Source organism: Sorghum bicolor, chromosome 4 (genome assembly GCF_000003195.3).
Source record: "Sorghum bicolor cultivar BTx623 chromosome 4, Sorghum_bicolor_NCBIv3, whole genome shotgun sequence".
Classification (NCBI taxonomy): domain Eukaryota; kingdom Viridiplantae; phylum Streptophyta; class Magnoliopsida; order Poales; family Poaceae; genus Sorghum; species Sorghum bicolor.
Window position 1 is genome coordinate 10103009 of NC_012873.2, and position 72089 is coordinate 10175097.

The 72089-nt window shown below is 42.4% G+C and overlaps 3 protein-coding genes and 1 pseudogene across 3 annotated transcripts; 3 read left to right on the forward strand and 1 right to left on the reverse strand.

Annotated features, from left to right (window-relative positions):
* Positions 19610 to 22398, forward strand: LOC8085581. The gene is made up of 6 exons (XM_002451806.2): positions 19610 to 20355; positions 20451 to 20527; positions 20678 to 20735; positions 20847 to 21066; positions 21167 to 21593; positions 21710 to 22398. The coding sequence occupies exons 1-6, from the start codon at positions 19923 to 19925 to the stop codon at positions 22088 to 22090; spliced, it is 1596 nt and encodes a 531-aa protein (XP_002451851.1). The 5' UTR covers positions 19610 to 19922; the 3' UTR covers positions 22091 to 22398.
* LOC110434734 lies at positions 30242 to 31409 on the forward strand (annotated as a pseudogene).
* Positions 35577 to 54558, forward strand: LOC8078311 (serine/threonine-protein kinase EDR1). Its single transcript, XM_002451808.2, has 17 exons — positions 35577 to 35821; positions 39941 to 40243; positions 40337 to 40540; positions 40832 to 41023; positions 41110 to 41348; positions 45197 to 45292; positions 45419 to 45511; positions 46958 to 47038; positions 47335 to 47418; positions 48066 to 48162; positions 51021 to 51315; positions 51678 to 51801; positions 51890 to 51909; positions 52107 to 52263; positions 52400 to 52688; positions 52792 to 52864; positions 54287 to 54558. The coding sequence occupies exons 2-17, from the start codon at positions 40001 to 40003 to the stop codon at positions 54367 to 54369; spliced, it is 2370 nt and encodes a 789-aa protein (XP_002451853.1). The 5' UTR covers positions 35577 to 35821; positions 39941 to 40000; the 3' UTR covers positions 54370 to 54558.
* LOC8078312 (hydroquinone glucosyltransferase) lies at positions 69487 to 71558 on the reverse strand. The gene has a single exon (XM_021458877.1). It carries the CDS (start codon positions 71369 to 71371, stop codon positions 69860 to 69862), a length of 1512 nt encoding a protein of 503 aa, XP_021314552.1. The 5' UTR covers positions 71372 to 71558; the 3' UTR covers positions 69487 to 69859.

The following is a 72089-nucleotide window of genomic DNA, read 5'->3' on the forward strand; positions in this document are numbered from 1 at the left end:
TATGAATTTCATAGACCTACGGGCACACATCTCGAACCACCAAAATCTTCAAAGCCTATCATAGCATCTAGTTTTGAGATAGACCCCGAATACATAGAATTTATTCAAAAACAACCTTTCTCAGGAGAAGGTGAGGAAAACCCATACATACACCTAAGAGAGTTTTATCGAGTCTGTGACCTCCTTCGCATAAAAGGCATGTCCGATGAGACCCTTAAGTGGAAGCTATTTCCGTTCTCTTTAACAGAAAAAGCTAGACATTGGTACAAACTCAAAGTAAAGAGTGTTCATGGAGATTGGAAGGAGTTATATAGTAGTTTTCTTTCTAAATATTTTCCAATCTCCAAAGTGGTGGAACTTCGGCGTGAGATTCTTTCTTTTAGACAACTGGAAGAAGAATATCTTGGCAAATCATGGGACCGCTTTATTAACCTTACTCTCACTGGCCCAAAGCTTTCTATTCCAGAAGAAGTTCTTCTAGTTCACTTTTTTGAGGGCCTTAGTAGAAAAAAATAAGCAAACCATTCATGCGGCCTCTGGAGGATCTTTCCACCACCTATCCGCTAGTGAAGCTTGGAATTTGATTGATTTAATGAGCAGAAAGTCTCCTAGCTTTTATATCCCTGAGAAAGAGAAAGAACCAGTTCCTAGACAAGAAGAAGAAGTTTCGATAGCCAGACCACAACCACTTCAATCCCAAACTTTAGCTATCGATCCTAAACCATCAATACCCCAAAATTCTCCAAGGGAGGAAGGAATTCCGACCTTAAATCTTTCAGATACTGATGGTTTAGACTTCTGGTTCCATAAGAGACCTTCAAGTAGGGATAATTCAAATCCTTACAATAATGGTTCTCTTAGAGAATGTCCTGGTTCCTATTATGAAGAAGTCGAGGATGACATATCAAGTGAAGGAGAGCTAAACCATATAGAAGATTCTATCTGCTCAACTTCCATGTTCACAAATTCTAAATCCATCCTTGACCTTAGAGATCCCTCTTATCCCTCTTCTTTTCAGTCTCATGATGATCCTAGCAATTCACCAAGACGACCAAACCATAGGAGTCATGAAGACCATAAGGATGGCATGTCAAGTAATGCCATAGAAGGAGAGCTAAGCCATAGAAAAGATTCTATCAGCTCCCCTGTCTTGATCACAAGTTCTAAATGGCTAGAATGTGTAGAATGGATGGATAAGGAAGAAGCCTTAATGGATTCTGACTTTGGCTCAATTTCAAATGGTGAGTTCTTGACTCCCTTTGAAAATGGGATTCATCCAACTATAGAAGAGGACATAAGTGAGACCAATCCAGGAGAAACTCCGAACATTCAAATTGGAGACGAAGATAACATTAATGAGCATGGAATTTATTTCATAGCCACTTCATTTACTCTATGCTCATATGCAACATCTTCCCAATCTATTGGTCCCTCCAACATCACCACATTTGAGATCTCCAACCCCCTCTTCCTTTCTATTTATAAAAACTTTAAAAGGGCAGTTGTCGACGCATATGTCTATAATGAAAATTGTAGATCTCGTTGAGTTGATCTTGATATAGGTCAGCGTTGGAAACCACTTCGCCGACATAAATTGATGGTTTCCCAAGGATAAGCTTAGTGTCCTGAAATAAGCACTGATCAGATTGTAACATGAGCTTTTAATTATTTGCAACATTACCTTGTGTATTGAGCATATAAGGATAATTGTAAAAATATTCCTTCGGGTATTCTTGTCACTAACCTTTCCAGGGTTGGAGCAAGAAGATCGGATGAACGACAAGCACAAGGTATGTCCAACCAATCATCATGCAAGACTAAATTAAATTCATCCAAACTTGAATTTTGCAAAATTCAAGCTTGGGGAGTACTTTACATAAAAACATCATTTGCCATGTTGCTATGCTGGTTGTCCCTACCTTTGAGACATGCTCAATTTGTTAAACGCTAATCATTCTATTTTCATCTCCACTTGAGTAAGATCTCTATAATGTTGTCATGCTACCTTTGTCTATTTACTAGCAAGTATTGGTTTGGAAGTACTCGCCATACTTCCATTGACATTTAAATTAAGCATGGTGCTTAGGTTAAATAGCCTTCCTTAATCTGATTAGACTTGGAGTCTAGTTTGGTTACGGAACTAAAAACTGCTTGAGTAGATATTGGTATATTTTGTCGGACTAACCCCTGCAGGAAAACTCTCACTATCAACCTGGGAAGTCCTGAGATAAACTCACATCGGAGATGAAGAGAGTGACACATAAAGTTTAACAATTTGCACAAGAAGGACATAGCTCATTCATCATACAGAGATGATCCATGGAAGGAGACAAAGTACATAAACAAGATACACAACCACTACGAATGGGAAGCTTCCACAAGGTGAGATGGTACCCTCACTCTTCAAGTAAGGTAACACCTTAAGGTACTTGACTATCACTTTTATAAGCTTCTCCTTGGTTTTGGTGTTCATATGAATAAAAGAGACAAACATGTATGATTTATAACTCTAAATTAACCAACCCAACTGATTCAACATGTTTAGTCCTTTAATCTTTGTTCCTAGTACTACCTCCATGATCCCACACTCCTAATCATATGAGCTAAAAGGTTACACATTCAATCTTTGAGAGATATAAAGAAAAAGACATATACATAGATAGATTATCTTTCCATAAGGTTGAGCGATCTGATGTGACAAATGTTTTAAATGCTACACTCATGAACTCATCACCCATCAATTTGTCTTGCTCACTATGCTTAAGGTTAGAGAAGCACAAATACACTTTTGGTTCTGTTGGTGTTTTCCACCAACAGGGCCCATGCACTTGATCTCTGCCTTGTCTCTATGAGCAGGTACACTTGGAACAAACCATGGTGGAGTTTTACAACTCCCAGATTCCACCAAGTGAAGGACCTGGATCTACGAGCACAAACACACTGAGCAAGAGACTGCCAACGCCGCACTTCGAACTACTGGGCAAACGAAGAACATAAGTGACACCGTATCAAGAGGTGCAGACGTCAAGGTCCGCACCTGAATCAAATGACGCACCTAAAGAATGAACACGGTGAGAAGTCTTGTCCAGAAGACTTAAAACATTGGATCCTTGCCGGAAGGTAAAATAGGTATTTATCCATATTTATCTTTTATGCATTCCTTTTCTTTTTTTTATTCCATCACTTGCATTAGCATATTTACTTTTCCACATTAGCATTAGAAAAGATAACAAAAAAATATTTGTTCATTGCACTGCACCATAAAGCCCCATGAGAATAGACTTGTGGTTTAAAACCCATAGGTATATTGACTGTGGTGGCATAAAATAAATATGTTTTCATCTTACAATAAAAATATAAAAATAAACTTATGATCCTACCAAAGAGAGTAATATTTATTAGAGGAAGCTCAACATGATAAAGGCAAAGAGACTTTATGCTAACGCTTAACCAGTTCCACAAAGCTTTGTTGTCTATTTGAGCTCCACAGAATTCAAGGATCAAAGAAGACTAGCAGACGGAGGACATCCTAATCGCTGTCAGGGTGCTGCTGACATTCAAATACACCTCTGCCACCTGCTAGCTACATCAGAAGAAATTACGTCAAAATCTAGCTTGGGGGAGAGCACCCCCATTTATCCAGCTAAGTGTTTCTACTCGCGTTTATACTTTACTCAAATAATAAATAAAAAAATGTATAATCATAAAAACCCAAATAAAGATTTTATGCTTATATATATATATCTTTGCTTAGTTTGCTAAATAAATAAATAAATAAAGTTTGCTATGAACTCTCATGATAAGCTCTCACATGGAAATGATGAATAGTTGCTCTACCATGACTAGTTCTCAAAATTGAATTCTCTCTCAAGTTTAGGCATGACTGTTATGAATTAAGATTTGCTCTAAACCTAAACTTGTGGGAAGAGTACTTGATCTAAAGTCTAAGTCATTAACGGATATGATATGGGAAGATTGAGTTGTTGTTTATCTGTTCCTAGAGATGCTAGAATTCTCGAGAATTTATTCTTTGAAAAATTTTAAAATGTTGCATGATGAGTTCCTGTATGATGAGAGTTTAAAATCCTACCACAGCCATATATACATGCTTATTAGACTATGAACCATACATTTACTTTTTACTGCTTATGAGCATTGAGTGTGGTCAAGCTGTGTAAACCCTTAGGAGCTTGTCATGCGGTTAAAATCAAGATTCACTTGCACGTTCACTCATACATGCCATGCTGCTTCTACTCCGGAAGTACGCATCCACATACATCCACTCATTTCCATTTCCAGATTCACCTAAAAATTATTCTACTCCTATCCAGGAGAGAATAGCCAAAAACATTATCCTATCCCTGTTATTCCCCGTGAAATAAATGCTCGAGATATTTTGGTTACTACCACTTGCTACATTATTCCAGGAGGGTGAGTGCTCTGAAAAAAAAGTGAATACGACGAAATAAAAAGGGGCAAGTGCCCGGAACCTCAAAAGAAAAGAAAAAGTGAGACGAGAGGTAAAAATGGACAAGTGTCCGACAGTAGAATTAGGGGTACAAGATACCCACCTGAGAGAAAAGAAAAAGAAATTATAGAGCATCTCATTCCCCTCAAAAAGCTTCAAAGTGCAAGAAATGTATGTATCCCCTCAAAAGAGCAAAAGTAGAATTAGACTTTCACCATTGTTTTCACCATCATCACCATACACCATTCATCCGCCACACATGCACATCTTGGTTTGACTTATTGACTTGTTTCTCTGGATCCATGGTTTGACTATGCAATAAATGTCTTGTAAGTATGTATTAGCTGTCTCCCACCTATGAGCTCTAGATATCAAACCTTATTAGAGTAGGGTGAGAGAGAAGGCAATATCATTATGCCTCATACCACAAATACCACATACTTTGAGAGAAGGCATATATCATCACTGCCTTGGTAAGGATCCAGAAATACCACAAAAGAGAGAATTGAGAGAGTCATACAAGGAATCTCTGAGTTTTATTTGAAAATCTGCAAAAACTCTAGATCTATAGTTGATCAAGAACAAGAGACATGGTGCTTGACTTGACCGTTCTATCTTTTAATTGCTCAAGACACAAGTGACGGTTGCAAGCCCCATGGTGGAAGGTAAAATGAGTAAGTTTTAAATCTTAACAGATTACCCTAACCTAGATATGAGATCTTGTTTAAATGCATGTGTACCTTTAAGACATAAAACCACTGCAGAAACTCTTGAGTCCATCCTTGCTCAGGGACGAGCAAGAGGTAAGCTTGGGGAGTTGTTGACGGTCCTTAAGTACCAAATATAATCATCAAATAAATAAAGAAAAGGATCCAAATGCAACCAACACCCAGACTTAGGGTTTTATCTGACAGAATTCCACAAGTTTTTGGTGTTTGTCTATTTCTGCAGGGGGTTATCAGGAAATATGGAGGAAAGGCCCACACGTCGGGTTTACATAGAGATATTAACGTGCCGCACAATTTTCTATCATCTAGAAGACTCCAGAAGCCACGGGAATAAAGCGGAAGCCGAGAGGTCTCAGGGACAGGGCGCCCGCCCAAGTCCTTAGGGCGCTCACCCACCTATTTCGGCCAATCACGCTCAATCTCGCGAATTATGCTCCACCGACCTAAAGGATCAAGAATAACCGTTCAATCAATGTCGGTTTGATCCGATGGCCCAGGTTCACTTGAGGGGACTATATAAGCAGACCCCCTGGCCCCTGAGGAGGCGACCCCTTGATCATTATTCATTATTCATAGACAAAGCAAAAGCTAGGGTTTAGAGATGAGAGCTCTCCTCTCTTCTCTAAACTAGAGTAGATCTAGATAGTAGCGAGATGGAGAGCGAAGGAGGATTAGAGGAGAGGCCGGCCTGTCGGTTCTTCCTCCGGTTGTACTTCGCCATGATCAAGCTCTAATCAAGCTTGCTCATAGGATGACTCTGGTAATCTACTTCTAATTCATTATGCAATTACTAATCATGTATGTTCTGGTTCACAACTCTTTTGAGTACTTCTAATCTATAGGACCCTATAGGTTAGAGTTGTAGTATAGGTGTAAGCGTGGTGCTTAGACCTAGATTACTTGTGGATATCCCTTGTCTAGCTGGATCGTGTGGTAGGCCGCGTAGGTGACAGTTACGTTGGTCCTCTGTAGTCCACCTCTCGTTAGCAGGACGGGTAGGGTTTATCGGCCTATGGATAAGCATCCTTTGTGGTGTATTCTTATCACGTGGTTCGTCCCAGACATAGACTGTGGGGGTATAAACCCCTATACCCTTACGGCTAGACTTGGGCCAGGAGGCTTGGCCCATTACGAGACGAGTTCAAGGCTTGATCCGACAGCTTGGAGTTTTGCGCAAGGAAACAAGATGTGGAGATCAAGCAGGATTCTAGTCGGTTAGAATAGGAATTGATATCGAATTATTCATGGCAATTGTAACCGACCAGGATTAGTTTCCAGATCTATAACCCTGCCCTCCAGACTATATAAGGAGGGGCAAGGGACCCCCTCTAGGACAGATTATCTCTCAACACAATCCAATACAACCAGACGCAGGACGTAGGTATTACGCCAACTCGGCGGCCGAACCTGGATAAAAAGCTTGTCCGTGTCTTGCGTCACCATCGAGTTCGTAGTTTGCGCACCGTCTACCGATAAACTACTACCGTGGGTATACCCCAAGGTAGACTGCCGACTAGCTTTCGTCGACAGTGGCGCGCCAGGTAGGGGGTGTGCGTACAGCTCTCCCGACGAACAAGATGGCCATCATTCCCAACTTCGCGGTCATGGCGGGCGGCTTCACGTTCATCGTCGGCTTCAACAGCTTCACCGCCATGACCGCAGAGGAGGCGTAGATCCGATCTGTGCCGATCACTTCTTCACCGACGTCGGCTGCGGCTCCAACCACGCTAGCTACGGTTTCGACCACACCAGCAACGTCTCCGACCACGCCGACAACGCGTCGCCGCTTCTCTGCTACAAAGGGAGGCAGATCGACGACACCGACCTGCTCAGCCTATCAACCAAGTTGTTTGACCTGCTTGCTCTGACCACGAGTCGCAATAATAATCGCCGCGAAGAACGGCGCTACGACAACCGCGACCACCGTCACGATAACAAGTCCAAAAGCTCGAGGGCCAGACAATTTTGTCGTCACCGACCAGACTTTCATCCAAAGATAAGTACACTTCTAATATCTTATTTATTTTTGGCATAATATTTTTAATATTATTATTCTTTAAAACAACTTTTTTAGCCGACTAGTTTTTTCTCCTACACGAGCTTTCCAGAGCCGGTACTATCTCCGACTCCTCCCTACACGTGCACGAGATCCGCCCTCTGCGTTCCGGGTGGTCGGCAGTAGCTCTCTGACGTGGCTGACAATCCTACGCGTGCCTAGGTTCCGCACCTCATGCTGATTGTTGGCTAGACCAGAGCTGGTACAAGCTCTAGGATGAATTAACTACTCGTGCTAATTTTATAATAAAAAATCTAAAACTTATCTCAGTACTGATTTTTTATTTAAAGTTTATTTATATATCATGTACTACCTATTCTTTATATTTATTTTTCAGGAGTTTGGCCCAGTCGACAAGCTACGCTCGGGGACTCGTCGACTATTCCCTACGCTGTGCCCGGGGACTGCTCCGACCACCGAGCACATTTACGTTCCCAACCACGCTCGGAGACTTGTCGACTACTCTCTATGCTATGCTCGAAGACTGTGCCGACCACCGAGCACGTTTACGTTCCCAACCACGCTCGGGGACTTGTCCACCGGTCCCTACGCCGTGCTCGGGGACTGTGCCGACCACCGAGCACTATATGCTCGGGGACTGGTCGACCAGCTCACCAATTTAAGAGCTTGGGGACTGCACCGACCACCGAGTACTATACGCTCGGGGACTGGTCGACCAGCCCACCAATTTGAGAATTCGGGGACTGTACCGACCACCGAGCGTTACATGCTCGGGGACTGGTCGATTAGTCTATTCAATTGCATACGAGCATGATATGCTCGGGGACTGGTAAATTCAATTTTTTAGACCTTGCTACAAGGCTCATACATCGGTACGATGCATCTGGCGATGCATCTCAGTTACAGAATTTCTTTGAAGACTTTTCTTTTGACCCTGGCACCACGTGCCTACGTCACCTACTACCAGGCTCGGGGACTAAGTGGGCACACTTCACCTTGCGGTGAATATGCTTGCTTTTTTGAGAATAATACCTTACAAAAAAGTAAAGTGGGCACACTTCACCAGGAAAGAAATCTTTTTTAATTTAGAGCACCATGCATTCTTCGAACAACCTGCTTCTTCGATGTCAATGTTGATCAACTGTCTTTTGAGTTGGTCAAAATACCGTTGCAACTGTTCGGGCAACTTTCCTGAAGACGTTAAGTCTCACTGATCGAAGAAGCTCAAGACGGCGTGTTACATCACAATACATGGTGCTCGGGGACTAGCTGTGGGGGTATAAACCCCTATACCCTTACGGCTAGACTTGGGCCAGGAGGCTTGGCCCATTACGAGACGAGTTCAAGGCTTGATCCGACAGCTTGGAGTTTTGCGCAAGGAAACAAGATGTGGAGATCAAGCAGGATTCTAGTCGGTTAGAATAGGAATTGATATCGAATTATCCATGGCAATTGTGACCGACCAGGATTAGTTTCCAGATCTGTAACCCTACCCTCCAGACTATATAAGGAGGGGCAAGGGACCCCCCCCCTAGGACAGATTATCTCTCAACACAATCCAATACAACCAGACGCAGGACGTAGGTATTACGCCAACTCGGCGGCCGAACCTGGATAAAAAGCTTGTCCGTGTCTTGCGTCACCATCGAGTTCGTAGTTTGCGCACCGTCTACCGATAAACTACTACCGTGGGTATACCCCAAGGTAGACTGCCGACTAGCTTTCGTCGACATAGACATACCCCTTTGAAGTAGAGAAACCATAGTTATCCTCTCTATTCTGCTACCATCGCCCATATACTAGAATTGCTCTACTCTCTATTCCCATATTATCACCCATTGTTATCTTACCTTTAATATTGTTCTTATTCAATTCTACCATCTTTCCTATTTACACCTATCTATCTATATAGGTTAAGTTAGGGCGTAGATCAGTTCTCCCGTTTCCCTGTGGATACGATAAAACCTTTAACTGGGAAAAAGCTTCAACGGTATCCGTGCGCTTGCGGATTATCTGTGTGCATATAAATACCATAGTACACTCTAGTGCCATGCTGGAGATGACAACCTAGTATTCAAGTGGTGTTAGCAACTGTCAAAAATAGCCTATTTAAAAAAACTACAAAGCACTAGAGCAAAGGATTAATATAACAAAAGGCGTAAAGCAATTTTGCTCTAGCTCTATAAGAGATGCAAGCCACCTATATGAAAATTCTAGTTGCTATGATCACTAAGCACAAGCAAAGGCTATGTCACTACTCTCTACAACTAGTTACAACTAGCTAAAACTAGGTACTACTAATTACAACTAGTTTGCAAGAAAGTAAAGAGATGAGTGATAATTATACCGATGTGTAGAGGATGAACCTATCACAATGTATATCAATATATTCACCGGGAGAATACCAATCACAATATTGACACCAATATTTTTCTCCTGAGGTTCATGTGCTTGCCGGCACGCTAGTCCCCATTGTATCGACCAACACTTGGTGGTTCGGTGGCTAATAGGTGTTTCACAAACCTAGCCCAACAAATGGGTACCACAAGAACCTACCCACAAGTGAGGTAGCTCAATGACACGAGCAATCCACTAAAGTGGCTTTTGGCACTCCGCCGGGGAATAAGCTCAAGAACCCCTCACAAATATCACCTTGATTGGGGGCGGACACAATCACCAAATCCTCTCACCAATCAATAAATCCACAACCATCTAGGTGACAGCAATCACCAAGAGTAATAAGAAATCCACAATCACAATAATCACCTAGTGCCACAAGAATATGCAGCTTCAAATACACCTAGGGTTTCCCTCAATCCTCTCTCAGATGAGCACCAAGCTATGAGAGGAAGAGGAGAGGGAGGAGATGCTCACGAGCTCACTGGATCAATCACGCAGGCCTCTCAAAAATCTCTCGAGAGATTAGCACTTGGGAGAGATGGAAGAGGGGAGCTCGAGTTCTCTATTCTCTGGAAAGAAGTGAAGCCTTCTGTTCTAAATGCGCAAGAGACAGAGAGGGAGCCAGGAAGGGGAGCGCTCGGCCTAAATTTTCTTGGCCAGCCAGCTCTCCAACGGGCAAAACAACAGTGTCGTTTGCCTCAACGGGCAGCACAACACTGAGTGACCCTCTACATTTTCTCAGCACTGGGTCCCATCAAATAAATGAGTGAGCAGCAAAGAGAGCGCATGCACTCATGCTACTCTCCACTCTGAATGGACAAGCAGCACCTCAAAAATTAATTAAGTACCTTCTTGTACTTGATTGGACCACTCTAAGAAGAGCAAAGGTCAATGGCTGTCTCCTTTTATCAAGGTGTGTTCACACTTGCATGCAGCCATGCAAATTACCTTTCTCATTCTCTCTCTCATTTAAAGTGGCAAGAGCTCCACAACATGCAACGCATGTAAGTATGATCTCTGTCATTTCCTTCTTACGCACGAGACAGACAACAAGCAGCAACTGTAAATACTTTCAACTGGTTCCAACTGGCTACAACTGCTTTCAACTTTCTTTCTCCTGCTTGCTGTTGGGCTGCACACTGGATTTAACTGGTTGCGACTGGTTGTGACTGCTTCCAGCTTTTTGCAATTTCCTTCACTTCCTTGCTGTTGGGCTGTGCACTGATTTTAACTGGTTCTAACTGGTCGCAACTGCTTCCAGCTTCTTACAAAAGCCTTCACTTGCTTGCTGTTTGAACTGTCCACTAGTTTTAACTGATTGCAACTGCTTCCAACTTGTTTCAGCTACTCAAAAAAACTTTTCAGCAGCTTGCAGTTCTTTTACGTCTAGACAGCAGCTCACATTCTGTGAATTTTCAGCACCTTTTCAAGTAGCTAATTTTACCAAAATATTCCAAAATAAATTGGACATTTAAATTAGCTTTTCATAAATATTTTTCCACGGCTTTCTCATGTAGCTCACCACGTCACTAAGCGCTAGGTATATGCAAATGAGAAATATATTCAGTGGCACTAGATAACCATTGCAATTAAAGATTTCTCCTCTTTATAGTACGGTTATCTATCCTAAATCCACTCACACCCACTAGGTATCTTGAGTGGCAAAACAAAATGGCCATATTAAAAATACCTTTGCCTTGAGCCCTTTTTGTTTTTCTCTTTCTTCTTTTCCAAGTTGGAGCACTTGAATATCATCTTTTGGTCACCTCCATCACCATGACCATCATCTAGCTCCATCACTTGGTGTGTACCAACCTATCTTTATATTTCACTCATGACAAAGGTTAGTACACATAGGTTTCATCAATTATCTAAAACCAAACTAGGGCTTTCAGTACCCTAGGCATAATGTTGACACTAGAGCCAAAGTCGCAGAGTGCTTCTGGGAAGTCCACCATGCCGATGGAGATCGGGATGACGGGGCGTCCTGGATCGCCTCTCTTGACCGGCAGAAGCTCAGTAGTTACTTCAGTGACGGGGTTACTCCAGTTACCTTGATTTTGTTGAGGACGGTTGTAGTAGTTGTTGTTATTGTTGTTGATGTAGTTCACATCCTCAAGCATCTCAGGGCAGTGATTGCCTGAGTGTCCAGTATCTCCACACTCCTCACAAGTCATGTGAGAGTCGTAGATGTGCATAACTTCTTTCTTATCTCCAGCTCTATCATCGAGCTTCTTTATGAGCAGGTCTACCTTTGCAGACAACATGTCTACCTCCTTGAGCTGATGCATACCTCCACCTCTCTTGCATGTCTGGGTCCTCTCTTCATTCCAGCCCTGATTGGATGCCATCTTCTCCACAAGAGCTGTGGCTTGTGATATGGTAAGTGATAGGAATGCTCCTCTAGCTGCAGCATCCATGGTCTCTCGAGCACTATTGCCGAGGCCATGATAAAATGTCCGTATCAGTAGCCAACTCTCCATTCCATGATGGGGACATTCTAGGATGTAGTCTTGGAAGCGCTCCCATGCTTCTGGAACGGATTCATCATGTTGTTACTGAAAACTTGTAATTTTCTCATGGAGAGCATTGGTCTTGTCCATGGGAAAGAACTTAGCCAGAAAGTTCATAGAGCAGAGTGTCCGTGTAGTATTCTTCTCCTTTGTAGCGTAAAACCAATGCTTCGCTCTTTCTAATAGTGAGAATGGGAAGAGGCGAAGTAGTATAGCATCTTTGGGGACTCCTCAAATGGTGAATGTGCTGCAAATCTTCAGGAAGTGTTGGAGATGAGCACTAGCATCTTCGTGTGCCTTCCCACAGAACTGGTTGGATTGCACCATGTTGATAAGTCCAGGCTTGAGCTCAAAGTTACCGTCGATCTCTGCAGCAGGTCCAGTGCGGATGTTGTCCGTAGTGGGAGCTGAGAACTCACGGATCGATTTGTTCGCCATGGCTTCGAACTCTGAAGACAAGTTCCGGTGATCTTCTTGATTGGATGAAGCTTCTTACTGAAGTGTTGATGATCCCTTCTTGAGCTTTGCTCTTGTTTTTCTGAATAATGCTTCGGGATTGTCAACAAAATTTTCTAGAAGATGTCTTCTATTCATACATTACCCTACATAAGATAAAAATAGAAAAATATCGGGGTAAAACTGTATGAGAGAATTGATAAGCTCAATCATATTAGTGATGCTAATGATAACTCAAAATTCTATATCCATTCCTGATTAGTAATCAACCTTCCCCGGCAACGGCGTCAACAATGCTTGTTGGGTATTCTTAACATCATTACCAAAAGTAGACAGTTTTCTAATTCTAGTAACGGTGCCAAAAATGCCAAACCTATCCCTCATACCACTTAAGCCAAGTTGTCATCCCCAGCATGACATGAGAGACGCGGTATTGAAATATGCAATTGTTCATCTTAAATAAATAACAAATGGGATCTGCAAGCGCACAGATTAATATCGATGTAGCATTTTAATCGGGAAGTATTCCAGTTATCGTTATTTATATTTTTACCGCTGGAAAGGGATTAGTAATTATCAATGTTGATTATAGAATGGAATATGAGATTGAGTATCTATCATTGCATGTATAATTGAGAACATTTATCTAACTCTTTCATACAGAGATAAGTGTCACATAAAGGATATATAAAGTAATGAATAGTGACAAAAATAATTAATCTGATCAGCATAACTTAGCCACATATAAATATGATAAGCACCTCAATTAGATATTCTAGAAAGTCATTAGCATAGTATTAGAACGAACTACAATAATATTTCCTAAGTTATTCTCAACTATATAGTCTAGCATATCATAGTTAGTGCAAGTATACTTAGCAATCATTGTGAGACAAGACTACGCCCATGCATAGTGATATTAGCAAGGAATATGAGAAACATCGTAATCACTCCCCTGTAATAATGTTGCTCTACCAGCCCAATATACGAGAGGGGGACTATATAAGAATCAATGAAGTTGTCACTATCACGAACTACCCCACGATCTGGCATATTGGGTACAATCGCAGATAAATACGGTATAAGCACCACGCCTACACAATATCTATCATTTACCCATGGATCCGATGGATAAACGCTATACGATCCTAAACATGTATATAAATCCAATCTAACTAAGCCAAGTATATAACTATGATAAACTAAGAACAATATAATCTTGAATATAAATAAGTAGAGCAAAGTCATAAGTAATATATTGAAGTAGAACAAAGTCATATTCATAATATTGAAGAACAAAGATGAACAATTAGAAGAACAATTAGAGAATTACCAAAAATCCTTTTGATAGATCCGGAAACCAATCGAAGATTGACTCCTTCTAGTTCTAATCCTATGTAACTATGCTAATCTAGATGTCTAATTGATGTGGTGGCTCTAGACTTGATCAGAGGCTTCTTCTTTCTTGACGAATAATAAATTAGAGTTGAGAGGCTCTCTCCCAATAATCCACATCGTTCTTGCAGGCAGCCGTACTTCCACGTAACTCTGAATTTTGTAGCAAGTAGTAGCTACCTAATCCTGACATCATGGGGATGCTATGATTCCCCTGATCATAGTTGACCTTCTCTCGTCTCGATGCAGCTAGCAGGGGCCCGTCGCGTCCCTTCCCCGGTAGTACTAGTATATACTAATAATCATCGCCCGATCCAGATTAGCTAACCACGGCCAATTATCCTGCTGCATTTCTTTAATCTTGTGCATGTTTCATCACATGCCCCGACATACCGTCCAAAATTCCTCTTTGTCTCGGCTCAGCATGGTCGCCCATCGGAGATTCCGGGCAAAGTGATTTTTTGGGACTGTATGGGGAGAGAGACACATGCTAGCTTGGCCCGCCCGGGAGAAACGGAGACGGGAGACTGTTGTTCTGTCGCCTTCTAGCTAGGGCAGTAGTATCACTGCTTGAGTTGAGGCTCTATTTACGACAGAGGTCAATCCAGGGGTGGATAACGAGCTAACATAAATTTTAGCCTTTTTGTCCAGCACCGATACGATGCAGAAGGAAGAGGAAATATAGGTCCTCTAGCTCACAGCTAGCCTAGCTTTCCCTGCTTACGTGGAGCCATGCCAAACACTTAAATAGAACTGGATTTTGGTGGAGTGCTGATAAGAATCGCCAAACTCATCCCGCTACTCCCCATTCATTACCACATGAGTCACTCTAGAATTGATTATCACCTGTTCTCATCTTACTCCCTACTAGAATCACTCATTCCGAGAGAATCACCGGCCTTAGGTCTTCTTTAGTTTTTTAGTGAAAAGTTTTTTTTTTTTGATACTGCAACACTTTTATTTTCGGATACTGTGGCATTTTTATTTGTATTTAGTAATTACTGTCCAACTATATACTAAGTAGACTCAAAAGATTCATCTCGTAATTAAATTATAGACAAACTGTGTAATTAGTTATTTTTTTATCTATATTTAATGCTTCATGCATGTGTCGTAAGATTCGATATGATGAAAAATTTTAAAAAGTTTTTTAATTTCAAGTGTAACTAAATAAGGCCTAAGATCATTCATTCGAAAAAAAATCAAGAAGTAAAGCCGAAGAATCTGCCACCGTGGATCTCGTTTCTGGCATGTCTGGACCATTTTAGGAGCAGTAGTCTGACATGTCTCGATCATTTTAGGAGCAGTAGCCACGGTTTATCTCTTTTTTTCTGAATCTAGGAACTTTATTTTATCTTCTCTAACAACGACGATGTCTCATTGGTTTACACCTTTAATATTGTTTGGTTTTTCAGAGGTGGTTATAAAGGTAAAATGTATATAGGTTTGTTTATAAAAGTAAGTATGTGTTTATGTTATTTGTGAGCGTTTGTGTTTATAACTAAGTCTCGTAAAAAAAACTGTCTCATACTGTAAACATGAGCTTCGAGTAACAACTGCGTGCTTACTCTGAAGATAAGGTTAAGCTGTGTGTAATCGAGATCTGTAGAACGGTGCTGGGACAGAAAATTCTATGGAGCAATGTGATTGGCGTGAGATTGACAGGTAATGCTACTACTAAATAAATGTATAAAATTAAGAATTGGGTTTGGAATGAGTCGATCTCGGGTGTCACTAAGATTGTCCTTACGGAATCATTCCCCAAGTTGCCGAACGCAACGACACGGTATTTGCTATGTAAATTACTCGTACGGTTTCACCTAACACCTGAGGAGCCGTCCCCTCGGTGATTCTTCTGCAAAGATTCGGGGACAAAGATCGACGTCATATTCGTAGTAATTTCATTATCATTATTACATGCTTAAGAGATCAGCTGGAATATGTACTTTAGAGTTGTCTTTAAGTAAAAATCGATAACTTTTATGAAAGATTATTTAGCATTCTCTAAAACTAATTCTTAAGAGATCTTTTACAATAATTAGAGTCGCTTCCAATCGCCTCCCATTGGCTCCACTAAAAAAACTTTTTTTCTTGATTTAATTCGTAGAAGGATAATAACGTCATTGTACAAGGTTCTCTCAAACTCTAACCCCTATTATCGGCGGCAACGGCTTCCCGTAACACGCACACATTGTAAATTATTGATCTGTGCTATTGTACAGAAAATTTAAAAATAAGGCCTAAAGTTTTATATAAATTATTGAAATCTACCATTGAACATAGACTAAAAAATCCCATAAATGCACACTACATGACCAACTGCCACTATTTTGAAAGAATAAATAATCATAAAGTATACCTATATATGGAATTCTAAATTACTCACATCTACCACTATACTAGTACATAAAAAGCTAATTCAAAGTAAATATACATTTTGTGCTCTGCCATCCACTCACATATACATCCCTATGTGAGAGATATATGTCAACCAGTAGCAACCATAAAAATTATCCCCTTAATGAAGCACCTATATAGGTGCACAGAAAAATCAATTTATAATACATCATGACAGAGTGGATGAGAGATGATGAACCGAAAAAAAAGAGTCGTTATAGGGAGAGAGATGACCGTGAAATGAGAAGGGTCAAAGTAAGTGATAGAAGAAGAGTCGAAGAGAGATGAGAGTGACAGATGGATGAACCGAGGGAAGGAAGAATAAAAAAGGAAATTTCCAAACTTTAATATTAGATATAGATCTAGCTAGTAAGTGAAGAAAAAGTCAGTATCAGTGACGCACGCGTATGTAGATGGTCACAAGGGCCATTGAAAATTCCTAACACACGCGTCCATAAGTCGACTTTGCGACCTAGTATAAAGCTAGCTATATTTATTTCTTGAATTGTCTTCTACTTGCTCGGAGGCACTACTAGATCAAAAGATGTCTCTAGAGTGAAACTATGGCGACTAATTTTCTTTGTAGTGTATTTATATAAAAAAAATCTGTAAAATTATGCTCAAATCAAACTTGTAGCTAGCTGCAAAGAAAGCAGAGTAGTACGGCAACTTTACACGGTTTATCTCACATGACGGTCCCTCGTGCAGCTAGCCATGCATATTGATGATCTCGTTATTGCCACACAAACGGGTGTGGCTTAATTCCTTTTCCTCGATCCTGTGCCTGCAGTGCGTGCCTCCTTTGGCTTTTTTTTTTTGTTTCACCTACATACGCATGGAGGGGCAGCTCTCCCCAAGAATGCCGTGACAACGCAACCACATTCTGTCCATTCGTGTGTGATCACCATCCCTTTTTCGGAAGCTCTCATGAGGCCGGCTTGGATTCCTACCACTTTCGAGGTACCCTTTTGTTGCATCCCCCTAGCTAACTTGCCAAACCACAAACAATCAACGACCAAATTAAAAAGGTTGATTTGATGAAAACATATATATGCCCTACCATATATTTATTAATCGGGCTCAAGATTAAGGTGGTCATTCTTTGCTTATATTATAGAGGCAAAAAAGGCTGTAGCTGAATCTATGTCTCCACTTCACATCAATCTCGTGCCTTCTTTTGTTTCGGCTAAATGTGTATGACAAAAAAAAACTTAGCAAATAATTACTAGCCAAATTTCGGTAGGGATATTAATTTTGGCACAATTCAAACAAAGGAAAAAAAAAATTCCACCAATGTCTACCTTGCATCATTCACCTAAGGGCGTCCCTGACGGTTGACCAGCCCAATCAGGAGGAAAGAGAAACATAAAAAACTCACCATGCTAGCGAGGTAGCAAGCGCTTAGCTTGCACATTTCTCAATAAGACCTTTTGTTTCTGAATTGTTTTTAGGTTATACATCTACTGGCGATTTGCAAAGATAATTGGGGACACCCTAATAGAATTTGCACTTTATTGTGCAATATGTTTAAATTATGGTTTTTGAATTTTGTCACATAAAAGTGCTCTCGTTGGGGATGTGTGACCAGTTAATATGCCCACGTAATGATGAGTCCTAAAGAGCTTCAAATGGAGTGTTTACAAAGGTCTCTTTGATACAGCTTAGCTTTAGTAGTGAATTAGCTTTTCGCTTTGGCTCGAAAAGCAGCTTTGCTTGTAAAATTGACTGTTCTGATAAACCGTTTAGTAAATTACTATACACTTTTTTGTAAATTACTAATCACCTCCATTGCCTAGAAATGTGCCTATTATCTTAGAATTTGGTCAGCACAAGAAAGCCTTCACATTTGCCTCAATGTCTTGAAACTACCATGTTAGTTCGATAAAAATAAAAGCAAATTTACCCACCATTGTGGTTACAAAAATATTATACAAAGATACCATATACCAATATATAAGTTATCCACCCCTTATAAGTAATGCACCAGATACATCATGAAAAAAAAGATCTATTAGCTTAGGTATTTGTCCAATAAAAGAGCATTTCACTCTCAAGATCAAGCAACTACCACATTAATCCGAAAAGAAAAGACAAAATTACTCACCATTACCATCCATAGTAACAAATGTACCCTATATCTATTTGTCAATTATGCATCAATGTTATTTTGAAAGACCCAATCACCTTTGTATTGGAGAACAAAAGAAACATCCACTCTTTAGACATTAATGGGAAAAATGAAAACAAATGATCCAGTACTACGTGCCATGAAAAACATTGACTCAAGATACCTTATACCTTTACATAAATCATCCACCACTCCCTTAAGAAAAACTTAACCCACAATACTTATATCTATTAATAGATACCGACTACAACCATATTAGAAAAATAACAGAGCTGAAGATGCATGCATGGTTCTCTAGTATTCACTTCTACCAGCATTTTAAAATTGAAGCTCAACTCTACCATTATAACAAAAGATTAAGCCAAAATACCCTAGAAAAAAAAGATACCACCTCCATTCTCTTTTATTATAAGTATCATGTACACACGTTTATTATTGTCGGGCCGATGAACATGCTACAGAAAAGCAGGGAAGCTGCAGCTGCTGCAGCAGCAGCTCAGTTAGAATGAAGGCTAGCTGTAGCCCTCTAGGCACACGTAGACGAGTAGATCGATCGGATGATGTGGTCATGAATGAAATAAATACACAGCCATGCATGTCATGAAGCGAGCAAGAGGAACCCAGGTATTTTGTCCCTTTTAGCTAGCAGCTGTTCAGACAAGGCTTTCAGAGGGACGGGGGGCAGGCAGAGGTCAACCACTAACGCTTTGTTTTTCTGTCACGGATTGGCAGCTCAGATCCACACGACAAGGCGGTCAGGATCCCAATCCCAAACCGAAAAAACAAAAGAAAACAGAGCCAGAAATGCTTTTGGAATCGAGCCAGATTGGCAGATTGGGTCACATGATCTATCGAGCACCTAGCTAGTAGCTCACTCCGGCCCTCGTGCATGCATATGCTGCCTAGCTAAGACAAAACCTAAAAGATCTCACTGCTGCAATGTAAAGTATGGACGCACCATTTAGCCCATGAACTTTGCTAAAAGCTCTTTCTTTTAGCTGCTAAGTTTCTGTGATTAATCTACTTTAGTTTAACCTCTGTTTCTGACTTCCTCTCTCTCTCGCTCTTTCAGTCTGTGTACGCGTGCGTGTGTGTATATATATGTGTGACCCTTGCATTGCTACAAACTAAACACAAGGAAGGAGTCCCCTAAAGCAGACATCATTTCTTGCTACATTGTTCAACACCGGTCAATTTAGAAGGACAAGGCCTGTGTCCAACTCTCCCTTATTTTATTCTCACATCACTACCTTGCTTATGCTTGTTGCCCTTCCCTCTACCTTCTTCATATCATTGTTGCCCTCCTTCCTACCTTTTCCTTCCCCTTTCCTGCTCCTACCTGCACATACTATTCTGACGCTCGATGAGATCCAGCCATGGCGGAATAGAGAGAGACTGATCGATGGTAGCTTAGTACAAGATGGTAGCTAGAGAAGAGCAGGTGGTAAGAGAGGTCAAGGGTAAGGGGGTACTAGTTGATATCCTTGAGGACGACGATGAGGAGAGATCAATCGATAACAACAAGCTGCTAGACCTCAACGAGGGTTTCGATGCGGAGAGCGAAGAAGGGGAAGTCGGCGATGATGAGGAAGACGAAGGTGAGGAGGGCGACGATGGCGGTAGCACCACCGATGTTGGTGGGAGTGGGAGCTCAAGCAACAATAGCAGCACCAACAACAATTCGGAGAGCAAGAAGGCAGATGGCAAGGGAGGCAGCAAGTCAGAGGTAAGTGGTGAGCAGAGGGTTCCATCGGTGCGGCAGTACAACCGGTCGAAGCTGCCCCGGCTCCGGTGGACGCCTGACCTCCACATGGCCTTCGTCCATGCCGTTGAGAGGCTTGGTGGGCAAGAGAGTAAGTACTTGATGATGATCATATATATAGAAGGTCATGATTTATTGCAGTTGAATTAATTAGAGGATAATGATATTTTGCTTATTGATTGACAGGAGCGACCCCTAAGCTGGTGCTTCAGATGATGAATGTTAGGGGCCTCAGCATTGCTCATGTAAAAAGCCATCTGCAGGTGTAGTAGATCTACTACAAATTCGTTGCCAAATGATCACTAGCTAGCTAGCAGCAGATAACCAATTTAGTATTATCGTTGTTATCTATATATTATTGTAGCACTCTTTCTGAATTCTGATGATATTGATACACCCTAATTTATTTTCAGATGTACAGAAGCAAGAAGCTAGACCAAGATGGTCGCCCGAGGGGAGCTGTTTCCTCAGGTTTTCATATTATTAGCACAAAAATCCTCTCGATCTGTTTGCATATATAGATATCTACCCCTCCTCTGAGAGCAAGCTCACCCATGTATTAATTGTTGATTCGGTGTGCAGTGTATTCCCCAATGGATTTCCATTTTATGAGAGCCGATCGGCGCTTCCATGACCTGTCCTTCTTCCAAAGAGCTGCTGCGCTCTCCTCCTCCAGGCAGCTGGAACGCGGCGGCTTCTTCGCGAGGAACTGCAGCGCTCCGGAGTTGAGCCGGCTCTATGGACTCCTCCACCATCGCCCGGCTCCGACCCAAACTTTCGACTTCAGAAATTCTAGTTTCAGGTATGTACGCATTCAGTTCGTCTTTACACTGAACTCCTGACAAAGACAGTATATATATGAGCAAAAGCAAACCCTAATTATATTGTTCGTTTCTGGCCAGAAAGCATGAGTGGGCGTCGTCGAATCAGCAGGAGGCGATCACAATGTCCAGGAAGCACGTCACGCCACCGTCGACTTCGCCGCAGACACACCCGCTTGCATCTCCCGTAGCGCTGAGGAGCGATCGGCGGTGGTGGCCATTCACTGACGCCGGCGCTGCTGCTGCTGCTGCTGCTGCTGTCGCCGCCGACGAGCACAGGGAAGAGACAGGAACCAATGTAAAGTTCGACAGTTGCATCGGGAGCAGTTCTCGGCCACTTCCGTTGGCCATGTCGCCGGCGGCCGTGTCCGGAGATCATCGTCTTCCGTTCCGATGGCGGCACGGGGGAAGTGGTAGAGATTTCGTCTTCGGCTACCCGGGTAGCAGCTCCAAGATCACAACAAGATCGTCTGATCCCGTCGTCATCGACGATGGCCAGCCACTCGAGGTACCGTACGTACGTACGTGCTCATTTATATGGGGCCTTCAAACCGCTCTAGCTAGCCCTAGATCCGTTCAACTGATCATCACTGACACCCCACATTGTATGTGTGATCATTTCAGCCACAGAATTCGAAGCACGTCGTAGAACCAACAAGGGCCTCCGCCGCTCCGCCGGACGAGGCGTCCTTCATCAGGCGGCGGCCATCGCCGGTGGAGGCCCAAGATGCGACGCCGGACTTACAACTCAGCTTGTCCCCTTCCTCCTCCGTGTTGGCCAGCAAGAAGAGAAAGACAATATCGTCGTCTTCCATGGACACCACCACCAGCTGCGAGTTCTCGATCTCTCTCTCGCTGTCGCCACCCGCCGCTGCAGTTTCCATGCAGCAGCAGCAGAGGCAAGAAAAGACAAGACGAAGCAGCGACAGCAGCGGGGGCGGAGGTGAAGGCGTTCTTGGGCAGAGTACTTTGGATCTGACCATGTCGATCAGGGCATTGGAGTGAGATCTTTCAAGTACTTTGGCCCATCAGCAAGGCCTTCCAAAACTTGCACACTGCGCCATGCAACAAACATCGTTAATTTAACCTCCTTGTCCCAGTACATAGATATATCATATGTGGATGCCATGCTTGGTTATTGTTTCTAGGAAGACCACTGCTGCCTGTGCTCTCTATATTTGGCCCTTATGTAAGCATGGCCACATGATCGATCGCTACCTTTGTTCTTTTGTGACAGCATCTTTGGGAAACAAAACCCCAGCAAGACTACACAACAATTTTAATCAATCGATACGTAGTACAAGTTGTTGTTATGCATTTGGGGTGTTTGAAAGTGCATAGCCATATGTGGAGATTTTTTTTTTCTAACACAATAGCCAGAGGTTCACCTCCTCCGTATTTCTGCATTTTAGTTTTTTCATGGCTGCAGGTAGGCTTTTTTTTTTGTTCAATAGATCATTAATTGTATTGTACCAGCCCACCATCAACCCATGCTTCTGCACGGGTTAGAATCTTAGAAAATATAAGTATTATAAAATCATGTTTAATACCTCAACAAATAAATAGTAGTTGTCTTTGTGCTATCTTTTTGCTCATTTTCCAACACAATGTGCATATATATACTCTGTATGATTTTTATCCGGTGGTGGTAAACTTATCAACTACTATGGTAGGAGACATAAATGTTATAAGTTAATTCATGTCTGATGCATGCCAACAACTAATAAAACTTAGTTTATCCTTGTGCTCTTTTTTTTGTTTGTTTTCTAACAAGATATGCATATAGATACAAGGTAATTTCTATTTGGCTGTGATAAAACTTGTCAGTTACTGACTTCAGTAAAAAGTACTTGTCACATTGACCTTGGACGAGCGGGTATTTGATGTGCATATTTTGGTCATTAAAACCTTCTACGTGAAATTTATGAGATTTTGCATATATGTTTCATTACCATTTACCAGTATACAAATATATCTCACATATTTCCAAACTGAATAATTTAAAAGCAATTGATGTTTTAGTATTGAGAATATACACTTAACTAAAACATTACTTAAATTATAGTGGCCTGACATTGCAACCATCTCTCATGACATCATAAATCTAGATTTTTTACATTTAAATTTTCATTTTTATCCAAAATTAAGTCAAATATCTTGTTCTTATTATAATTTTATTTAAAACTCTACTTTTGTATTTTATTAAGTAATAAGGATCTTAGGTTGTAGATTGCACTCTTAAGTACTACTATAACACAAAACACTCACCACGACATTCAAGATTGTTGGTAAGCTTGAAATAAGATCTAGGAGGGGCCAACTATACAAACCTCAAAAGGATATTATTGATGTTTAACCTAATATTCACTATTTACTTCAAATGAATCTCAGACCAATCAGGTCATGGACACCCTTTTGTATGCACTAACCTCCTCTATTTTGCTAAAAAGTTGAATTTTCATATCGAAGAATTATGTGTCATGTTAGTTTTTTATAAGAAAACATAGTGCTTACATTACTCCATCTATACAGATAGATATGTCATGATATTTGAGTTACAATATATGCATGAAATTTATAATTATTTTAGGTTATTTTTTGTGTATTAACAATAATAGAAGTGGGTAAATTTAAAACAGTCATTATAGTTATTTATATAGTTCTTAAAATGATACCATCAATGTGTGTGTGCGTTTTAGTAAAAATAAAATGCATGCTTACTTTCACTTAGTTTTATTTATAGTATCAATATAAAAGAAATAGATAATCTAGAAACAATATATAAGGTGTATTTGTGGTTATTTACAAAACTTTCCAAATATTAGCATATGTTGTTGATTTATACTTAGATTTGAGGGGATATTGTAGTTTATTTTAAAATTGGTAGCAATGATGAGATGCAAATTTAAGGGTTTTGATAAGGAACCTCCTTGAGGGTGACTCGATCTTCATGAAAGTTGGTCGACGAACTAAGATAAATTGCTGCAAACAGCGGGATAACTAACTTTATACCTTACAAAGGTTAGATATGACTATGCGACGAGGGGAGAGACACCAAAACCATGAGAAATTTGACTCGATCTCCACATGATAGCAGAACCACAATCCGGAAGTAATCCACACAAAGGACCCAATGAGTCTAGAGCATGAACTACGGAATTCTAGAGGGATCTCTTCATAAGTCCAAGAAGAAGAAGGAAGAATAAAGGTATGAGTAAGACACTCGGTCGCTTAGCTGCAGAACCATATAGTTTATTAATTCATCGAAAAGTTTGTAATAGCTTAGACGTAAGGGATATTTATACTAGTATAGGGTTGAGATGGCGAACTAGAGCGGGGTGAATAGTCCTTTCTAAAATTAAACGCACCGGTTAACCAAAACAAATGCAAAATTAAATCTATCGGTCTAGCTAAGACTACACCCTTGTTGGTATAAATTAAATGCACACAAGTAAATATAGATATCCGCAAGTGCACAGATATTACAACATTGTAGCACTTTACCAAGATAACCTAGTTTTAATATCGAACCCAAAGAATAAGACTAATTCAAGTTCTATAACTTAACCCAACTTCACAACCAAGATCATAAAATAGGGGGAGTAAAGACAACTAATGAGGACTATCTAGTTCCAATCTCTATAAGTTTGCCTTCTCCTGTTCTATCATGGAAAATCAGAGAGTTTCTTCTATATAAGCATCCAAAAGCCTACCAAAGCCTATTTACGGGAGGTGGACTACAGAGGAATCAATGAAGCTATAAAGTCAACTTCGCAAACCGCCACCGAATCTAGAAATAGGGGGCAAATGCAAGTAAACTTAATCTAAGCACCACACTAACACTACAAAATACTAATTCAATCAAAGAGCTACCAAGATGAAAGCACTACAAATAGAGTTGCAAACTTGAAGAATGATATAATCAATTTGCTTACTTGAATCAAAAGTCGATTACTAGAGAATCTCGGAAGCAAGCTTCAGGAGGAACTTAATCCCATAGAATACAGCTGTAGAGAAGCACGGACACGTCGGAACTCCTCCAAAACTCTACTCTCTCACTTTATCTCTCTATCTCTAATATAAGACTAGATCTTATGGAGAACTAATCTTCTTGATTGCTAGCCTAGATCTTGGTGAAAATATGAATTAGGGTTTCTCGCTCTTGAGTTCTTAGGATCTGACTTGGCTTCTGTGGGGGTGCAGACTTGTTTATATAGCTCTAGGGGATCCATGTAAGCCCTTAGATCAAACCGACCTTGAAATGTGGCTGAGATGCATCCTTGGAGATGGTGGAAGAATACTATAGAAGCTCGTGGGCTTTTTCCACGGTGGCAGGCCAGTTTGTATGGGGTGGGGCCGGATGGCCCCACCTGGCACCCTCTTGGGGTCCACTTCGGTGTGGTGTCTTCTTGATCCTTCTAGAGTCTTCTAATGTGTATTTCTTCACGGTTAAGTTTAATCTTTTTTGATGTTTTAATCCTCCTTTATGTGCTTGCTGGAATAATCCCTATGAAAATATAGATTCTCCAAAACTCGTGGAAACTATTTGTAATAACCTCTTATTCTATCATATTCATCATTTATTTAAGAAAGGTTGACAGTTCATGATATACTTTAACTACCATCAAAAACCCATCTATCTATATCCTCGAGCACCTTACAAAGATCCTAATTTAGCAACTAAGATGCCAGGGTAGCTAGAGCTTACCTAACTAATTCTAGAAGTAAGGTTGCACAAACCTATGCACCTAGTACTTCAAGCATTAGGGGAGCTCCTACACAATCTAGTAGGCAAAAATACATGTAGGTGAAACAAATTACTTGCCTCTCTTGTGTTTTGAATTGTAATATTTCCTTTCCACATGACCTACTTGGTTGTGTGTGTTCGTAAGTGCGAGTACTTCATGGACTTGCTACTGGACATCTACAAACACATCTACAAGTATGGTTTGTGCTTGAACTCTGTAGGCACAGTAAACTTCTTATTATTCTATTTTGTTCTAGAAGTTTTGCAACATTGTGTGGAAGTTTCATAGAACTACACATAAGTTATGCAACCTTCTAATTCGTTGTGAAGTTTTATTTGTTGTTAAATTTTAGAAACACTTATTTACCACATGTAGTTGACATCAAGGTCTCAATTGGCATCAAAGTCGAAGCTCTCAATTTCAGCCATAACCACTATCAAAGAATATGTCAACATGTGAGGAGCTAACTCCAGAACCTCCTATTGTTGATTGCATTGGGCCAACTTATCTAAAGAGGAAGAGAATTGTTTACATCTCAATGTTCAAGCTTGAAGGGTCGATATAGCGGACTAGAGGGGAGGTGAATAGTCCTTTCTAAAACTTAAAGCGTCGGCTAACCGAAACAAATGCGGAATTAAAACTATCGGTCTAGCCAAGACTACACCCCTCTATCTAAGTTCTCTAGCACCTTGAAAATATCCTATACAAGCAAGCAAGGTGCTACCTTAACAAGAGCTCACCTAACCAATTCTAGGAGCAAGGTCACACAAACCTATGCCACTAGTACTTTGTAAACCGGGAGAGCTCCTACACAACTAGTAAGCAAAAGCACAAAGCTCCTAAGCTTACTAGCAATGCTCAATAACAAGGCAACCAATGCCAAATTAGAGAGCGCAAATTACTTAGCTACACAAACTAAGCAATGTGACTAACAAGGTTACACAAACCAAATTAGTCACGCAAGGGGAACTACTTCTAGCTACACAAGCAAGAAGGTAACTAGCAAGCTACACAAAGCTAACTAATTACAAGAGCAACTACACAAGCACAAACATATGAATGTAAATACAAGCTTGTGTTAGGGACTTGCAAATCAACGGGAAGAACAAAGTTGACACGATGATTTTCTCCCGATGTTCACTTGGTTGCCACCAAGCTACGTCCCTGTTGTGTCGACCAACACTTGGTGGTTCGGCGGCTAAGAGGTGTTACACAAACCTCGTCCCCACTAGGACACCGCAAGAACCTACCCACAAGTGAGGTAGCTCAATGACACGCACGATCCAATAGAGTTGCTCTTCGCGATCCCCGCGGGGTGAGCACCATACCCCTCACAATCTCTTCTTCGGAGCACCGCACAATCTCCTTGCGTGCTTCGATGGAGTCACAAGCCACTAAGCCGTCTAGGAGTGGCAACCTCTAAGAGTAACAAGCACCACCGCCTTGCAACACGAACACCTAGTGCCACTAGATGCAATCTCTCAATGCAACGCACTAGAATCACTCACTCACTATTGATTCACACTCTTGCAAGCACAAGTGAGTTAGAGGCTTTCCTAGCACTCCCCAAGCATGAACACTAAGTCCCAAGGGTGCTCAGCACCAGCCAAGGCCAGCCACCACTTCTATTTATAGCCCCAAGGGCTAAACTAGTCGTTGCCCCTTCACTAGGCAAAAGTCTTGCACACCGGACTCACTGTAGGGAGCCACCAGACGCTCAACCCCAGCGTCCGGTGCTTAGACAACATCCACGTGTCACTAGCCATTTGAACTCGACCGTTGCCGCCAACGGCTAGCACACGCTCGCGCCTAACACAGCACCACCGGACACTCTGCTGGTTCACACCGGACGCGTCTGGTGCTCACCGGACTCGTGCGCAGAGAGCTCCGCAAACCTGCAGGGTCACCAGACGCTCAGCACCGGTAGCGTCCGGTGCTCACCAGACCCATGCGCAGAGAGGGTCGCCAAACGCCCGCACACCGGACGCTGAGCACCGGACTCACTTCGGTGCATCCGGTGCACTCTGCTTCCTCTGGTCAGACCCGACAGTACACCGGACGCTAAAGGCCAGCGTCCAGTGCCTCCGTGCAGTGTGTCCGGTGAGTGTTTCTTAGTGAAAAACACTCTCGTGACTTCTCCAAATTTCCCACCGCCACAATAGAAAATATACACTTAATTTTCTCAAAAGCGCCGAATCCCGCCGAGCTTGGAGGGAGAGAGAAACCCAAACCCCTCTCTACCCTAGGAACTCCACCTCCTTTGCAAATGTACCAACACCACCAAGTGCAAGTGTGTTAGCATTTCACAAACATTTTCTCAAAGGAGTTAGCCTCTCAAACTTGCCACGCCACTCGATCCTAACACGTATGCAAAGTTAGATCGCTCAAATGGCACTAGATGACCGATATGCAAACAAGTTTGCCCCTCTTGATAGTACAGCCATCTATCCTAAATCTGGTCATAAACTTCTCTACACACCTATGACCGGTGAAATGGAAATGCCCCTATGTTATACCTTTGCCTTGTGCTTTCCATTTCATCTCCTCCAATGTTGATGCAACACATGTACCAACCAATCACCAAATGATATGATCCACTTCATATCATCATGTGACCGTATTGGTTCATCGATCTTGACCTCACCTGCTCTTCACCGTTGACTCGGTCCATCGGTGCCAAGTCTTACTCAAGCTTCACCGTCACACGCGGTCCTTAGCTTCAAAGCCTCCGACTTGCCCTTCACTCTTGCAACCGGTCTATCGAGCCAAGCCTCATCTTGATCTTCTCCACCTTGGTCACATGACTCCATGTCATGTCTCATGTGCAATGAGCTCCTCCATCATCACCTGTGGACTAATCTCCTGTGTACCTCACATAAACACTATTAGTCCACCTAAGTTGTCACTCAATTACCAAAACCAAACAAGGACCTTTCAAAGCTACTAATGTCTTATTTAGTGCTTTGAGTGAAGATGTTTTTATACCATCATACTTGGAGATGGCTAATCACTTGAGGATGCTCATCTCAATTGGACTAATATTAAAAAATACGACTAGTTAAAATGTGGTCTTTGGAGGAACCACTAGGAATTGTCAAATTCACCATTTAATGAAGAGCCTCAGGTGATTCTCTTAAATGGTCTACATGATCGTGCCACATCCACTTCCTCACCAACATACGATTTAATGAAAGGTAGTAAAATGGTGAGTGAGAACAACTACTATATGTGCGTGGTACATCTACTTCCTCAAGTTTTTATGACTAATTTTTGAAGGAAAAAGAAGCATGTTACTGGTGGATGCCAAATGATGAATCCCACCTAATTAAGAAGCTCAACTCTCTATGACATCCCTCATGTTTATATTATAGCAAAGGAAAAGAAGAAGGTGGCAAAAGAGGCATAGAGTGAGAGTTATGGCCATGATGAACTTGATCAACACTTTGCTCACACTTAAGCAAGAAAGACAAGTTGATTGTGTTCATGAAAACTAAGAATGTGGATGATCAAGAAAAGGAATAAGAGAAGCAAATGGATTCACTCAACAGCCAAGAAGACATTCTCATTGAGAAGATCAAAATAACTAGAGGCACTAACCAAAGAACATGAAAATCTTAAGTGTTGTCACGAAACTTTAGTTGATATGTATGAAAAGTTTTCAATTAAGCATTGTGCTACTAACTCGGTCTCTATCTCATGTTTCTCAATTAGAGAACAAAATGAAGTGCTTATGGACAAGTTTTAAAGGATCTCTAGTAAGAATGAGACCTTGCAAGAAAATCATGATGAGATGTTGTGCTCTCATGAGAAGCTTATAGAATCTCATATCATGCTAGGAAGTCTGGTGCTACTCTTCAGTGGCAACTCTAAAAAAATTATCATTGTTGCTTTGACACTTTAGTGGGAACTCTAGTGCCACCACCGAATAGATTTGATCCATTGCCTTATATCACCCCACCGAGCAGCCCGTAGACCCCTCTGGTGTTAATCTCTAGTGTATGCACTCCAGTGCACATCAGATATTAAGGTGGCCACGTTGTTTTCTCGGACTATGAGCAGTGGAGTTCCAAGCTCCAGTGCTTAGTCTCTAGACTCTAGTTTGTACAGATGGTCATAACACACTACTACAAAAAAAACTTTTGCGAGGCATTTTGGAATTATTTTTAGAGGCGGGCAGCACTTTCAACCATCTCGGTTAATCTCTGAAAAGTTAGTCGCCCCTTCCGTGCCATTCATGAACTTTATTCATGCCCTCCATGCCATTCCGTTAGGTTTGGTGCTAACGATGGCTAACGGCTGTTCCAAATGACCTGTCTGCCCTTTATGTACAGTAGCATGATGAAGTTTGTTTTCTTCCCTCTATGCCATTCCGCGGTCACCGGGCCGAGCACCAATCCTCAGCTCCTAAATGTTGATTAGTTCCCGCTGCAATGGCGTCTCCATCTCTGCTCTAGCTCCACCAGTGGCTCCGGCCACTGCGCCGGCGCAGGCGAGGCCCAAGAAGCCATCCCAGCTAAACCCGACCACTAGCAAGACCAGGACCCAAGCCCCCGCGTGACCAATGCACGCCACTCCAACCCCGACGCGGCGCGAGGCGGCGGTCGCCATGCCCAAGTGGAACCCGCTCTAGCGGTTCACCGCGGTGGCGCTCACCACGGTGGAGGAGGAGCTCATAGCGGGCGTCCTGGAGCGCGTGCACCCACTCCCTCGGACCACCAACCTGGCCGTCCAGATCACCGGCAACTACGCGCCCGTCGAGGAGTGCCTGCCCAACAACGAGCTCCTGGTATGTCCGCAACGGCGCGAACCCGCTCCACACCCCACGCACGGGGCACCACCTCTTCGACGGCGACAACATGCTCCACGTCGTGCGGCTCCGTGCCGGGCGCGCTGAGTCGTACGCATGCCGCTTCATGGAGACGGAGCACCTCAGGGCAGGAGCGCGCCATCGGGAAGGCCGTCTTCCCCAAGGCCATCGGCGAGCTCCACGACCACTCGAGCGTGGCGTGACTTCTCTTGTTCAGTGCACGCTCCCTCTGCGGCATGCTCGACGCATCTCAGGGGATCGGGGTCGCTAACGCTGGGCTGGTGTACCATAACAACCGCCTCCTCGCCATGTTCGAGGACGACCTCCCCTACCACGTGCGCATCATCACCGACGGTGACCTCAAGACCGTGGGGCGCTACGACTTCGGCGGCAGCTCGACACCACCATGATCGCTCACCCGAAGCTGGACCTGGCCACTGGCGAGCTCTTCACGCTCAGCTACAATGTCGTCACCAAGTCGTTCCTCAAGTACTTCTACTTCACCGCCGACGGCCGCAAGTCCCCTGACGTGGAGATCCCCGTCGACGCGCCCACCATGATGCATGACTTCGCCGTCACCGAGAACCACACCATCATCCTAGACCAGTAGATCGTCTTCAAGCTCCAGGAGATGGTGCTCGGCGGCTCCCCCATGGTGTACGACCGGAACAAGACCGCGTGGTTTGGTGTGTTGTTGAAGCGCGCCAGCGACACGCGTCGCGGCTGCCGGAGGAGAGAGGAGTCGAGGGAGAAAGAGAGAGTGGACTGAGAGTGAGGGTGAGGTGAGACCGACGCTTAAGTGCCCTGAGAGACGGTCCCACATGCCAGTGATTGAAAGAGCAACAAGGACATTTTGTTAGACCAGGCCCACCTGACAGAGTTGTCAAACCATGAAATCTAAACAGAACACTGACGGAATGACACGAAGGGCACGATAAAGTTCGCAGATGGCACGGAAGGGGCAACCAACTTTTCAGGGACACAGCATATGAGTGCAACTTTTATAATGGCATACAAGGAAAACTCTAAAAAAATAACCACATATATTGATTTGTGGGATATTATCCTGTTGCAAGGGCACCTTTGCTACTACTTCTAAGTCATTTTGATGTATGGTTTACGGTGGAAAACTAGCCAGACCAGACTCTAAAATTGCTCCTATCAGGCTCTCACACTGGGCTAAATGGACAGCTCTTCCTCACAGTAGTCAATCCAGTCTTCTTCAAGTCAACTCCTAGGCCTGGCGGCCTAGCATGGCCTAGCCCATCTACCCTTACCCTTATTTGTGTACACCATTTACTGCTCCCACAGGAGGCCACGTCGCCAGCTATTTGTTACCGTTCGATTGCCCATCTATGACTACCTTGAATGCACTCCACGTTGCCTACAGATCCTTCCAAGCTCCTCCAAAGAATGACCAACGCAATATAGATGAAAAAACTCTGCTCTTTGCTGCTTCAACGCGCGCCACTGCTGTTGTGCACCTCCTCCTCGCGTGTCTTTGGCTGCCTTGCCGCCACACTGTCGTCTGCTCGGAACGTTGTGCCTCTGATGCTGTTTAGATGATTCATTGCCAGCGTCCGCACGTCGCATCCTCTGCTTCATGCGATGGTCAGGCCGCCACTACCGTGGGAGTCGCTTTCACCGGTTGCTCATCCTCGCCTCCAGCGACCCTACACTCAAGTCTTCCTGGGTTCTACTTCCTCTATAAGCACAATGAAGTACCTAGCTTTTGTTTCTATTGCACTTACCTATTTTATGCTCAATTGTTTGACGAAATGCTCAAAGGATTTTGGTTGCAAAATTTGTATTCCTATGTGCTATTTATGCATATTTTAACAAGTTTTACCTTCCCAGCTTGAATCATTATAGACCTACTAGCAAAACATGCCCGTGCGGTAATATCAAGCACATTCTTATAAAACGATGATAGGAAGTACTGCATGTCTATTTATGTTTTTCCTTCCTATGAAATTTAAGACATCTAATCTATTTTAGGATAATTATGTCATCTACATGTTCATTCCAAGGTTGAAACCATTGGTTAAGGGCCTATTTGGCAGGGCTCCTCTCCGGAGAAGCCGTTTTTAAATAAAAACAGAAGTGAGAGTCGTTTAGACGAAGCCACAAATTATAACTTCTCTAAAAATGGCATTGGCTTCTCTAGAGGAGCCCCCGTGAGGAGCTGTGCCAAACACCCCTAAGTTTCATAGCCGGTTGCCATAATCAGATATCAGATGGTGGTAAGTTGGATATTAAGATAAACTAAAACCCCCAAAGGGCAAACCGGGTGCCAAATATAATACTTGTAGCTGACAAAAAGCCAATTGTATGTTTACACAGAAATTAAGCAGCAACCAAAAAACTGGTAAGGTCAGGTTGGGGATACAGATACTTCACTGCCAACAAAGATTATATATTAGTATTTTGACAAAAAGAATCATGGGCTACAATATATAAGAAAGGGAAAGGGGAAAAGATATGAACCTAAATTCAAACAGATCATGGACTTCCCTAACCCAAGTCGATTCCGTTCTGTGTTCAATTCAATTTTCCTCACCAACACAGAGATACAGGAGCGTAGGAGCTTCAGTGTTGATTCGATTCTAATTCCGATCCGAATCCAACTCGCTCGGACAAAATCGCGCCTTGTGCCGAACGCGGGCGGCTGGGCGGGCAGCACCGCAAGAGCTGTCTACGCATCGGCTTTGATGCTAGAGTCAGACGCAACTACGCGGCGCTGCACGGAGCGCAGCGGAGGAGGGTCGCAAGCATCCGTGCTCTGTGCCCAGCATCCGTGACGACGGCGAAGCTGCATTGGCCGTGCGGCTTCCCAGCATGAGGGCCAGGTGGATGCAGACATGCAGTGGCCCTCTCTGTTTGGGTGGCGAAGGCGGTAGGACGGTAGAACGCGATGGCGATAGAGCTTCTCCATGGCTATCCATGGTAGCGACGTGCGTGACGGCAACAAGCGATTGAGAGGGAGACGATATAGGCGTTGTTTAGATGTGAAAAGTTTTTGGATTTCGCTACTGTAGCACTTTTGTTGCTTTGTAACAAATATTATTAATTATAGACTAACTAGGGTCAAAAGATTCGTCTCGAGATTTACAGTCAAACTGTGTAATTAGTTTTTGTTTTCGTCTATATTTAGTGTTTCATGCATGTGCCGCAAGATTCGATGTGACGAAGAATCTTGAAAACTTTTTAGATTTTGGTGGCAACTAAACAAGGCCATAGTTGGGAGACGAGATGGGAACGAAAAAGGTCGGAGCACAGCGGGAGCGAGCATCCACGCAAGGGAGAGGGCCTGGAGGGTCAATCGTTGTCCACGCGACTACGCGAGGGATAGGCAAGCTGCACCATGTGCAGGCCGTGCAGGGAGATTGGCGAACAGAATTTAGACTGAGGCCCGAAAAGATTTCGGATTTCGGTACTGTAACAATTTCGTTTATTTGTGACAAATATTATCCAATTATGGACTAACTAGGATCAAAAGTTTCGTCTCGCGATTTTCAGCTAAACTGTGTAATTAGTTTTTGCTTTCGTCTATATTTAATGCTTCATGCATGTGCCACAAAATTCGATGTGACGGGGAATCTTGAAAACTTTTTGCTTTTTGGGGTGAACTAAACAAGGTCTGAAATTTTGACAATTATGTATTCGCAAAAGATATATTTTAAGAAAATAACGGCTAATGCTTTTGGCGGCAATAATTGTTCTGCTCTTCTAATTCATCTTTAGATTTCATATGGCAATGATTCTTGAGCTGCATGCCAGCTACATTGGCCTTACAAGTGCCATCCTTCAGCAACAAATGGAATCACTGTGATTTTTGGTTTGGTAGCCACTATTCTTTGACAGCTACGATTTATGTTTGACTATTGATTTTATTTTAAATTTTTTGTGTAAATAATAAAATAAATAAATCATTATAAAAATATATCTAACAATAAAATAAGTTATGAAAAAATAAATAATATTTATTAAATTTTTTTGAATAAGTCGAACGGTCAAATATGAATTATAGAAGTAAAAAAAATATAATTATTTGTGAGACGGAGGTAGTATGTTAAGTTCTCATAATTATTCTTTTGCATGTTGTATGGATGAACATATTCTTCGTACCAATTGCTGCCTTCTTCTGATTTCCTGCGGCAAGGCGTGGTGTCCTGGCTAGTATAATGTATAAGGCCTTGTTCAGCTAGCAAAATTTTTAGATTTTAGATACTGTAGCACTTTCATTTGTATTTTAATAATTATTATCCAATTATAGACAAACTACGTTTAAAAGATTCGTCTCGTAAGTTACAGGTAAATTATATAATTAGTTTTTTTGTTCTTGTCTATATTTAATACTCTATGCATGTGCCGATTCGATGTGATAGAGAATCTTGAATTTTTTTAGCTAGACCCTGTTTAGATTGGAGATGAAAATTTTTTGGGTGTCACATCGGATGTGTCGGAAGGATGTCGGAAAGAGTTTTTAGAAACTAATAAAAAAACAAATTACATAGCTCGTCAGGAAACTGCAAGACAAATCTATTAAGCATAATTAATCTATCATTAGCACACGTGGGTTACTGTAGCACTTAAGGCTAATCATGGAGTAACTAGGCTTAAAAAATTTGTCTCATGATTTTTAACCAAACTGTGTAATTAGTTTATTTTTTATGTATATTTAATGTTTCATGTATGTGTCTAAAGATTCGATGAAAAAATTTTGAGTGGGGAACTAAACAGGGCCTAAACAAGGCATAACTTGATAACTGGTCAACTGACAGACTGGTCCCACGGGCAGTCTCTCTCGTCCGGTGTCTGGCTCCTCGGCCATTCTCCCGTTCTAATCCGCCGGAGGAGCCCAGAGGAGGCAAGTCGTTCTCGCATCTCGCGCGCCTCGTGAACGAATCCCTAACCCCACAATTAAAAGCAAGCAACACAACACCCGCTCCCCCCCCCCCTGCGCTAATTAATCACATCACGAGATCCCCTTCTCCACCTCCTTCGCCTCAGTCACACGCCTCGACCTCGCCTCGCCGCGCCTCCCACCACCGCCACCAGCCCCCCGGCCGCCTCGCTCGCGCGCGACGCACCCAGGCGCCCCCCGCCGCATCCCGCGGCGCCGGATTGGGTTCCGCGGCGCCGGGGATCCCGCGGCGAGCCTCGCCGCCCGCGTCACAGGTCAGTTCCTCCATTCTCTCTACCCTTCAAATGTGGACGTTGCTGCACGCTCGATCGACGGGCGACGTGCTCCGTTGCCGGTCCGGGATTGATGAGGAGAGCGCGTGGGTGATGGCAGCGGGCAATGCTGTCTTCGCCGCGTTGGTCTTTGCCATTTGTCAACGCCTCTGGGGTTTGACTTTGTGTGAATATGGTTTTTCATTGGGGAGCTCCTATGGAGTGACTGGCCTGCGCTGGTGGGCGAGATTAATTTGGGCTGCTGACGCGTGAGAGGGCACCAAAGCTCTTTTGGTCAAACTCTTTGAGCTGGACGTTGGATAAGGTTAGGTCGCCCAGTGTACTGTAGTTACGCTCGCCTGGTCGCCTGTTAACCGGTCTATTAGAGATTGGCTGGAGAGCTACGCTTGCCTGCATCACATGCTACGCTTTGTCCTTAGCTCGGTGCCAGTTTAAATGGTAGTTGTAACTGGCTCATAGTTAGTCATGGATTTCTGTGGCTCAGTGGTCCAGTACTAGTTTTCCAATTCCCGGATCGGTGTACATGCTAGTCAAACATGAGGCTGTTGGTTTAATGTGATCACACATTCACACCTGGTTGCCTCGGCGGTAACATCACCTGTCCCCTTTCTCTCTCTTGTGTTGGAGCTTGATAGTGATTGGAGTATGGAGTTCGATAGTGATTGGCTTTACAATCTCTGGTGGAAGGGATACTGGAGACTTTTTGAAATTTAGATATGGTGCATTTTCATTGTCTTTTTATGGTGGGAGATGGCTGTAGATACAAGATTAATTTTAACTGGTCAATGTGTCAAATTCTGAAGTGACCAACAATTTTACTTTATTCTATTCGAGGTTTGATTTGAATGAGAATTCAAAGTGCTGAAAGAACTGGATTGTTAGTATCTAGCATGCATGCTGTATTCCCTGATCTGTGTTAATAAATCTGTGTCCAATCAACATATGTGCGCGTGAAGTCGGATCCTTTGCTGAGCATGTTTCTGGTTCTGCTCTTATAGTCCTTCGTGAAATAACTGTTCTGTTTTAATAAACCTGTACATTTAACATATCGTGAAATCTGAACCTTTGCAGAACATGTTTCTAGCTGTGTTCCTGCAGTCATATGTGACAAAGGGCCTGTTTGGTTGGGTGGCCAACCCCTGGCCAGGCCCGCTGGAGCTAAGATGTGGGTGTTTGGTTCTCTGTTTTTGGGTCTTAGCTAGGCTTAAGCTGGCCTCCGTACAGGCCTTAGCCTGGCTCCCAAAGAACGGATGGGAGGTCCATTTTTCTGGGGCCTGGCTTGGCTAAGCCCCGCAGAAGTCTCATCACCGCTCACGCTCCTCCGCTCGACGCCGCTCAACACCATGGAAGGAGGTCTGCCCTCTCCGCACTCTACCCCTCTGCAACACGGAGGAGGACCACGCGGAGGCAGCCGAGCACGCGGAGGAGCCCACGCGGTCCGAGTCGTCCGACTCTAGGTACATTGCGGCGGCGGCGGGAGCGCACCCCCTCGCCGGTCGCTGGCAGGCGAGATGCGGGGCGGGGAGATCTGGAAGGAAGGAAACAGGGTGACTGGTGGACGGTGCGATGCGGGCGATGGCAGACGGATGAGCTCTAGGTGTCGGCCATGGCGGACGAATGAGCTCCAGGTGTTTGATGAAATGACTAAAAGGAGGTAGACTTACCAGTCGAAGAAAGAGGTGACTCTATGCCCTTTGCACAACAAACCAAACATGAACTCGTCCTGACCAGGCTCCGCAGTGCAAGCAACCAAACAAACACCTCTTGGCTCCCTAGAAACAGGCCCATGGTGCCCAGGCTAGAATTCATGGCCAGGCTACGATAGACCTACGAACCAAACACACCCAAAATTTAGAGGAGCTCTAGTCTACAGCAATGTTTTCAGGTCGGCTGGTCGAACCTGGTCGACCTGGGACCATCCAGACGATTAATCGTGATTAATCGTCGACCAGGTTGATTAATCGACCCTGGTCGTCCATCTGGTCGTCCATGTATATCAGGACATATACCTATATATACTATATCATACACATTAAAGGAAGCATCAAGACTGCATTAGTGTTTAGCTGGTGACTTATGTATGGGAGTTGTTTTCCTCTCTTTTTTGCACTCCAGAGGTCCATATTCATGACCCAAACTCCATCTCTTTGCTGACTTGCTGCTGGAAGCCTGGATTACCATAATTAGCAAGCAGCAACACTAATGCAGTCTTGATCTTGACACAACTTAACAGAGTAACCAAACTGGTCGTCCATGTCCTGGTCGGACGACTAATCGCGATTAATCGTTAACTAATCAGACGACCAGCTTTCTGGTCAAGCTGGTCGAGTCGGACCTCCTAATCGAACACTTGGGACCGACCAGGACGACTAATCGCGATTAATCGGACGACCTGAAAACACTAGTCTAGTGTATCTGGTGTTCCTGTTGTACTTGACTAACCATATTATAAACTTTCAGTTGCACGAAAGTAATTTCTTTGTCCATAACTTTTAACATAAAATGGGATAGAACATCTAGAATGTATCAGTTGTTCCATGTGAAAAACACTCATGGAAATCAATCTAAGAGAATATCGGTAAGTTTTGAAGTTTAAATGCAAGTACGGGTGTTGTTTTAACATGACAATGCATATATTGATTCTTTGATGGAAAGTCCTTAATTTGCACCCACAAGAATAGGTTAATCCTAACATGTGAACCCTGCTTTGCTATGGGTTTTAGGTTCAGGTAATTTCCTGACCATTTTATATTTTCCTGTATTTAACCAAGAATTCCACCAGGCTTCTAATTTTTTGGTCAATCGGTACAATTGGTCAACATGCGGTCGATTCCTTGGTGCCATTATATAGAGCAGCAGGGCGTATGCATCCTATGCATACCCCAGCATATGGAAGCTAGATGCAGCATGTGGCTCAGCTGACCCGGCACGCATAGAATGCAATAGATCCCATCTAATGCTGCAGTAGAGTACCAGGCAGGTAGCAAAGAAGCGAATGGATCATGGGGTAGGTGGTTAGCCTAACAGACTCCGCGTTTCTTTTTCCATTTTTTTGTTTGTCATCAATTTCATGGGTAAAAGGGAGCGATATTAAAAAAACTATAGTCTCAATGGTTGGTCATTATAAATTTATGCTATCTAATCATTTGCATGTATAAATATGATCTTCCTGACATTAATTATCAGTTCCTGACAGCTATTGACATGTTCCCAATCAAGTAGCTCTATTTCTGACTTCCTGACATACCAATTTCATTTTCTGACTGGCTTTCCTGATTTCGATCTTGTTTTCAGGTAAAAATGTGAAATTCGATGTGGTTAAGGCTTGACCCTAACGTTTTCGTCCCTACTATAAACTATTCAGAACCTGATAATTAAAATTCCTTTTGAGCTGGGTCTGATGAAACTGTAGTTGTGATGGTGATGTGGCTGATCATAGATGCTCTATTAGGAGTCAATTCTAGAGTAAAGAATTGGTGCTTCAATATTGGTTGTAAATTGGTTCGCATGATAGTTCTTATTAGTGACTGAGTGGCATTCATAACATTATAACAAGGAAATCAATGTTTCACAATAACTGGCTAGCAATATATATGCATCATGTCTGGACTCTGGAGCGTGCTGAAGTCATTGAATTATCCACATAGTGATCAATTCTGCTTAGTTCTGTTTGTTCGATACAGGAATTTGTAACATGAAAATGACAATCCTCATTTGGATTTGGCAATATACATTCAGGCACCCACAGGCCATAGCTCATATATTTGATCATTTGAATTGGCATTATAACATAATCAGATTGCCACAATTGTGAAGTATTTACTCAAACCTGTCCTAAAGTTGATTGAGTTGTGCTCGACACATTTACATATTGTTTATACATGGTGAATAGTAATATATGGTCTTTATGCACATGTCATTATGATCCCATAATCCACTGGCATCTTTTTTTTTCTTGTTGTTTTTAGACTTTGTAAGCATTTGTTTTCTGTAAAGAATTCGAGGCCTCACCACATGTCTCAAAAAATAAATTTCATGATTCCCAATTTCTATTTGTCAGGATATTATGTTCAATTTGTTTCCTTGTTCATTTAAACGTAGGGTGGCCTTGAAGGATGATAATTGAAGCAAAATGATTCTCTATTTCACCATATTTTGGAGATGGATGATCTGCCAAGGGATGAAGGAAGATCCCAGACACACCCTTCAGATCAGAATTGGCCCTCCCATTTGGAGCAGAAGTTCCAGTCCCTGTCCCTGACTAAACAGGAAAGGAATTTTGATTCTGCATATTCTTCCCTTGATTCTAGGGAAGTTGGTCATTCATTGCAGGCTGCTCAGACATTATGGTCTAGTGGATCCCTTTCAGGTCCAATACCCAATGGTTTTTATTCCATTATTCCGGTATGGGAAGCCTTTTATGACATTTACTTGTTAAAAGATTATGAGTAACTTGTTTTGGCATTTTAGTTCATTTGTTGACTCTGAATGTTGCAGGAAAAGAGACTCAAGGAGCGTTTTGATACCATACCTTCTCCTGATGACCTTTATTCTCTTGGACTAGAAGGATTTAAGGCTGAGATTATCCTTGTGGACATAGAAAGAGATAAAAAGTTATCTGCCTTAAAGCAGCTATGCACAGCACTGGTAAAAGGATTGAATTCAAATCCTGCTGCAATGATAAAAAAAATTGCAGGTTTGGTAAGTTCTTTGTAGGTTTCTTTACAAAATGTAGGATGATCATGCGAACTTTTTACCCCCTTCAGAGTGCTGCAAGATTCATCCTTGTGATAGATTGCCTTAAAATGGTTTATATAGAATTTTCCTAGTTGAAACTGTTCCATTTCTACTTCTGCTCATGTATTTGGTGATTTGTAATTTTGGTGCTTGAAGTATGAATGATCTTTCGTCTTTCCAAACCATTGATTATTTTTTATTCTTCCTACCTATATAAATGCCATATTAACTTCAGATTTTTAATGATAATTTCAGGTTTTTGACTTCTACAACCGACCAAACCCACATCTCAGTCCTGCAAGGACTTCCTCTGAAGAACTTTCTCATTTCTTAGAAAATAGAGGAGTTCAATTGCTGGGACAGATAAGACATGGATCTTGCAGGCCCAAAGCTATATTATTTAAAGTCCTTGCTGACTCAGTTGGTATAGATTCTAAACTGCTGGTGGTATGTTTTTACCTTCCATCAGTATGTCTGAACATGAAATAGTATTAATCTCTTCAAATGGAATTTCATAATCCTAACTTGTGCAGGGCATTCCAAATGAAGAACCTCATGGATATGATGATTCTTCGAAACATATGTCTGTTGTGGTCATGCTGAAATCTGCGGAGTTTCTAGTTGACCTGATGCGTTTTCCAGGACAACTAGTTCCATTTTCATCCAAAGCTGTTATCACATCCCATATGTCTGCAGCTGGAGAAAGTGATTCAGCCGACTATGATTCCTGTGATTCTCCTCTTGAACCAAATAGTCCTCTATGTGCTCAAAGGTATACTTGTGAATTTCCATTTGAGTGGTATTTGGTAGTAGTTCTTTTTGGTCCCATGAATCTAGTATTAATGTATTAACAGCCTATAACTTTGCTATTTAGTTTTGAACTATGTGCATGGAATTGCAAATCCATACTAGGGTGTCATATTTTCCAACTCTGCGTCTTGTAATTTGATGTAGAACAAATTTGCTGGAATGTTACACATCCACAATGAGAGTAATTGGAAGTTGGAACTGATAGATTTACTTTTCTTTAGTGCTACCATTGGCACAGCAAGAGCATTGATTGTTTCCAATGCTGTATGTGGAACTTTTAATGTAGTAACTTATGAGATTTTTTCTTCATGAGCCTTCCTGTTTTATAAAATTTTACTCCAGTTTACCTTTTTATAATGTTTTAGATGAAACACCGAGAATTTTTGTGATGTTTAATTTATCTTATTTAAAGCATTGTCTGTTTACTTTTTGTGCTTCTGCTTTTGAGAAATTTGTGTGTTTGAAACTTAAAATGGTATTCTGGTTTCCAACTTGACATTTGGGAACAATTCTGTGATGGGCATAGATGGTTGGCGGTGGATTGCGTAGATTATAGTGGAAGGAGGTAGGAGGATGAGGGGCAGAAAGGCGACGGAGACCCATGGTCGCAAGGGGAGACCGGTGGCCTAGAGCAAGTGATGGCGTGGGATGATAGAGGATGTGTTTGGTATATTACCAATTATACACAAGGGGGTTACACATATAGCCTAGTCTAGCCATACCAGGCAAGGGAACCGTAATACAATCTAACACTCCCCCGCAATCGGAACGAGAGTGGAACAAACAGGCAGACTAGAACAGAATTCTAGAAAGACAGAACTAGGTAGCTCCCTGGTGAAGATGTCCGTGTACTCCCTCTATTCTAAATTATAAGACGTTTTGGTTTTTTTGGATACATAGCTTTTGCTATGCACTTACATATACACTATGTCTAGATACATAGCAATGTTTTCAGGTCGTCCGATTAATCGTGATTAGTTCTCCTGGTCGGTTCCAAGTGTTCGATTAGGAGGTTCGACTCAACTAGCTCGACCAGAAAGCTGGTCGTCCAATTAGTCGACGACTAATCGTGATTAGTCGTCCGACCAGGACATGGACGACCAGTTTGGTTACTCTGTTTTTGCCTTTTTGGGCCTGTTTAACCAGGACATGGACTTTGGTTATGTAATATGCTGGCTGTGTGGCTGCTATGGTCTGCTAAATATTAGTTATTTGCTATTGCAGCAGTGCTGCTGTTAAGGTGTGTCAAGATCAAGACTGCATTAGTGTTGCTGCATGCTAATTATGGTATTCCAGGCTTCCAACAGCTAGTCAGCAAAGAAATAGAGTTTGGGACATGAATATGGACCTCTGGACAGTGCAGAAGGAAAATAACTTCCACAAATAAGTCACCAGCTAAACACTAATGCAGTCTTAATTGTTCCTTTATTGTGTATAATATAGTATATATAGAGAGGTATATATATAGGTATGTCCTGATATACATGGACGACCAGATGGACGACTAGGGTCGATTAATCGTCTGATCGGTCCCAGGTCGACCAGGTTTGACCAGCCGACCTGAAAACATTGATACAACATAGTAAAAACAATGTATCTAGAAAAGCCAAAACGTCTTATAATTTGGAACGGAGGGAGTAGTAGGGACATGAAAAACTCAGATAGCTCCAGTAGTCACCTTATCACGAACAAAGTGCAAATCAATCTCGACATGTTTATTGTGTTGCAACACTAATGTTGTCGCAATACACATGAACAGAACGCCGGATAGGACAATGAATCTCCTTAAGTAACATCCGAATTCCAAAGCCAACAAGTTTCAGCAATATCATTAGCAACGGCTCGGTATTCAGCCTCGGCACTAGAACAGGAAACCATGTGCTGGCATTTGGAGGACCAAGACACAAGTTTACCACCAAGAAAAACACCATAGCCGGATGTGGAGCACCGAGTATCAGGGCAACTGACCCAATCGGCATCAAAGTAAGCCACCAAGGAGGTCGGAGTAGTGTGAAAGAGCTGAAGACCATGATCCGAAGATACCAAAGCACCCGCTTGACCATATCCAGCGCCAAGGGCAGTGAGAAGCACTTGAGGAGGCAGCCATGCAGCCAAACTGTTTGTTGAGCCTGCGAAGAACAGTGAGAACAAGTGTCCGATCAAGGACTGGCTCCCCCACGTTGGCCAGTGTGTTGGCCATGGTCTTCAGGCAACAACAGTAATCCGTGATGAACAGATCACCTTCGATGAAGGTGCGGAACTCAGCGTTGAGATTCATGACACGTGTTTCCTTGTTGCTAATAAATTGCTCCAATGCTCCTTAAGAGTAAGCCAAACTTGCCAAGCAGTAGTGTTAGTCATCATGACGAGCTCAACCAAGTCGGAGGAGATTGGTATAAAGCCATGAGAGCACCGTGCAATCTGTCCGCTGCCAGTGGACGTCGGTAGCAGTGTCATTATTGACATTGGTTAGCACGTAGTTGCTAAGCGTGTTGAGAAACAAGCCCCTCCGGTGACTGCAGTTCATGGAGAGAAGGGATTAACGGCTTGATGTTGACCAGAGACTGGGCATGAAGAGCAGCGGTGGTGGCCGCGGTCTGTGCCTCAATAGGTTCGTGCTTCCTCCTCAGCGTGATGGCTTTCCTCCTGTTTGAGGCGTTCGACTTCAAGACGGGTGGTCTTTGCCGCACAGAGCTCAGCAGCCCAGTGTTCTAACTTGATGTGCTGGGCTTCTTTTGAAGTCATGACAAGGAGAAATTGCTGATGCAAACGGCATGTATGGAGCAGGGAGCATCACGCAAGGGAGGGTGGACAATGCACTTGGGGCGCGGCATGTTGGGAAATGGAGGTTCGCAGAGCAAGGGGCAGCACACAATGAAAGACATACTTCATGTGAGAAGTCGGCGACGGCGGCATTGTAGATGAGATGCAGAAGCAAATTAGGTTTGGAAAGGAACCTATCTGATACCATGATAGCTGGTGCCTTTCGCTAGCTTCTGATGTGCGCCTAGGAGTGGAGTTCAGCCTGCAAACTGTTTTTGGCTGCTGCCCTGTAATGAACACCGGAAGTGTCTGTTTGGGCGTTTTTGTTTTTCCTCGTTTAGTAGTTCTTTTCGTTCCTAGCTATGAGGCTTCGTCGTTTGGGTCAGATCCCTTGCGATCTCTCTCAGTGACTCGTTTTCACAAAGTAGCTTCTGTTATGTTTTTCTGTAGCATCTGAAATTCTGTAATTTCGTTACAGTAGTAATGAAATTCGGCTTCGGCCAGTTTGGAAAAAAAAAATCGAGGCAAGGAATCCATAATACAATCTAACATAGGGGGTGGCGGCATCACTGGGAAGAGGGTCCACACATGGGGCTAGGGAGCAGGAGAGCGTGAGGACTAATCCTCTTTCTTGCTTGATTGATATGAGTACATGTCCCCTATATTTATATTTATACTTCCTATGACTTGTTCCCTAAGCAAACTAGAGGCAGAGCCCTTATAGATTTGGACCCTCCTTTTCCTAAACAAACTCTTATCTTTCCTAATATGTTATTCAAACTCTAATTTGACACGGACTCCTTGGGAGGAGGGGTCGGCGGGCCAGGGGAGGTTGCCGCCTATTCTCTCAGCCAGGGCGGCCGGCCCTGGCCCTCATCTGTGATGCACTGGACCCACCACTGGGGGCCGTTTGGACCTGTGACATTCATTAATAAATGCAAACCAAACGTTTCAGGGCAGAATTAAATTGTGGTTACTTTGAAATTCCTTGCTATGGTTTATTGGTTCGTGATGAGCACTGTAGCTGACCCCCTGTGTCTTTTTCAGGCAAGAGCAAGATGACGGCAATAGATCCTTCAAGGTCCTCTCAAGGCGAAACATCATGCTCAAATCGACAAATTTTATGGAGGGTAAAATGAGTGGGTAAGCCATATAATCAAAGCTTGTTCAGTGGTTTTATTTTTCTTTTGTTTCCATGTTTACTGGTTTTCATTGTACACTTAACTGCAAAATTACTCATTTAGAATTTTTTTCCTTGTGCTTTTCCAGTTCATCGCATAGTGAGCCAAATGTTGCAAATGCCTTCTGTGGTCGCAGCCGCGATAAAGTTGTGAATGAACATCAAAGAACTGCAAGTTCAAGGTTCTCTTTTTGATATCGTATATCTTAGTAGCAATTCTCATTGAATTGACAAAAAACGACAATAATGTTTCTAGTTTTAGTTTGCCTTCGGTTCTTTTCTGACAGGTTGCCACAGCTTGTACTGCCTAACTCTGATCACTCAGGCAGTGGCGGATCTAGGTCTAGGTCAGCTGAGGCTGCATCCCTAGGTGGCTAGTTCCATAATCCTACCAAAATTTCATAAAAAAACCAAATGCAAAGGAGTAAAGGACCTAGCAAAGAACACATAGATGCAGCCACAGGCATGATTTGTTTCTAACACCACCCATCTGCATACAAGTCAAACTTTGGGATCAGTATTCATTAAATTGTCCGCATGAAAATTGTGTCAGCATATGTGTTTTCACTTTAATTATAATTTTGTTATTAAAACATGATAACTTATAAGGGCAGCTCCAACAATCGACTTTTGAGCCAGCTCTAAGCATTTTTTTTTTCATATTTTAATAGAAGAGAGAAAAGCTAGCTCTTGATCAAGAGCTAGGCTCTTACACACATTCCAAGATCATGTGAGAGTGTCATGTGGGCCTAATCATACTAAGATTCATTGCTAAAAGTGAACACTAAAGATGTTGGCTTAGAGCTAGGCAGCTAGTGACTATTGCGGGTGCCCTAACAAAAGTATTTGGAGGCAAATCTGCTGTTGATTTCATATAATTAATTAGTATTTGTACCGATGTAGGGTTACTTTTATTAGTTTGATTGCATGCATGCAAGGTGGATCTATCTTAACTAGATGGGGGTACTATATATAAAATACTAATTGAATATTTTGGAATTTCAAGAAACTCTTCTAATACCAGTGGCATGTGCTATGACATAAACTACAAAACTTAAATAGGTCTTAGCTATTGGGATGTTATAGGTGCACTTTCAGTCCTTTGCATCCAAGTTTTGTTTTAGTTCCTCTACTTTAAGACTTGGGAAATTGTGGGTATTTTTGTTTGTTTATTTATCTCTCTCCTTACCCTTTGGATGGAAAGTAACAAATAGCATGACTGCATGAACATGACAAGACATGGGATGCAGTTGAATTATTGCTACATGTAGCTGAGTGATGTACTTACTGCTTGGCTCTACATGGCATCTGACAAATCCTCGATGTCCCATTCTCATTACTTGTCTTTCAAGCTAGTTTTGCTGTCTGAAACCCTAAAATGGAATTAAGGTTTATTTAGAAGTACAGCAAGTGATTAAAATAAGTGGACAGAAGTAAAGGTGCTGTAAGTGCAAAATGTCCTTGTTTTGAATGTTCAATGGAAGCTTTATCTGCTAGTTATTTTAGTTCTCCTTTCTACTGCATTGTATAAAATTTCCTTCTTATATTCATATAGAATCCCAACATAGAACATGGATTTCTCATAGATAAGGTTTCTTTTCCTCAAATGCATTTCTTTGTTCCTGTAGTCCAGAGCATCCACTGTCCAGAGTTCGTGGGCGCTCAATGCTGGGTGATAGACAATATGGTGGTGCTGTAGCAGTGTCAAGGTACCTCAGTAAGTTTCTTTTGTGTACTTTTCGATCTGAACCAACCAGAAGAGGCAAATTCTGATCCTCATAGCAGTAGAAATATAAACTATATGATATTGTGAGGGTTGGAGAGGCAGAAAAAACAACCAAGGGTCAGCAGCAGAATCCTTATAGCAGTAGAAATAGAAATTATATGAGCTTAACTTTGATAGCCAGCTTACCCTTGGGCTATAAATGGTTTAACACACAATCAATATTTTCAATCCAGTACTGCTTTCTTTTGCCCTAATTAAACATATTTTACTTGATCATAGGTCAGATGGCGCATCAACATCGAATACACATAGAACACGGAGGAGTACTAATATTACTCCTGAAATCAGTGATGATATTGTGAGGTTGGCAAAGATGGTTTTCAACTCTGATTTCTCTCAAAATAATGGTCAGCTGCTAAGTCCAGTGAAAACACAGTGATTTTAGTTTTATTACTGTACAACACAACTTCGTTAAAATCCTCGGTTTCCTTTTAAGATGCAATGTGAGGGTTTGTTTTTTCCCCTTTCTGAACAAATAATGAAATGGATGAAAACAAACAAACAGTTGTTACTTGTTATTTTAAACATTCTATTTCACTTGTATAAAATTTTGATAGTTCAGTAACATATGTCTATTCAGATGTCTTTTTGTCTTTTCTTGTGCTACCTAAGAAATATGGTTTGTAGTGTTCAGGAATTATATGTTGAGGTTTACTTTTGTTTTGATCCAAAGTCTGAGTCATATAACACCTTACATCTCTGCATCAAATCACCTATTTATGTTTCTTTTCTAATAGAAATTAATTCAATCTTTTTTGTATTCATTTCACTTTTTGGATATTTAGTTTTTCTTGAAAAATATTACAGAATTTTTATATGCATTTTGTATGTTTGGCTAATTGGCCATAAGCAAGTTAGGAACTTCTCCCATAACTTTTTTTTGCTCTTATTTATTTGGAGACATTTTCTGTCCTGTGGCTGACTTTGAAGTGTGTTTTTCTTGTCTTCAGAGCAGTTCGAGCAATGAGTGAAAGCATGAGACAAAATCGCCTTTCAAGGGAGCAGAAAGATGGTAGTCTTGGTTCCTCAAATGACTCACTGAAACATGTATGCTCCATTCGCTTGTTTATGTCGTGGATCATCTGAAAGTATATTTCTGTCGTGGGTTGTGTGCTCAGTTTATGTCGCTCCATTTGCTTGTTTGATTTTCTTTTTTCCTAAACACTGATACACAATGATAGTTATGATTTACTATTTCACACTTCACAACATGCCATGGGTTGTCTGTACTTTTTCTTTTGTTTTTTCTTAGTTTTTAAAGCTTCCTTAGTTAATTTTGCCACAGGACATTCAAAATGTGTCATTGTTGCTGGATGACATCGGAAGAACTGATCTTTGCTTCTAGATGCTACAACTTTGTATATAGTCGATACTAAACAGAGTTTAGTGTCCTGCAGCAAATGTTTTAAAAATTGATCTTGCTAGACATTTTGCTGGACACTAAATCATGTCCAGCAGCAAATTCATGATTTTGTAGTGTTCAGCAACAAAGATCTGTGTTTCCGATGTCTTCTAGCAAAGGTGACATGTTTCGAGTGTCATGTGTTAGGTGCATTAAAGAATTTGTATAGACAAATGCACATGTGTGATTTCTACAAAAAAATTGGTCAATGAAGATGTTGATACCATTATTAAAGTAGTAATCTAGAGAGTTTCAATGCACGTCTGATGCTTTGTTCACATTTTTATTCCTGTTCTGATGCCTGGGTTCGATGGTGCAAGAGATTTCCTTTTCCATCTGAAATGAGATTAGTTTCCAATTTTTTATGGAATTATAGTTTATGTTTCTCAAACTCATCATTAATTTAGGTGTTTATTCCTTTGCTGAAAGTACTATCTGCTTAGGTTTTCTTTGTTGCCATAGCTTGTGACCTCCATTGATTACGTAACCACATTAGGTTGCCACCACTGGTTAAGTGTATGCTAGCAAAACTCTTCTAAATACCATCCACAGGTGTTGATTTATAAGATACCTAGTTTTTTTTTTTTTTGCTTTTCACACCTACAGCAAACACATGTACTAAAAACCAATTGAGTTACCTATATGACTCTAATCTAAGTATCAAACACCTGCTATGCTCACCAACTCATCAAAGGGATTACTTCCTCTGATTGGAAATATAAGTCCATCTAGGTTTGTCCTAAGTAAACCTTTTTTCTTTGAATATAAATATCTAAAATTTTATATAGATGACAACACAAGGTTTTACTATATTCGTTATAAAAAAAGTACTTTTATAGTATGTAACTCCTTCCTTTTGAGATGATATGTTTTTTATAGATATTGTTAGTCAAAGTGTCATATTGGACTAGTGGAGACTGTTGATGTCGTAATAGACTTATATTTCCGACTGGAGGAAGCAAGGGAGTAAGCCACTTTACGGTTCCAATAGGTAGATTCATCCTCTTCGTTCATAGTGCTGAGGGTGCAGGTCGCATGACAGTCTTTTAACTTTGTTTCATATTTGTAGAGTAGCATATACATGTTTGATTTATATTTCTTGTGTCTAATATATATATGGGCATTAAGGAAGAAATGGATCCATGCTATATACTTAGTTGATTACAAAGTGCTGCACTTATGCTAGGCACCACAAGCAGGGTGGATTGGCACAAACCAATTAAGCTAAGAGGATTAGGATGCTTAGTATTGCTTACGAATCAAGATAAGTTAGATAAGTTGAGATTGTTATGCTAAGTGATTGTTTTTGTTGTTTTGTTGCACGAGGCTTACTCTATATAAGATGTGATGCACACGGTGGAAGTTATCTCCTATCCTTCGCTTCCTTCTTCTTGGTGCTCTGCACCACTCTACGCCACACTGGGCGGACTAAGTTACAAGTCTCAACCTCCTGTTAAAGGCTACAACTTTATATCAAACCCCTCCACTGCAACCCTCAACATAGGACTTATTCATTTTAATTTCAGAGGAAATTCTATGCTGAAGTATAAAGCTAAATTTCCTAGGAAGTACTGTTGTAAAGGTGTTAGACAGTGCCTATTAATTGGCCTTGCTTAGGTAGCCTGTATACAAAGAAGGAAGGTGTGTGAGGAGATATCCTAAAGGAGAAAAGGGGGCAAGTGAGGTAATCCACTCAGCCCGGCCCAATACAAGATACCCTAAGCCGCTTGCCTCTACATGTACAGCCGCCATCCCTTGCAATTGTGATTGTCACCCTGACACCCTGTATCACCCCCTACCTTTCCTCACCATTGCCACCGCCGCAGAGGCTGAATCAGGCTGTTCCCACCAGATTGTCGCCCCGTATCACCCCCTACCTTTCCCCACAGCGCCACCGCCGCGGAGGCTGAATCAAGCCGTTCCCACTATCATTGATGCCAGATCCGGTCATTCCTGATGTGTACATAGCTGGATGTTAGCCTCCACCGGTGTCCCTCTCCCTCGCTACCACTGCTGACGCTGAATCTCACTGTCCTTGCTTCTGTCCCTGCCGCAAGACCTGTGCTTCCATCTTTGGAGCTAGATCTGTGATTCCATCACTCCATCTTGCCTTCACCGCAAGCCTGAGGCCCAGCCTTACCGCCTAGGCTCCTGTTTTGGAAGATGGCTGCCGACCCCACCAATTTCAGTAAAATCATTGCGGTAAGAGATTATCTGTCATCTTGCCTTTTAGAGCACTGGGAGAGACACATATGTGCATGTTGAAAACCAGGTATTTTAATGTCACTGCAAACACAGAAAGCTTGGCAAAAAGGGGGAAATATTAAAATTGTCTCATGTGACATTTCTTAACTTGGATGATTTTGGAGTGGTATATTTACAAATTCCAGAGTAATTCAACTACAAGTGTACTATGTTTTTTATCCAATACACCCAAAACTACTTTTAAGTCTTAATTACTTGTTTTGTTGTTTAATTATTGCTGCAATCCATACTTATGTAGGAACCTGCTAGTGACTCCAATGACTATGAAGTATCCACAAGACAACCAAGTGCACTGGAGGGTTTGAGAAGACAATTTAATAGTCAGAAAGCTGTGTCATTGCCTTCATCCCCCCATAGGTCAGGTATTCTTGGCTCTGACCTCGGGAGCCCATCTGACTATACAGAAGCAGATCTGATGGCATCCTGGAATGAGGTGTTGCAGTCTTCACCATTTCTGAACAAGCCTTTATTGCCATATGAGGAATGGTGCATTGAGTATTCAGAGATTACTGTTGGCACTCGTGTGGGAGTAGGCAAGTAATATTCCCTGTTATCAAAATTTTTTATATTTTTGAAGCACTTAGTCATCTGAAGTCTTTTGGAGTCAGATGCATCATCAGAAGTTATGCTTACTTATTACTCAATTCCAAATTATAAGATGTTTTGGCTTTTCTAGATATATAACTTTTGCTATGCATTTAGATATACACTATGTCATAGTAAAAGTAATGTATCCAAAAAACCTAAAACGTCTTATAATTTGGAACGAAGGGAGTACTATATTTATTAAAAGAATTGAGACAATCATAATGAATCTGAAGTAATAGATGCAATGTTTGCTTTATGTGGCATCTGATCTTGTTAAAGGTAGTAACTCATCTAAAATTTTCTTTAGGGTTTTTTGGAGAAGTCTTCCGTGGCCTCTGGAACGGAACAGATGTAGCTATAAAAGTATTCCTGGAGCAAGATTTAACAACAGAGAATATGAAAGATTTCTGCAATGAGATCTCAATACTCAGGTTTTACTTGTATCTTTTGGCCATTACTATTCTTATGAGTTGTCTAAAATATTGTTCTCTTATTGTTTTTTTTTTCGTTTTGTTGCAGCCGACTTCGACACCCCAATGGTACTACCTCCACACTGAATTGTCATTGGTTTAGTTTCAATTTGGTAATTTTGGTTTCAACTTCTGTTAGTGTCTGCTGGGTCTTTTTTTTTTCTCGACTTGTGTTCGGAAATGGCATTTCCTATTTCATCAAGAAAAGAACTTATGATATATTTTGAAAAGTATGCTAATCATGCTTATGGTGCTTTGGACTGCAGTCATACTCTTTCTTGGTGCATGTATGAAGCCTCCTCACTTATCCCTAGTAACTGAGTACATGGAAGTGGGTTCTTTGTATAGTTTGATTCACTCAAAAATGCAGAAAACTAAGCTCCATTGGAAGAGGAGGTTAAAGATGCTCCGTGATATCTGTAGGTGAGCATGTTCAATGCCTCTAGCTTTCTGGACTGTTCAATGCCTATAGTTTTTCAGACTGTTCTGTCTCTGCTATATCTTTTTGTGTTCCTTTTTCCATGTCTAACACCATGGTTTGGTTATAATGCTGTACAAGGGGTCTCATGTGCATGCACCGACTAAAGATTGTTCACCGTGACCTCAAGAGTGCAAATTGCCTTGTTAACAAATACTGGACAGTCAAGATATGTGATTTTGGGCTCTCTCGAGTAATGTCAGATTCTGCAATGAATGACAACTCATCTGCGGGGACTCCAGAGTGGATGGCTCCTGAGCTCATCCGCAACGAGCCATTCACAGAAAAATGTGATATCTTCAGCTTCGGGGTTATCATGTGGGAGCTTTGCACTCTTTGTAGACCTTGGGAAGGAATTCCACCTGTTCAGGTAGCCACCATACTTTTCGATGGCTCCTTTTTTAAAAATAAAATAAAATAAATAAATTGTCACTAAATTAAACCAACTCACATGTCTCCTGTCTACATGTTAGATCGTTTACTCTGTTGCGAATGATGGGGCAAGACTGGAAATACCAGATGGGCCCCTTGGAAGCTTGATAGCGGGTATGATTTCTGTTCCTTCTATGAAAGGGTAGTTGTTTGGTTGCTCCTGCATCCATTTGGAACTTCTATTGTGGTTTGTCTGGATTACCAGGTGTTTGTTAATCAACATTATAATGGACACATGATGATTTTTTCAAGCATTACCTATAAGAAATTTCCTATCTCTACAGGCGGGTGAAGGTCCTTGTTTTTATCTATTCTGTGGAAAGATAGGAGGAAACTGATTGAACATTTGTTTAAATACTTTTGACCCTAAAAAAACACATAAAGTCCTTTATCTTTTGTGAACAACACATAAATCTCATACTCAATCCATTCCAAATTGTAAGTCGTTTGACTTTTTTAATATCAAGTTTGACCACTCGTCTTATTCAAAATTTTGTATAAAATATCACTTTTTTTGTTGTGTATTGGTCTATTAATAAAAGTTCTTCAAGAATGACTTAAATTTGACTATATTTGCACAAATTTTTTGAATAAGACGAGTGGTCAAACTTGGAGTAAAAAAAGTCAAACGACTTACAATTTGGGATGGAGGGAGTACAAGTTTGAATGTCTACCCAGCAATCATACAGAAATGGTACATCTGTTCATAAATGTATGATGTTCTAGAATGTGAGAAGTCAACTTTGACAATAGATTTAAGAAATAATATCTGGCTTGTTCACATCGACACTCTTTGAATTTTTCATGAAAAGTACTTTCATAAGACAGTAATTTTTTCCTTACCATTTTCATATGAAAAGACTGTCGATGTAAAAAATCTCATACAATTATGAACACAAGTATTAGTCAGCACTGTACTGTTCAGACATCCATTTATCAAAGCTCACTTTGGAAATTTAGGTCACCATCGCATTCTTAAAAGTTAAAAGAGAGTATTTCGCCAAGGCCTTGTTTAGTTCGCGAAAATTTTTCAGTTCATTTACTGTAGTAATTTCGTTTGTATTTGGCAATTATTATCCAACTATGGACTAACTAGGGTTAAAAGATTCGTCTCGCAAATTACAAGCAAACTGTGTAATTAGTTTTTTTTAATCTATATTCAATGCTCCATGCATACGTTCAAAGATTCTATGTATTGGGAAATCTTGAATTTTTTTGGGAACTAAACAAAGCCTAACTCTAGGCCTTGTTTAGTTCTGAAAAGATTTCGGATTTCGGTACTGTAGCATTTTCGTTTCTATTTGACAAACATTACCAATCATAGACTAACTAGGCTCAAAAGATTCATCTCGTGATTTACAGACAGTGTAATTATTTTGTTTTTGTCTATATTTAGTGCTTCATGCATGTGCCACAAGATTCGATGTGACGGGGAATCTTGAAAAGTTTTTGAATTTCGGGGTGAACTAAACAAGGCCCTATTCGAGCACCTACTGTTGACCTACCCTAAAAACATGCTGCATTCCTGTTTAACAGATTGCTGGGCAGAACCGGAGAAGCGTCCAAGCTGCCAGGAGATCCTGACCCGCCTTCTTGATTGCGAGTATACCTTGTGTTGAGGTTTTGCTTCTAGTCTGTATAGCGGTTATAGGGGGCATCAAACGGTCCTGCTTATATACATTATTTTAATTTCCCATTTCACATACATCATTGAGGATGTAAATTAATACCATGTACTATAATAAGCAAACTTTTTATAATCTCTGTAATGGTAATGCCCTGAAATTCAAGAAAAGTTTTCGCAAAAATTGTCTTGTTTCGTGCTCCTCTACTAAGCACACCTGCAACCAAGATGTTGCGATACTGTGTACGGCATGCACACTTTGTAAAAAATACAAACTAAGAATTGTCTTGTTTCGAGTTTTGTGCCGAGCAAAATCGCAGCACAGAACGTGGCAGCTTGAGATGGCCCATCCATCGCTGGGCTTGATTGCTCTGTTTCTCTGTTCGCTTGCTGCTAAGCTGTCAGAGTTGGCCCATCCGTCGATGCGCTGCATGCTCTTTTTCTCTGGTCTCTTGCTGCTTGCCAGAGTCGCCAGGAATTGGGCACACAACTCATGCCCCTCCTCTCCTCACCTAGCAAAATGCTCATGGACACACAGGGGCATTCCCTATCAAAATGATACTACAGTTTGTCTTGCTTGTCTTAAAAATCATGGTTAAAAGTATTGTTCACTAATTGTTACGAGAGAACAACATTGCTGAGATAGCTGACAGAACAGATGTAACACCCGATTTTAAGGACAAAATCAGATATGCACCATATGTGAGTTTTAGAAGACAAGACTCACATATAGCTACAAATAAGGGGTAATATCAAAGGATAATGCATAAATTATATAGCGTGGATAATAAATTAGAAACAACCTTGGGCAGCAAACACGGAAGAGAACTCCAAACTTCGGGTGTTAACCTCACTCAACAGGATCCAACTGACTGGTTGATCACAAGCCCAAAACTTATCCTGAGGTGTGGGGGAGATAGCAAGAGTGAGTTCAAGACGAACTCCGCAAGTATAACAACTAGATTGTATAGATCCCACAATCTCATGATCAATGTGACATAAATAATATAGAGCATTAAACAATAATCAATGAGTTTCTTAACACAAGATTCATCACCCTTAATGTAAGAGTTCCCAAGGCCGCTCGTGACCGTGAGCACGGCTAGTATACCAGTTTTTAACACTCTGCAGAGGTTGTACATCTTTACCCATGAGTCATGATTTACCCTTTCGCCTGAGGTGATCAGCCTCGTAACCCACTACCAAGGTAGGTCGGCAGGGATCACTATGAAGTCTTTCAAAGGTTCGTCTAACAAGTTAGGGCCGCTTGGTTTCGGTAGTCAGTCCGTGTGATTCTACCACTCGCAGGGAATCCACGGTCTGCTATCCCCCATTTGCGCCACACGGGTAACCTCTAACAAGCTAGAAAAATTACTCATACTTGACTAAAGCCAGAGCCATTATAGCCCTCATGGTTGCACTTTCATCCCGGTTATCACTTACGAATAAATCCTCAAGTTGTTAACAAGTCATTATTATCATTTGTTACTTTATATCAATCTAGTCACAAGATCATGGTCATAGAATTAAAATCCAAATGCTATACTTGCCTTAATCCAATTGCTCCTACTGGTCCTGCTGATCTTACTTGCTTCCAAGACTCTGATCTTGATCACCGAAGTAATGCCCACTGCTAAGCTCGGTCACCAAACATCAACACACAAGCAATCGGAGACTGACATACACGAAGCAAACAAGATTACAATTAGAACAGTACACCAGCAGTAAATAAATGTAAATAAAAGTTTTCCAAAATCATCTACACGCTACTACGATCACGTCAACAGGAAATTCAAGGAAAACGGAGTTACGACGCGAAATCTACTCATTAAACGGGACTGCAAAGGCTATCTACGGACTTGTATTTATCTAGGAAACCTAAAAGTGATGAACCTAGACAACAATGATACCAACGTGAAGCTCATGAAATTATAAAACTAATGCAACTTGAACGGATCGAATCGGAGCTAAAACGGAGAAGATATGAATTTTCTAAGATTTTCCTATAGAAAAGTAATTAATTAAATAGGGTCACAAAATTAAAAAGTTTCCAACTGAGTAAATAATATTATTAACATGTAGAGCTCATGATTTCGAATCTAACGCAATTTGAATGGGTCAAATCGGAGTTAAAATAAATATTTTATGAGCTAAATGAAGTCAGTGGCAAAAGTGTAATTACTGAAAACGTATTTTGGAAACAACAGAGATGCTTTACGTTTTCGAAAACAGAAAACGTATTCTACAAACACGCTTTGGACTGCGGGTTCGATATTTAAATAACTCAGGGGTTCTTTTGAAAAAGTTACGGCCGAAGGGGTATGGGCATTTCCTGGCCGTTGGATTTCGTTCGGACGGTCTTGATTAGATCGGGGTAAAGTGAGGGGGTCCTGCTGACCGCCGGCGGCCTGGGCGGCGGCGCCATGGCCGGATTTTGGCCAGACCTCGTCGGAGTTTGTGGTTTTCGCACGCCCGAGCACCATTCGACAAACCGAGGGCATGGGGACAAAGGGGAACTTCGCGCGAACTCACCTAGGGTACCAATCGGAGGCTAGGAGGGCTTGGAGAGGCGCACCACGAGGAAAGGCGGACGGCTTCTCCCTGAGCATGTTCGGTGAAGATTTAGGAGCGATAGATCGCGCTAGAGAGTAAAAGGAAGGGCTCGGCAGCTTCTTTACCTCGACACAACGCTCGGCAAGGAGGTTACAGGGGAGGAAACTCGGCCAAACGGATTCTCCACCACGGCGGCGATCTTGGCAGCGCACGGTGCTTCCCAAGCGATGCAGAGAAGGGGGAAAGGCGGAATGGGCGAGGAGAGCGGCTCGGGTGCGGCGCGGTTCCAAAAGGGGAAGGAGCGGGGCGGGCGGGTGGAGATCGTGGGGAGCGGGGGGGTGACTTGCGGCTCTGCCGCCGAGAGAGAGAGAGAGAGAGAGCAGTTGGGGAGGAGGGGGAAGGAACTGACAAGCGGGCCTCGCTTGTCGGTGAGAGAGAGGGGAAAGGGGGAGAAAGGTCGGCTGGCAGGCTGGCTGGGCCGCGGCCCAGGAAGGAGAGCGCGGGGGGGGGGGGGGGGGAAGATCTGGGCCAAAAACCGAAAAGGGGGAAGGGGAAAGAGAAGTTTTTTTTCCTTTTTATTTTCCAAGAAAATTTTTCAAACTCTTTTCAAAATGAATTTTGAATTCAAATTCCTTTGCTCAAAACCACTCATCACATAAAAGAAGTGCACCAGCATGTATGCAACAAAATATTAGTCTAAACTTATATTTAATTTTATTCTCCCAAAATTTATTATTTTCCTATATTGAAATGCTCACAAAAATTAACTATAAAATCAAATTCAACTATTTAAAAACAATCAAATTTTAGGGTGTTACAATTCTACCCCCCTTAAAATGAATCTCGTCCTCGAGATTCAGAATGGGCTTAGATCTTCTGAGAGAAACAGGAAAATATCTTGATAATCCTTTCATCTTCACAACTTGCATACCAAACTTCAACACTTGTCTCAAGGTCACACCTCGTGAACATAATTTCCATTGAATAACTATTATTCATAATTGACCAAAGTCCATCTTGACTACTAATTTCCTTTAGCTTACAACTCCAAGAGACATGGGAACTTAATATGCATTTGCTTCATCAGGTAGGAGTGGACCACCGTGATACTCAATTCTTTTTCCTGACGGTGCTGTTAAGAGCATTTTGTACTCGGTACCGTAGATCACTCCTTTGTGTGCACATAACCATCCATTACCAAGGACCAAGGGAATACCAAGTGACTCTAGCACAATGAGTTTTACAGTGAAGTTCTCCTTGTTTATGACCAAATTGATATTGGAGCACACCTGATCTGCTTGTATTTCTCCCACTGAAGTTTGAACTAGTAAAGGCTTCTTCGTTGGGCACTTTACCCTCTCGATTGTCTTTACGAGGTCGGCAGAAATGAAAGAATGTCAAGCACTCGGGTCAAACAGAGCAAAAACTTGCACTGAGTCTACTTGAATATAGCCACCAACCACTTTGGTAGCTCCATGAATGTTATGTCTATCCACATTGCTCAGTCTTCCATTGATATAGTCTCGTTGCACCTTACTTCCATGAGCAGACTTCTTACGACTTTTCCTTTTTCTCTTTCGCCGTTGTGGATTCTGATTTGATTCACTTCCAACTTGCTCTTCAGTATCATTATTTTGATAGTACTCAGTTTCATCATACACATAACATCCATCAAGGGTAGGATCATCATTCTCTTCCCACTTATCAGTAAGAGGCATCATATAGGGCTCCTGATCCATGGGATACTACACTCCCTGTCATGAAATGACCAACGTCAATGACACGAGAAGGAGAGATGATTATATTCATAGAATATCTCACGAGACAACTCTCACTTCAAGATGAGTTGAAAATGCATCAACCCGTGATATCAAGGTACTACCCCCTTAAGAAAGGTCGACTAGGAGGCACAAGGAAGGTAGCTTGCACTTTTTCTTAACAAGTTATCTTGCATTGAGACCCTTTTGACATCCCAAGGAACTTATGTGCAAGGAAGAAACAAATATCCTGATTTTCCTCGCGATATGAAAAATCATTAGCGCAGTAAAATGGACATAACTATTGTTCTGTTAATCCAATAGGGTTATAGCTTATACCGTTAGAAAGCTTAGAGAATTTTCTACAACCTTTCTATAGAACACTTTTCCAAATTCTATAGTTATATTTGTCCAAAACAGCAGGCAACCAAAACTGGTCCAGATTCTTGACAGCACATCTATATCGTCTTGTGATTTTTGTAACTTCCAAACCATAAAAGCTATGAGGGTGATTCTTGTGGTCAGAGAAATATATTGAAGTCTACTATCATCCAGAATTTTCTCATGATTTTTAGTCATCCAAGAACAGAGACATAAACCGATAAAGATGAGATACTCTAGAAAGACAGGATAAGGTAACAAGAGAGAAACCAAAACCCAACTATTTATGTCATTAATCCTTATGCCTTAGACATATAAACTAAATGAAATTGTGAAGAAACTCACAAGATCATTACACTTATTACAAAGATCCAAATCAAACATAAACATAAAGACAATTCAACCAAGCAGTAAAGGTTCACAAGGCACACAAACTCGACTTTCGCTACTAGCGTTTTTATTACACAAGGGCACAATCTCCTATATCTTAAACTCAGTGTGGCTTCTTTGATGATACTACTGTTGGTTCTTCTGTGGACAAGACTTTACATAGTGTCCTTCCTGTCGTCAGTGATAACACTTTTTCTTAGCTGGATCCTTCGTGATATCATTTTCCACTGAGGTGTTGCTCGCTGTGTTATCAGTTCGCTGACTCTGAAGGTTTGTCTCTGGCTGGCTAGCTTTCTTCCTAACTTGGTTGATCCTTTGAGGTTGAAACTCTTTATAAGTGATGGTCCATCCATCTATGCATACCTCATGAGCGGTGGGGTTAGCTTGAGAAGTTTCTTCATCTCCAAGGTTTGGATTTTCATGGCCAGGGTTCAAAGCTAAATGTGACGACTTAGGATTTGAATGTTGTTCACTTCCTAATGCTGGCTCTAGTGATTTTGCCTTCCTCTTCTTATCCTCATTAGTCACACCATTTGGTTTTACCTTAACTTCCTTTTTAGATGACCTATTCTGAAGACAAGGAAGACCGTAATGCCTACAACAATGGCATTGATCCTGATATCCCGATGCATTACTATCAACACCTCCATGGGTTCTCATATTTTTCCAAGCTTCTGCTACTTGTCTCTTCACTGGTCCTGAGATGCACTGCTGAGAGTTCCCATTATGAGTCATTCCTTCCACTACTTGCTTTTGCATGGCTAGAAGCTTCTCCTTGTCGAATGCTTTTACGAGTGGCATCTCTGAGTCCTTTTGTTCCTTCATGTTAATGGTCTCGTCGTTATGAGCCATCTAAATAGACAAGGAGGTTGGATTTAGAATAGAGACAAAGTTTTATAATAAAATAGGGCAGAGGTAAGCATAATTTTTTGTTAGCAATTATCAAGGTTAAGGTGAAAGCAAGAAGTAAGCAGAGATAGAAGCATTCTAAAACGTCCGGTTCTAACTAGGCTTGCGTCCTACAGTCAGCATTGCTTTGATACCACTTTGTAACACCCGATTTTAAGGACAAAATCAGATATGCACCATATGTGAGTTTTAGAAGACAAGACTCACATATAGCTACAAATAAGGGGTAATATCAAAGGACAATGCATAAATTATATAGCGTGGATAATAAATTAGAAACAACCTTGGGCAGCAAACACGGAAGAGAACTCCAAACTTCGGGTGTTAACCTCACTCAACAGGATCCAACTGACTGGTTGATCACAAGCCCAAAACTTATCCTGAGGTGTGGGGGAGATAGCAAGAGTGAGTTCAAGACGAACTCCGCAAGTATAACAACTAGATTGTATAGATCCCACAATCTCATGATCAATGTGACATAAATAATATAGAGCATTAAACAATAATCAATGAGTTTCTTAACACAAGATTCATCACCCTTAATGTAAGAGTTCCCAAGGCCGCTCGTGACCGTGAGCACGGCTAGTATACCAGTTTTTAACACTCTGCAGAGGTTGTACATCTTTACCCATGAGTCATGATTTACCCTTTCGCCTGAGGTGATCAGCCTCGTAACCCACTACCAAGGTAGGTCGGCAGGGATCACTATGAAGTCTTTCAAAGGTTCGTCTAACAAGTTAGGGCCGCTTGGTTTCGGTAGTCAGTCCGTGTGATTCTACCACTCGCAGGGAATCCACGGTCTGCTATCCCCCATTTGCGCCACACGGGTAACCTCTAACAAGCTAGAAAAATTACTCATACTTGACTAAAGCCAGAGCCATTATAGCCCTCATGGTTGCACTTTCATCCCGGTTATCACTTACGAATAAATCCTCAAGTTGTTAACAAGTCATTATTATCATTTGTTACTTTATATCAATCTAGTCACAAGATCATGGTCATAGAATTAAAATCCAAATGCTATACTTGCCTTAATCCAATTGCTCCTACTGGTCCTGCTGATCTTACTTGCTTCCAAGACTCTGATCTTGATCACCGAAGTAATGCCCACTGCTAAGCTCGGTCACCAAACATCAACACACAAGCAATCGGAGACTGACATACACGAAGCAAACAAGATTACAATTAGAACAGTACACCAGCAGTAAATAAATGTAAATAAAAGTTTTCCAAAATCATCTACACGCTACTACGATCACGTCAACAGGAAATTCAAGGAAAACGGAGTTACGACGCGAAATCTACTCATTAAACGGGACTGCAAAGGCTATCTACGGACTTGTATTTATCTAGGAAACCTAAAAGTGATGAACCTAGACAACAATGATACCAACGTGAAGCTCATGAAATTATAAAACTAATGCAACTTGAACGGATCGAATCGGAGCTAAAACGGAGAAGATATGAATTTTCTAAGATTTTCCTATAGAAAAGTAATTAATTAAATAGGGTCACAAAATTAAAAAGTTTCCAACTGAGTAAATAATATTATTAACATGTAGAGCTCATGATTTCGAATCTAACGCAATTTGAATGGATCAAATCGGAGTTAAAATAAATATTTTATGAGCTAAATGAAGTCAGTGGCAAAAGTGTAATTACTGAAAACGTATTTTGGAAACAACAGAGATGCTTTACGTTTTCGAAAACAGAAAACGTATTCTACAAACACGCTTTGGACTGCGGGTTCGATATTTAAATAACTCAGGGGTTCTTTTGAAAAAGTTACGGCCGAAGGGGTATGGGCATTTCCTGGCCGTTGGATTTCGTTCGGACGGTCTTGATTAGATCGGGGTAAAGTGAGGGGGTCCTGCTGACCGCCGGCGGCCTGGGCGGCGGCGCCATGGCCGGATTTTGGCCAGACCTCGTCGGAGTTTGTGGTTTTCGCACGCCCGAGCACCATTCGACAAACCGAGGGCATGGGGACAAAGGGGAACTTCGCGCGAACTCACCTAGGGTACCAATCGGAGGCTAGGAGGGCTTGGAGAGGCGCACCACGAGGAAAGGCGGACGGCTTCTCCCTGAGCATGTTCGGTGAAGATTTAGGAGCGATAGATCGCGCTAGAGAGTAAAAGGAAGGGCTCGGCAGCTTCTTTACCTCGACACAACGCTCGGCAAGGAGGTTACAGGGGAGGAAACTCGGCCAAACGGATTCTCCACCACGGCGGCGATCTTGGCAGCGCACGGTGCTTCCCAAGCGATGCAGAGAAGGGGGAAAGGCGGAATGGGCGAGGAGAGCGGCTCGGGTGCGGCGCGGTTCCAAAAGGGGAAGGAGCGGGGCGGGCGGGTGGAGATCGTGGGGAGCGGGGGGGTGACTTGCGGCTCTGCCGCCGAGAGAGAGAGAGAGAGAGAGCAGTTGGGGAGGAGGGGGAAGGAACTGACAAGCGGGCCTCGCTTGTCGGTGAGAGAGAGGGGAAAGGGGGAGAAAGGTCGGCTGGCAGGCTGGCTGGGCCGCGGCCCAGGAAGGAGAGCGCGGGGGGGGGGGGGAAGATCTGGGCCAAAAACCGAAAAGGGGGAAGGGGAAAGAGAAGTTTTTTTTCCTTTTTATTTTCCAAGAAAATTTTTCAAACTCTTTTCAAAATGAATTTTGAATTCAAATTCCTTTGCTCAAAACCACTCATCACATAAAAGAAGTGCACCAGCATGTATGCAACAAAATATTAGTCTAAACTTATATTTAATTTTATTCTCCCAAAATTTATTATTTTCCTATATTGAAATGCTCACAAAAATTAACTATAAAATCAAATTCAACTATTTAAAAACAATCAAATTTTAGGGTGTTACAATTCTACCCCCCTTAAAATGAATCTCGTCCTCGAGATTCAGAATGGGCTTAGATCTTCTGAGAGAAACAGGAAAATATCTTGATAATCCTTTCATCTTCACAACTTGCATACCAAACTTCAACACTTGTCTCAAGGTCACACCTCGTGAACATAATTTCCATTGAATAACTATTATTCATAATTGACCAAAGTCCATCTTGACTACTAATTTCCTTTAGCTTACAACTCCAAGAGACATGGGAACTTAATATGCATTTGCTTCATCAGGTAGGAGTGGACCACCGTGATACTCAATTCTTTTTCCTGACGGTGCTGTTAAGAGCATTTTGTACTCGGTACCGTAGATCACTCCTTTGTGTGCACATAACCATCCATTACCAAGGACCAAGGGAATACCAAGTGACTCTAGCACAATGAGTTTTACAGTGAAGTTCTCCTTGTTTATGACCAAATTGATATTGGAGCACACCTGATCTGCTTGTATTTCTCCCACTGAAGTTTGAACTAGTAAAGGCTTCTTCGTTGGGCACTTTACCCTCTCGATTGTCTTTACGAGGTCGGCAGAAATGAAAGAATGTCAAGCACTCGGGTCAAACAGAGCAAAAACTTGCACTGAGTCTACTTGAATATAGCCACCAACCACTTTGGTAGCTCCATGAATGTTATGTCTATCCACATTGTTCAGTCTTCCATTGATATAGTCTCGTTGCACCTTACTTCCATGAGCAGACTTCTTACGACTTTTCCTTTTTCTCTTTCGCCGTTGTGGATTCTGATTTGATTCACTTCCAACTTGCTCTTCAGTATCATTATTTTGATAGTACTCAGTTTCATCATACACATAACATCCATCAAGGGTAGGATCATCATTCTCTTCCCACTTATCAGTAAGAGGCATCATATAGGGCTCCTGATCCATGGGATACTACACTCCCTGTCATGAAATGACCAACGTCAATGACACGAGAAGGAGAGATGATTATATTCATAGAATATCTCACGAGACAACTCTCACTTCAAGATGAGTTGAAAATGCATCAACCCGTGATATCAAGGTACTACCCCCTTAAGAAAGGTCGACTAGGAGGCACAAGGAAGGTAGCTTGCACTTTTTCTTAACAAGTTATCTTGCATTGAGACCCTTTTGACATCCCAAGGAACTTATGTGCAAGGAAGAAACAAATATCCTGATTTTCCTCGCGATATGAAAAATCATTAGCGCAGTAAAATGGACATAACTATTGTTCTGTTAATCCAATAGGGTTATAGCTTATACCGTTAGAAAGCTTAGAGAATTTTCTACAACCTTTCTATAGAACACTTTTCCAAATTCTATAGTTATATTTGTCCAAAACAGCAGGCAACCAAAACTGGTCCAGATTCTTGACAGCACATCTATATCGTCTTGTGATTTTTGTAACTTCCAAACCATAAAAGCTATGAGGGTGATTCTTGTGGTCAGAGAAATATATTGAAGTCTACTATCATCCAGAATTTTCTCATGATTTTTAGTCATCCAAGAACAGAGACATAAACCGATAAAGATGAGATACTCTAGAAAGACAGGATAAGGTAACAAGAGAGAAACCAAAACCCAACTATTTATGTCATTAATCCTTATGCCTTAGACATATAAACTAAATGAAATTGTGAAGAAACTCACAAGATCATTACACTTATTACAAAGATCCAAATCAAACATAAACATAAAGACAATTCAACCAAGCAGTAAAGGTTCACAAGGCACACAAACTCGACTTTCGCTACTAGCGTTTTTATTACACAAGGGCACAATCTCCTATATCTTAAACTCAGTGTGGCTTCTTTGATGATACTACTGTTGGTTCTTCTGTGGACAAGACTTTACATAGTGTCCTTCCTGTCGTCAGTGATAACACTTTTTCTTAGCTGGATCCTTCGTGATATCATTTTCCACTGAGGTGTTGCTCGCTGTGTTATCAGTTCGCTGACTCTGAAGGTTTGTCTCTGGCTGGCTAGCTTTCTTCCTAACTTGGTTGATCCTTTGAGGTTGAAACTCTTTATAAGTGATGGTCCATCCATCTATGCATACCTCATGAGCGGTGGGGTTAGCTTGAGAAGTTTCTTCATCTCCAAGGTTTGGATTTTCATGGCCAGGGTTCAAAGCTAAATGTGACGACTTAGGATTTGAATGTTGTTCACTTCCTAATGCTGGCTCTAGTGATTTTGCCTTCCTCTTCTTATCCTCATTAGTCACACCATTTGGTTTTACCTTAACTTCCTTTTTAGATGACCTATTCTGAAGACAAGGAAGACCGTAATGCCTACAACAATGGCATTGATCCTGATATCCCGATGCATTACTATCAACACCTCCATGGGTTCTCATATTTTTCCAAGCTTCTGCTACTTGTCTCTTCACTGGTCCTGAGATGCACTGCTGAGAGTTCCCATTATGAGTCATTCCTTCCACTACTTGCTTTTGCATGGCTAGAAGCTTCTCCTTGTCGAATGCTTTTACGAGTGGCATCTCTGAGTCCTTTTGTTCCTTCATGTTAATGGTCTCGTCGTTATGAGCCATCTAAATAGACAAGGAGGTTGGATTTAGAATAGAGACAAAGTTTTATAATAAAATAGGGCAGAGGTAAGCATAATTTTTTGTTAGCAATTATCAAGGTTAAGGTGAAAGCAAGAAGTAAGCAGAGATAGAAGCATTCTAAAACGTCCGGTTCTAACTAGGCTTGCGTCCTACAGTCAGCATTGCTTTGATACCACTTTGTAACACCCGATTTTAAGGACAAAATCAGATATGCACCATATGTGAGTTTTAGAAGACAAGACTCACATATAGCTACAAATAAGGGGTAATATCAAAGGACAATGCATAAATTATATAGCGTGGATAATAAATTAGAAACAACCTTGGGCAGCAAACACGGAAGAGAACTCCAAACTTCGGGTGTTAACCTCACTCAACAGGATCCAACTGACTGGTTGATCACAAGCCCAAAACTTATCCTGAGGTGTGGGGGAGATAGCAAGAGTGAGTTCAAGACGAACTCCGCAAGTATAACAACTAGATTGTATAGATCCCACAATCTCATGATCAATGTGACATAAATAATATAGAGCATTAAACAATAATCAATGAGTTTCTTAACACAAGATTCATCACCCTTAATGTAAGAGTTCCCAAGGCCGCTCGTGACCGTGAGCACGGCTAGTATACCAGTTTTTAACACTCTGCAGAGGTTGTACATCTTTACCCATGAGTCATGATTTACCCTTTCGCCTGAGGTGATCAGCCTCGTAACCCACTACCAAGGTAGGTCGGCAGGGATCACTATGAAGTCTTTCAAAGGTTCGTCTAACAAGTTAGGGCCGCTTGGTTTCGGTAGTCAGTCCGTGTGATTCTACCACTCGCAGGGAATCCACGGTCTGCTATCCCCCATTTGCGCCACACGGGTAACCTCTAACAAGCTAGAAAAATTACTCATACTTGACTAAAGCCAGAGCCATTATAGCCCTCATGGTTGCACTTTCATCCCGGTTATCACTTACGAATAAATCCTCAAGTTGTTAACAAGTCATTATTATCATTTGTTACTTTATATCAATCTAGTCACAAGATCATGGTCATAGAATTAAAATCCAAATGCTATACTTGCCTTAATCCAATTGCTCCTACTGGTCCTGCTGATCTTACTTGCTTCCAAGACTCTGATCTTGATCACCGAAGTAATGCCCACTGCTAAGCTCGGTCACCAAACATCAACACACAAGCAATCGGAGACTGACATACACGAAGCAAACAAGATTACAATTAGAACAGTACACCAGCAGTAAATAAATGTAAATAAAAGTTTTCCAAAATCATCTACACGCTACTACGATCACGTCAACAGGAAATTCAAGGAAAACGGAGTTACGACGCGAAATCTACTCATTAAACGGGACTGCAAAGGCTATCTACGGACTTGTATTTATCTAGGAAACCTAAAAGTGATGAACCTAGACAACAATGATACCAACGTGAAGCTCATGAAATTATAAAACTAATGCAACTTGAACGGATCGAATCGGAGCTAAAACGGAGAAGATATGAATTTTCTAAGATTTTCCTATAGAAAAGTAATTAATTAAATAGGGTCACAAAATTAAAAAGTTTCCAACTGAGTAAATAATATTATTAACATGTAGAGCTCATGATTTCGAATCTAACGCAATTTGAATGGGTCAAATCGGAGTTAAAATAAATATTTTATGAGCTAAATGAAGTCAGTGGCAAAAGTGTAATTACTGAAAACGTATTTTGGAAACAACAGAGATGCTTTACGTTTTCGAAAACAGAAAACGTATTCTACAAACACGCTTTGGACTGCGGGTTCGATATTTAAATAACTCAGGGGTTCTTTTGAAAAAGTTACGGCCGAAGGGGTATGGGCATTTCCTGGCCGTTGGATTTCGTTCGGACGGTCTTGATTAGATCGGGGTAAAGTGAGGGGGTCCTGCTGACCGCCGGCGGCCTGGGCGGCGGCGCCATGGCCGGATTTTGGCCAGACCTCGTCGGAGTTTGTGGTTTTCGCATGCCCGAGCACCATTCGACAAACCGAGGGCATGGGGACAAAGGGGAACTTCGCGCGAACTCACCTAGGGTACCAATCGGAGGCTAGGAGGGCTTGGAGAGGCGCACCACGAGGAAAGGCGGACGGCTTCTCCCTGAGCATGTTCGGTGAAGATTTAGGAGCGATAGATCGCGCTAGAGAGTAAAAGGAAGGGCTCGGCAGCTTCTTTACCTCGACACAACGCTCGGCAAGGAGGTTACAGGGGAGGAAACTCGGCCAAACGGATTCTCCACCACGGCGGCGATCTTGGCAGCGCACGGTGCTTCCCAAGCGATGCAGAGAAGGGGGAAAGGCGGAATGGGCGAGGAGAGCGGCTCGGGTGCGGCGCGGTTCCAAAAGGGGAAGGAGCGGGGCGGGCGGGTGGAGATCGTGGGGAGCGGGGGGGGTTGCGACTTGCGGCTCTGCCGCCGAGAGAGAGAGAGAGAGCAGTTGGGGAGGAGGGGGAAGGAACTGACAAGCGGGCCTCGCTTGTCGGTGAGAGAGAGGGGAAAGGGGGAGAAAGGCCGGCTGGCTGGGCCGCGGCCCAGGAAGGAGAGCGCGGGGGGGGGGGAAGATCTGGGCCAAAAACCGAAAAGGGGGAAGGGGGAAAGAGAAGTTTTTTTCCTTTTTATTTTCCAAGCAAATTTTTCAAACTCTTTTCAAAATGAATTTTGAATTCAAATTCCTTTGCTCAAAACCACTCATCACATAAAAGAAGTGCACCAGCATGTATGCAACAAAATATTAGTCTAAACTTATATTTAATTTTATTCTCCCAAAATTTATTATTTTCCTATATTGAAATGCTCACAAAAATTAACTATAAAATCAAATTCAACTATTTAAAAACAATCAAATTTTAGGGTGTTACAACAGACTCTAAAAATCTAAAATGTTTCTCGTCAAAGGCACCGATTCAGTTCTTCCTCTCTAGGCATGATTCACTTTCTTCACAAGTTCGGTTCACTTTGCATGCGTCCTAGTATGACGAAGATTCTTTCAACTTCTGACTAGAGATGCTCCGAGTTTCCTAAATTCTGAATACAGAATAATAAGACTCGGCCTCATACTTTTGCTGGGTACAACGAATGTTTCTACTCCCGCACAGTTGTAGTGGAGACGTGGAGTGACCTTTTTTAATTATATAGTTGGCTTAGGTTATAGGTTCACTAAAGTTAACGAATTGATACGAAAACTTTTGACTTTAGAGCATGGATGATGAGAAGAATAAGTCCTTAACCTGTTTGTAATGGCTTCGTATCCCTGTAATATCAAGATTGTGTTTGGTTCTACTTCTGAAAACGTCTTTCTGCTATCAAAAAGCAGAAAGTCAATCAAATAGATAGAGCCCAAACATGCTTTTTTAAGAATAGTTAGTTTCGGGTAGTATAATTTTCACGGGACCTTAGGTCCTGCTTTTGGGTTTCAGCTTTTTCAAATAGGGCCTTGTTTAGTTCCTAAAACTGAAAAGTTTTCGGAACTGTAGCACTTTCGTTTGTTTGTGATAAATATTGTCTAATTATAGACTAACTAAGGTCAAAAGATTCGTCTCGTGATTTACAGTCAAACTGTGTGATTAGTTTTTATTTTCGTCTATATTTAATGCTTCATGCATATGTCGCAAGATTCAATGTGACAGAGAATCTTGAAAACTTTTTAGATTTCGGGGTGAACTAAACAAGGCCTAGGTGAAAATAGAGACTTTTTTTAGTTGTTAAGAGAGAGAGAGGTTTTATAATTGTTTTAACCAAACAACTTATAACTTTTTTATAGCACATAGCTCATAATGATTTTTTTTTTCATAGCTTACAATAGCTTTTTCACGGTTCACAGCTCAACTAAACAGAACCTAAGGCATCCGATAGATTTCTTTTCATAAAATTATCTTAGGTGAAGAGAAACACGTACGCAAGCAAAAAAAAAATATAGAGTACTCCTAGTCCATAAACCATAATTACCGCACCCACTGACCCACTGATGAATGGTACTGAGGAGAATAAAAATTACTCAAATTAATAGAAAATTTAGTTTTTATCTCCTCTGATTCACGGGAAGAAAACGAATCATGCCGTCGATCCATTCCCGTTGACAAGTGCAGCCTTCAGCTTGCCGGCGACCTCCCCCATCGCCCGCCGGGAAGACCCTTCCGGCGACCACGCCCGCTTCGAAGCCTCACGCAGCTCTCTCGCCCGGCCGCGCACCGCGCTTCCCTCCTCCCCCTCCATGAGCTCCCTCACCGCAGCCGCGATCACCTCGCGCGTCACCAACCCGTACTGGCCGTGGCCGCGCGCCGCCGGCCGCAGCGCCACGCCGGTCACCTCGGTCAGGATGGCCGCGTTCGTCTTCTGCTCCGCGTACAGTGGCCACGCGACCATCGGCACGCCGGCCGCCACGCTCTCCAGCGTCGAGTTCCAGCCGCAGTGCGACACGAAGGACGCCGTCGCCGGGTGAGACAGCACACGCACCTGCGGCGCCCACGCCACGACGGCGAGGCCCCGGCCGCTCGTCCTCTGCACGAATCCCTCGGGAAGCCACGCCAGTGGGTCGTCCTTGTCGCCGGGGATCGTCCCCAGGGCGCAGGGGTTGCCGTCGAGGCTCGGCATGCGCACGACCCAAAGAAACCTGTGGCCGCTCATCTCCAGCCCGGCGGCGAGCTCGGCCGTCTGCTCCACGGACAGCGCGCCACCGGTGCCGAAGGAGACGTATACCACTGAGCCCTCCGGCTGGCGATCCAGCCATTCCAAGCATCCCGATTCATCGGCTTCGTCGCCGGAGCTTGACCGGACGAAGGGCCCCACAGGGTACACCGGAGGGAACGCGCCGTCCTCGGCGTCCCGCTTGAACATGTCCGCCATGGCGACCTCCAGCTCCTCGAAGCTGTTCACCAAGAAGCCATCGGCGCGGCCGTATCTCCGCGCCTCCTCAACGAGATAGGCGTACACGGGGTCTTCGCTTTCCCGGAACCCGTCGGGGAGGTCGGCGTGGCGGAGAAGCGGGCCTCCAGGGAGCGGGAGCGGGTCCGGGAGGTCACGGTACTCGCCGGGGGCGGCGTCGCCATGGATCTCCACGATGTGGCGCATGATGGAGATCATGGCGAAGCTGTTGGGGAAGAAGACGTACCCCAGCGCGCCGAGCTCCGCGGCGAGCGGCAGCGCCGCGGTTCCGAAGAAGTCGCAGACGAGCGCGGTCACCGGGCCGCGGCCGCTGGCGCCGTCCATGAGCGCGCGGAGGTGTGGCAGCGAGCGGCGGACGAGCTCGAACATGAGGGTACCGAAGCCGACGTCCGGGGGCAGGTCGTCGAGGGACACAGCAGGGAGCACCGCGGTCGCGACGGAGGACGGCAGCGAGGACAGCACCGCGGCGTCGTTGGCCGGGTCGGACATGCCGGTGAGCATGACCAGCGTGACCGCGAAGCCGTGGTCCATGGCGAGCCGCCGCGCGAGCTCCACCAGTGGGATGAGGTGGCCCGCGCCGGGGCTCGCGAACAGCACAACCTGCTGCTGTGACGGAAGGTTCTCCATGAGCTCCGGCGGCGACAGCCACTCGGTCGACGCACCGGTGGTCGTCGCTGCCATGTTGAAATGTCACCCTCGCACACGTATGGTTGGTGCCTAGGTGGCGCCTCACTTCGTAGTAGTAGTTTTGAGCGTTTTATGTCAAACAATGGATGACAGTATTGCAAGTGTAAAATTAATGTGATGAGAGAATAATTCAACGACCTCATCATGGAAAAATAATGGATGACAGAGATTGTTGTGTTTTCCATGTCTTCGCTTCCGTTTGGTTTAGACATTGGAATCAGTCCAAGAACTTATTTGCAGCTGGAGTTGATATTTGACATTACAATTTGCAAGCATTTAGGGGGGTGTCTCTGTGTAATCACTTGTGAACCTACTTTTGTTTTAATTAATAATTTCCTGTAGAGGTGCAAACCCCTCCGGTTTCCCTCAAAAGAAAATTGCAAGCATTTGAAGATTTGACCTCATATATCACAATGACATGTCGAGTCAACCTGACTCGTTAATTGGCTTGCGAGGGCTTTGTGCTCATTTTTTTGGTAGATTCACAAAGAGTAATTATAGTGAAATCAATTGAGGTTTGGAGAGTGATCTACTGGCTTCCAAGTGAAGTGTTGATCTTAGGTCAGTCTCAATGTATAGTTTCATGACACAGTTATCTAGACTATAAACTACGTAACTGAGCCACATGAGTTTCATGAGGGATGAAACTTCTCTCTCATCTGATGAAACTCCTTCATTTAATGACCCTATCAAATCAGTAATTTTGCTTATG

Coding starts and splice junctions, on each gene's coding strand:
- LOC8085581 (XM_002451806.2), top strand. CDS start 19,923: ATGGTAGCTAGAGAAGAGCAGGTGGTAAGAGAGGTCAAGGGTAAGGGG. Junction 21,067..21,166: donor TTCAGAAATTCTAGTTTCAG/GTATGTACGCAT, acceptor GTTTCTGGCCAG/AAAGCATGAGTGGGCGTCGT. Junction 21,594..21,709: donor ACGATGGCCAGCCACTCGAG/GTACCGTACGTA, acceptor TGATCATTTCAG/CCACAGAATTCGAAGCACGT.
- LOC8078311 (XM_002451808.2), top strand. CDS start 40,001: ATGGATGATCTGCCAAGGGATGAAGGAAGATCCCAGACACACCCTTCA. Junction 40,541..40,831: donor TAAAAAAAATTGCAGGTTTG/GTAAGTTCTTTG, acceptor TGATAATTTCAG/GTTTTTGACTTCTACAACCG. Junction 51,910..52,106: donor CCGACTTCGACACCCCAATG/GTACTACCTCCA, acceptor TTTGGACTGCAG/TCATACTCTTTCTTGGTGCA.
- LOC8078312 (XM_021458877.1), bottom strand. CDS start 71,371: ATGGCAGCGACGACCACCGGTGCGTCGACCGAGTGGCTGTCGCCGCCG.